This window comes from Centroberyx affinis, unplaced genomic scaffold, assembly GCF_046629955.1.
Source record: "Centroberyx affinis isolate AG114_WGS23_722 - 3 ecotype Tasmania unplaced genomic scaffold, CSIRO-AGI_Caff_v1 ptg002810l_1, whole genome shotgun sequence".
NCBI classification, from domain to species: domain Eukaryota; kingdom Metazoa; phylum Chordata; class Actinopteri; order Beryciformes; family Berycidae; genus Centroberyx; species Centroberyx affinis.
In genome coordinates this window covers 1-67,500 of record NW_027280955.1, presented here as the reverse complement: position 1 = coordinate 67,500, position 67,500 = coordinate 1, and the positions used below count along the sequence as shown (strand labels likewise).

The 67,500-nt window shown below is 42.4% G+C and overlaps 1 protein-coding gene across 1 annotated transcript; it reads right to left on the bottom strand.

The window, feature by feature from the left end:
* Positions 1 to 26,768: 26,768 nt before the first annotated feature.
* On the bottom strand, positions 26,769 to 66,896 carry scfd1 (sec1 family domain containing 1; the record flags this gene model as incomplete). The annotated part of the gene is made up of 16 exons (XM_071535996.1): positions 26,769 to 27,069; positions 27,778 to 27,846; positions 28,165 to 28,230; positions 33,346 to 33,379; positions 33,938 to 33,990; positions 40,504 to 40,557; positions 44,769 to 44,844; positions 47,097 to 47,159; positions 47,591 to 47,670; positions 61,076 to 61,146; positions 61,482 to 61,578; positions 62,880 to 62,961; positions 63,678 to 63,751; positions 64,204 to 64,294; positions 65,964 to 66,103; positions 66,797 to 66,896. Coding segments are annotated over 16 exons (1,174 nt in total), but the record flags the coding sequence as incomplete, so codon positions are not given.
* Between the last annotated feature and the right edge of the window lie 604 nt (positions 66,897 to 67,500).

Genomic DNA, 67,500 nt, shown 5'->3' with positions numbered 1-67,500 from the left:
AGAGAAAAGGAAAATGACAGAGGAAGAGAGAAAAAAAGTAGAATAAGTCACAACAATGAATAAATGAAGAAAGATTGCTATTCTTTTACCCTGCTTTTAGAATAGAATAGAATAGAATAGAATAGTCAGTATGCAGTCATAAGGCTCTTTGAATCAAAGCGTCCACCATATAGCATAAGTCAAATAGCATATACTGTATGAATGTCATGTAACATGATGCAATGTTATAGAATAGAATAGAATAGAATAGAATAGAATAGAATAGAATAAGCTATAATGCTATAATGTCAGAATGTGCAGTGGGCCCAGTCAGGTTCCCTGTGGATTCCCGTCCTGTTCACACTGCACAGTGTTGTAGTCGAGTCACCAAACCTTGAGTCCAAGTAGAGTCCCAAGTCCTCAATGTCTGAATCCGAGTCCAAGTCCAAGTCACCGAGGTCAAGTCTGAATGGAGTCTCAAGTCCTCAGCACTCGAGTCAGCAGCTCATATCTGTGAGCTAACCTGCTGCATAGTTAGTTTGCATCACATCAAACCTCAAGAAACACTCTTCAGAAGCTTCAGCTGGAGGTTCAGGTTAGCCTCAGTTATCCTTCACACAGTTTACACATGACTCTACTTTTATACCAGTTCATGGAAATTCCACGTAAGTGAAGGTAATTTTTTTTTACCGTGGACAAAGGCTGTAGCGTTGCATACTGGAGAATTACTCAGTGTTCAGGAGGTTTGCACTGTCAATCAATTTGAACATGACAAACATGATCAGCTTCTGTTGGACTGGATTATTGGCTCGGATTACGAAGTAAGGCTTTAAGTGAAGCTGAGAATGTAAAGTTTAGACAAGGAAACAGGAACAAACAAGGCGCCGTATTGCTGTGACAGACAATCTGACTCCATCTGATTTGCGTCACATAATCCTGTTTGTGAAAGCAGCTTAACCAGCGGCAGGTGGAAATATGAGAAAATGATACAAAGGCTGCTGTGGATTTGAGATGATTCTGTCAGCTCAGCCTGGAGTCCAAAACTTTATTTAGTTGTGAGCAGCTGACAGATCGTCCTGCTGTGATGATGTCAGAGAGCCTGAGGGTCTGACCTCATATTGTTACGATGCCATGAAGAAACCATGTATCTCCTGGGATCACTGTTCATCTTGTCACAAATTTAACGACTAATGACTAATTCAGGACTAACTTTATTTCATTCTAGTGTTGATGAAAATATCATGAAACAAAAAAACATGGCAGCAGATGTTTTTCCATGTTATTGAATCACAGAGATCCAGTCAGATTTCTCTGCTCAGTCTCTGTTCCTTCAGGGTTTGGAGGTTTATTGACAGAGATAACGTTCCTGGATATTTAGATCTACATAATGTTTTTATTATCTGTTCTTGTCTGATTAAAATGAATATTTGGTAACCCTTCATTTTACAGGTCCCTTATTATTGAATTAATCACATTTCTAACATTGTTCTCACAAAAAATGACTATTTTGTTATATAAGGTTGAGTGAAGAGAATGTTGGAAATTTAATCTACACTAAAGAGTGGTGCTATTTTTTTCTATTCTAAGGGTGAACTGTTGAAGTGGATGTGTTTTCTTTTCTTTTTTTCGACTTTAAAAAATATATATATATATATATATTACTGTATCATTTTTACTGCATTTAATTGTATGTTCTTATGACAGCTATTACTGTCTTGCAGTAAAGTTGAATCTTGAATCTTATTTTACTCACTGACTAAAATCAGAGGCCATTTCAGTCAGGGGAATAATTGACTAAATTGAATCAATATGTGATAACTAAAATCTGGCTAAATTTAAAGGCTGTTTTCATCATAAGATCAAGAGTATGACGTAGAGGCAAGTATGTTATGTTATGTTATGTTATGTTATGTTATGTTATGTTATGTTATGTTATGTTATGTTATGTTATGTTATGTTATGTTATGTTATGTAGCAGTAGCAGCAGTAGCAGCAGTAGCAGCAGTAGCAGCAGTAGTAGCAGTAGCAGTAGTAGCAGTAGCAGTAGCAGTAGTAGTAGTAGTTGTACTTCATTACAGTTTCTTTTACGATTGCCTTTTATCTTTCATAGTGTTTAATATTTTTGGGGTTTTTGAGGATTTAACTGAATAAAAGGACAGTTGTGTGTTTTTTCTCTTCATGTGTGTTCTGCTCAGCTTTCTCAGCAACACTAATATACTTTTCCATCTGATGGAAGCTGCAGTCAAAACAGTCCGGTTGCCAGGCAGATTTTGAAAGTAGCCAATTATCAGCAGCATCTAATACTTTGTCTAAAAGCTGCGGCTCTTCTGTACCCAAAGGTGATATTGTATAACAATATGAAGTGGAACATTTGATGATGAGTATTTCTGACCAGTGTGATATCATCTGGGCAGGATAAAAAAACATCACATTTTTAACTGTTTGGTCCATCTTTTGAGTTCTGGTTTAATGAACAGTGTGGCTGTGGAGAATATGAAGAGTTCAGTTCCAAAGCTATATATTAATTTTGAAAAAGAAATAATTACCTTAAGTTCATGATTCATCATCTTTAAAACTTAGAGGATCAGGTCTGAAAAATTGTCATAACTTTGTCAACCAAGGACTAAGATATCCACAATCCTTTAAAAAATACCATCACTGGGTGTCATTAGGTGTTATCAGTCATTTAGTAAGAGGAGGTGTCCCAGTCTCTTCATATCATCTTCCTCTGGTGTTGATTTTTGGATCATGCCCTCACAGGCCAAACCCCTCTCTGCTGTCTAAAGCTCTCTTCAGACGGGATTCGGTTTCTAATCCATCAGATCTGTTATCAGTCTCTAAATTACAGAGACAGGACGGTCGACTGTCATCACACCAAAAATGGACGATGCGTGAAACGTAACTTCCTGCTCGGACAAAAACAGCCGAGCTGCAAGAGCCAAGAAAAGTCACAACTGGACCAGAGTTGAGACTTTGGGTCTCATGTTGACGTCTCGATTGTTGTTTGTTGAAGAAAAATGACAAAGTCCAAAAAAACGTAGTCCTGTAGGCCGAAAACAATTTGAGGGACGTCCCTGAGATCAACAGCCAATCACATGTCTGCACTTCCTTGTGTCCCTACTGATGGTGGTGGGCAACACTGGCGGAACCCTCTACACCCTCTACACCCTCTACACCCTCTACACCCTCTACACCCTCTACACCCTCTACACCCTCTACACCCTCTACACCTCACACTTCAGCGCAACCTTCAGGAGCAATTTGGGGTTCAGCATCTTTCCCAAGGAAAGCTTTGACATGCGGACTGGAGGAGGAGGGGATCGAACCACTGATCTTCTGATTAGTGGACGACCCGCTCTACCTCCTGAGCCACAGCCGCCCCAAGAGATGGAGGGAGAGATGGTGGTGGAGGTGGCGATAGAGATGGAGATGGTGAACTTTTCTGCTCTATTTTTATTACCATATTACCTTCCTGTACTTTGTTCTGCCATTGCACTGTACATTGCTGCTGTGACACCCAACTTTCCCCTAGGGGATCAATAAATCTTAATCTTAATGTGATTTTATTTGAAAAATGACATTTTATTGTTTTTCTGTTAATTTTCCACCAATGATACATAATTAGCTATAACGATCTACTTTTGTTAACTCGTTAAAACAATGTAAAGTTATGAAAGCACAAAATACATGATTATCTTATTCAAAACGTTGTAGCTGCAGACCGCTACATAGATGCAGTTGGAGCCTCTGGCCCCGCCCACAATCAGTCAGATTAGAGCGACACATTGACCAAATCTCCTGCAGTATGAATGCAGGATGAGGATGAGAGGTTTCCTATACGATATGTAAGTCCAGAAGTGTTCAGTCCAAACGCATCGAGTGCAAAACAGACGTTTCAGTTCTTCAGTCTGAAGACAGAGGGAACAGATCTGTAGGGTCAAACCACACTGAGCCTGATTTCTCCTGTTGGACCGATCTGCAGCGGCCAGATATGAACCACAAAGAGTGAGAAATCATATTTCCAGCTCTGGTGCATTCAGCCCAAACATCATGTGGGACAGCAGATCACATTCCTGGGTTCAGCCTGGACCCTCCTCAGGCCAGACGCCCATCTGATAAAGACTTTCCAGGAAACCCAACATCTGCTCAGATCTCCAGTATAAAGCCTGGGAGGTTATGAAGGTGAAAACATCGAGCCCTCCACAAACAGACAAGCTGACAGTTCCATGATTAGCTGGTTTGAGTTCGGTCCCTCAGCAGCTGCAGGTCTGCTGTTTAAAAGTCTTTTGGTCTTTTGATTCAAATTTTGTGGTTCGGTCTTGATCCAGCCTTTGGAGATGGAAGTTGTTTTTTTCCTGCTCTGCTGCGCACTGCAACATTTATACATTTTTTGTGCAAATTTAACAAGCAAGGTGCAGGGAGAAAATGCATGGCAGCTTGTAAATTTTTCCGTAAAATGGCTTGTGTTGATGAAGACGGATGCCCCCCCTCTTCCCTGGTTATGTAACCATTTCCGTCCTTGGACAAGATTAAGACATGATGTGGACAAATAAACTGATTTTGGCGAACTTGCTGGGAAAACCCAAAACTGTCTCTGTTTGTCTGACTGGTTCAATTCTCAGAAGAGTTCATCCTGTGGGCAGCACCGGGCGGCACGGTGGCTCAGCGGTTAGTACTGTTGCCTCACAGCAAGAAAGTTGTGGGTTTGAATCTCTACCTCGGTCCTTTCTGTGTGGAGTTTGCATGTCCTCCCCGTGTTTGCGTGGGTTTCCTCCCACAGTACAAAGACATGCTGTGTTTGTGTAGTATCATATATAATGTATATAATCTAGTAAAATGATGTGTAGTATGTGTGTAGATATATATATGATGTAGTATGTATATGATGCTATGTAAAGCCTTTTGTGACATGCTTGTGATAAGGGGCTATACTATATTTGTTTTAAAGTTGTATCAATCTTTTCGTCTGGATTATAGTGAAGGTTCTGAATAACTTTCCCTTATTAAAACTTTGGAGTTGAGTCTAAGTCTAGTTTTATGGGGCCAAGGCAGTGAGATCTTCAAGTGAATCTGGATGCCTGACCAGCCTGCCTGTATCATCTTCCACCTAGATTAGTGTAAATGTTCCAAATACCTTTCCCTTGATAAAAAAAAAAAAAAAAAAAAAAAAAACGCCTTGAAAAAAACACAGTAGCCTTCCCTTATCACCTGAGAACAGTTTCCAATGAAGCATAGCAGAGTAAAAAGCTCCTACAAAGTGAGACGGACACCTGATCTTTGTGTGTCAGTGAGTCCCGGCAGAACAAACAGGTCTTTGTACCAAACCACCAGAGGACCGGACTCTATGTAGTCTCTGTCCTGCAAAAACCTTGTATCGACAATTTTACTATTTTGACTGTTTGGCCTGTAAGAGTTTCCATTTACATGCAGGCGACACTCCGGTTACTGTGAACAATCAGATTAAGATGACAGGTCTAAGTGTTTACATGGCTGGATTTGATAGTTGGTTAGTTTACACAGAGGATGTGATGCAGTGAGATTGAGGGTTTTCATCTCCATGTCACATGAAAAAAGTTGTAACATTTTGGACGATTTCTGTGGGTGTTTTTTGTTTTTTGTATCTCAGAGTATCGGAGTTAACAGGATCATTCTGACTGATTATTACCTCAATCTGAGATCATCAGAAGGCGTTTACATGAGATTTGCTATAGTCAGAGTATCAGTTACTCCCAATGCGGAAGAACATGTGGTATTGCCAAAATAAGCTTCAAGTTCATTTTATTCTAAAGCACAACAGACCCAACGTTTGCTGCAGCAGCTGAGTCTCCATGATGGAGGAACACTGTAGAACTGTGTGTTAGTTAATAAAGTGTAAATGTGTATCAAGCAGCTGTCAGCAGAGAGCAGCTGAGTCAGCTTGTTGTGGTGTGGCTGTAGATCCATTCAGTAACGTTCTCAGTAAAAGTGAATAGTGTGATAAGGTGGATTTGTTTCCAAATGTAGGTTACTGTGACACAGTAAACTATCTTGTCTTTAGAGTTGTAGTGAAGGAAAGAGAAGAGAAAATCCAAGGCACTCTCCTGAAGTTAAAAAGCCTTTATTGACCTTTGGCGATTTCATGTTAAAACCTAAGAAACACACATGGACTCCCCACATGTCCAGTGAGCAGCTCCAGTGAACACGTTTGAAGCCATGCAGCGTTCCTCTTCTGATCAACAGAGTTGTAGCTTGAGAAGAGTCTGCTCAGTTAACCTGAACAAACTGTTAGCTAGCTAACAAAGACACTGACGTTATAGGAATAGTGTTGAATGCCGCTGAGCGAGCAGTTTCCAACCAACTTTCTCTCTATCTCTCCCAGAACGACCTCCTGGACCCTCTTCAATCCGGTCTCAAGGCTTCTCACTCTACTGAGACTGCTCTCCTTGTGGTCCCAGAGGCCCTGCACTCTGCCAGGCTTCCTCCTTCTCCTCTGTCCTCGTCTTCCTTGACTTGTCTGCTGCTTTTGATACAGCTGACACCAAATCCTTCTCTCATCCTCTCTGAACTGGGAATCTCTGGATCTGCAGACTCCTGGTTCTCATCCTGTCTGTCTCACCCTCTTACCAGGTGTCATGGAGAAGATCTCTGTCCAGACCCTGCACTCTTAGCACCGGTGTCCCTCTGGGCTCAGTCCTGGGGCCCATGCTGTTCTCTCTCTATACTAAATACCTCGGCCATGTGATCTCCTCTCATGGCTTCTCCTGTCACTGCTATGCTGACGACACTTAGCTCTCCCTCTCTTTCCCCTCAGAAAGACAAATTGATGGAGCGTCTCCTCGTGTCTCAGAGACATCAGTGCTTGGATGTCTGTTCTCCACCTCAAGCTCAATCTTGAAAAGACGGAGCTACTCTTTCTCCCAGGGACAGATTGCCCTCTCACAGACCTCCATCACCATGACAACACCACTGTGTTTCCCTCTCAGACTGCCAAGAACCTCGGGCTGATCCTGGACCAGCAGCTGTCCTGCTCTGCCTACATTGCAGCGACGACCTGCTCCTGTAGGTTCTCCCTCTGTAACATCCGCAAAATTCACCCGTTCCTTATGAGGGAAGCGGCTCAACTCCTGGTCCAGGTTCTTCTTATCTCCCTCCTGGACTCCTGCAGCCTCTTCTGGTGGGGTGACCCTCTGCCATCAGACCTTTACAGCCAATCAAAACACTGCAGCCCATCTGGTGGTCAACCAACCAAAACTCTCTCACGTCACTCCCCTCTTCCGGTCGCTTCACTGGCTTCCATCTCTGCTGCATCAAATTCAAGACCCTACTTATCTGATAGAACACATTGTGTCTCACATAAAAATATTATATCTGAATACTATTTACATGCTACGTCTTGGTGATATTTACCGCAGCTACAGTATTAAATTTCACTGTTACACGGACGATATTCAAATTTACATACCCATTAGACCTGACGACCGTTCACAACTTACAAACCTAGAATTATGCCTAATCACTGTCACAAATTGGATGTCTCAAAACTTCTTGCGACTAAATGCCAACAAAACTGAGATGCTAGTCATTGGCCCAAAAACCCAACTGCCTCTCGTTGCAGACCTTACTTTAAATTTTGGGGATTGCTTCATTATCCAGAGTCCCACAGTTAAAAACCTTGGCGTTACTTTCGACTCAGCTCTCTCATTCAATGCTCACATGAAGGAAATCACTAAGATAGCATTTTTCCACCTTCGCAATATCTCGAAAATTCACTCCCTGCTAAATATGGTGGATACTGAAACCTTAATACATGCTTTTGTTTCATCAAGACTCGATTATTGTAATGTCTTACTCTCTGGCCGACCTAACTGCACTATAAAAAATCTACAACTCGTGCAAAATGCTGCCGCCAGAATACTAACCAGAACTAGAAATTTTGACCACATTACTCCAATCCTAACCTCCCTTCACTGGCTCCCAATTCAAGCCAGATCTGACTTTAAGGTGCTTCTGTTAGCTTATAAATCGTTACATGGGCTTGCACCATCATATCTATCCGACCTCATCATCCGTTATATTCCCCCTCGTGCCTCCGATCACAGGATGCTGGCTACCTTCAGCAGAAAAAATCAGCAGGCAGTAGAGCGTTCTCCTACCGAGCTCCTGTCTCTGGAACCAGCTACCTCTTACGGTCAGGGAAGCTAATTTTATCCAAATCTTTAAATCTAGAGTCAAAACCTATTTATTCTTGCAATCATACGACCTACCTTAGCACCGTTGGCTTGGGCTCGACACAGTCTGTTCTCTTACCCTAGCCTAGACAGTATTTATATAGGAATTTGCCATTGGGCTGCCTATTTGCCTCAGCCCGCCCAAGGTTTCTTCCAAGGTTTCCTACTGTTTCTCTTGGGAGTTTTTCCTTGTATGCATTAGGGTCTAAGGCTGGGGAGCCGGGTAGGTTAGGCTGTAGAATAGGTAGTTTGTCTTGCTAAAACCTGTTCTTGCCTACCTTGTGTTTTTCACTATGCTTGTCCTATATCTTTCTGTTCACCACTGTCTTTGCTTAGTTAGACCGAGCTAGGCTCACTCTCTGTAAAGTCCTCTGAGACATGCTTGTGATCTATATGTCTATCTATGTGGGCTATATAAATAAACAAACTTGAAGACCATGGTCCTCTCCTACAGAGCATCAGACCGCCTCCCTGTCTGCAGTCTCTGGTCAGGTTCAGACTCCGCCCCCTCCCTCCCTCCGCTCCTCCCCCCTCGCAGGTCGCCTCGCCCTCCATCGCTAGGTGGCTCAGAAGTCACTCATCCCGGTCGCGACTCTTCTCATACCTGGCGCCACAATGGTGGAACAAGCTCCGCCCCCTTCTGTCAGAACGGCTGAATCACTGCTCATCTTTCAGCGGAGACTAAAAACACATCTCTTCAGGTTCCACCTGGACCATTCTTCAACTAGCCTTCCTTCTTACCCTTCTTTAATAAAAAAAATAAATAACTAAAATTCAATGAATGCTACTTATTCCTATTAAAAGGCTGGTTTCACTACTGTTGGCAAAATGTACTCATCGTAAGTCGCTTTGGACAAAAACGTGCTAGCCCCCCCCCCCCCCCCCAGCTGAAACTCTGGTGAAGTTTGTTAGTCCATAAAACTCTCTGGAGCTTCCAGCTCAACTCCAGCAGCTTCTGCAAAATGGACCAATAGACCGATCTGTAGAGTTCCAAAAATAACAAAAAATAACCATAAAATGACTCCGTCTGGCGTCAGAAGGCTGCAGGATGGTTAATAACTTTTGAACATGTATTATCAGTCAGTGTTTAGAGATGTGAGGTTTCTGTAGACGATGTCGTCTCATTTCCATCAGACTTCCTGTAACCGGACCGGAGCAACGTCTCCTTCCAGGTTAACAAGTGTTGCTCACTCGGTGGCTTGGGACCCAAAAATGGGTTGAAATGAAATAAACCGGGACCTGAGGGTGCAATCACATCTACAGCTGGTTTTCTTTGGTTTGAACCACAGTGGAAAAATGTAGTTTGTTGCATTTTTGATTCATATTTGAGTTATATTTGATTTGTTGCATGGACTCAAGTCATTTGTTTGTTGGAGTTTTGGAAACCTGTCAGATATCCTTCACTCCTTTAAAGTTATAGTGTTGGATAATGTAATGATGTGATATTATCAGAAAAATAATAAAACACTGCAGGCTAAGTCAATAGCCTGAAAAATGGGGTCAAAATCTGTCAGATTAGCCTGCAGAACAGACTGCATCATGGGAAATCTTTTCTCAAAATGTCCGTCCCCTGACATCTGACGCCAAACTAACAACAGCCATCAGCAGTTCCTGTTGTTCCATCAGTTTTAACTGGGTCAGGCTTTGTCTCTTTATCTCCTTCACACACACACACACACACACACACACACACACACACACACACACACACACACACACACACACACACACACACACACACACACTCCCTCACACACATGTTCATCCATCTCAGTTCATCATCTTGATTTTCTCTTTTCTTCACATTTCTATTTTGTGTTATACTTGTATAAACTCTTTGGGTTTTCTTGATCTCAGTTTGTATTTAATTCTTTTTTCAGTTTTGCAGTTATTTATGCAAATTAACTAAACCTGGATGTGAAATCTGACAGCTGCAGCTTCACAGTCTCATTTATGGGGAATTCTTTTGTTTTCCAGGAGTTTCAGACTCCAGTAAACACATCACACCTGGATTCAGTCCAGTGTTTTTATTCCAAAACAGAGTCCGGGCCGTAAAGTGAGTTTTGAAAGCCAGAAGTCTCAGCAGCCCAGTGATGTCACTGCTATTGATCAACAAGCCTATCAATCTCTGCTGATAGATTCTGGTCTGTTGGTGATACAGAGCAGCGGAAACCTGAATTATTGCCCCTTTAATGTGTAATATGATGAAATACTGTATGTGCATTTCAACTCATGAATGTACAAATATAAATCAGTTTAAGAAGAAGTACAAAATATGTATTAGTATATCAGTATATTAGTATATAATACATATGGATATATTGATGACATTTAATTAGAGAAAGGGTTTTGGCAAAATAAGTTTCTACTTCTTCCTACTGTTTGAACACGTAACACTGAACATGTAATGCGATTTGTTTGTCAAGAGTTTACCGTGTTTTTGTTTTTGTTGCTGTTTTCTTGTTTTGTTTCTTAGTTATTTTTTGTTGTTACATGTTTGAAATAAATAAACATAAAGTGATATTTACTCCTGACATCACATTATCAATTCACAGTGAAGTAAGATCATAAAACCTGAGCATGAATTTTAGATATTTCTTTTTACTGAGCCAGCTGATCCGCAGCCTACAGGCTCTGATGTTAAAATATTTTAGTTTATTTTAGTTGTCTGTTTTATGAATGCAATATGTCCATTTTGGAAAACTGTTGATAACCTGAAATTCATCTTTCAAGATGTCAAAACATAATTCTCTCCTCAGAAACAGAACCGTTCTGTAAGCAAGGGTCTTAACATGACTGCTGACGTTAACAGAAACTCATCTGGGCTTCACTTTCATGCCAGCAGTCATTTCGTCACAAATGTCTTCATGCTTTTCAAATGATGGATTTCTCTTGTTAGAACAAAACTCTGGAGCTCCAGAAGCTTCTGCTCCGGTGGGGGAAGTGGACAGAGAACGAGAATATGACACAAATTTAGGAAATAACAAGGCAACAGTAAACATGTCATCGTCTGGGCCAATCCGTGACAAGTATGTCTGCTTGTTTTGAGCTGTAATTCCTCTTGGGCCAATCAGGTGAGAGTTTTGTCAGAATCAGATCAGTAGAGTCTGAGATTCTAGTTCTTCCTTCTTGGGCTGATCAGTAAATTCTGACAATGTGAGAACTCAGGTGCATATTATAGTTAAATGAATGTAAACATGAAGGAAAGTGTGAATGTAAGGAACACGGCGGCACTTACAGTTTTTATACTTCTGTGTTGATGTGTGTTGTTGCAACACGTCAGGATCGGCCCTGTGATCGACCAATCAGAGCACGACTCTGCGTAGACTTGAGGCAAAGTTGAGATTTTTAGGTGGGTTCCAACTCCTACAGACACTTTTCAAAAGTGTGTGAAGTTTTGGGAAAATCCAATCAGCGGCGTCCAAGATATCGTACAATTAAACAAACGTTGTAGCGCCCCCCTTAGGACAATCAGTATCATTTTTTTAAATGTCAGAACGGACCAATCATTCCCTGACAATTTGCTAAAATCTGAGATATTGTGCGTGACGGGTGGGTGGACACACCGGAGCCCCGCCCCCGATTTCACCGGGAACAGAAATATGTCAGGCGTCGTTTCTAAAGCAGAGTTTTCTGTGGCGTCCTGCTGGCTGCTGGAGGAACAAAACAGGACAGGTCAGGTTCCTCCGGCTCTCTCACTCTCTTTTGGAGTCTCTCTCTCTTTATTTACCTCCACCCCTTCCTTTCTCTCTCTTTCTTTCTATCCCCCCCCCCCCCTCTCAGCTTTGATCCGACCTGAAGGTCCTCAGGGAGCCTCAGTTCAGGAGACAATGCTGGTACCTGAGAGGAGAGGAGGAAAGGAAGCAAAGAGGAGAGTAGAAGAAGAAAAAGAAAAAAAGGATTGGGTAGATGAGAGGAAGAAGAGAGGAGAGGTGAGGAAGATGGAGAGGAAAGAAGGAAGGACATGAGGAGAACTCTAGAGCAGAACGTCTCTCTCCACACCAACAAGGACTGCATCACAGCCCGACCCTTCTGGAGAACCACTGTAGGAACTGGGCTCTATCCATCAATCTGGAAAAAACTGAAATCATGATCTTTCAGAAAAAATCACGTTCTCAGGAAAATATAGGTGTGCACAGAAAGAGTCCAGACTGGGCCTGTAGAGCAGAGCATCATGGGAGATTCTCTCTGCTAGTACATATAGAGAAAAGAGCAGCTAAGTTCTGGAGCCACCTGGCACACAGCGGCCCAGAGTCTCCCCACAGTACTGCACTGACACACTGGAGGAGACACCCAGAGAGAGACCCCTTGGAATACCTGACCAAAAACACCAACTAACCCTAACCACACAACCACCACTGACAAAATTCAAACAAATAGAAAAAACAACACAAGAAGAATATTATCACTATCGGCAAAAAGAAATCAAACTTATAAACAAAACTAAATGCTTCCAAAACCTTAAAACAAATTACAATTTGGCCCAAATCTGATTAGGATCAAACAGCCAGACAGAGGAAGCTGCTGACGATGTACAGGAGAGACCAGCAGCTAGCTGTAGAGAAGGGCAGGAGAGACCAGCAGCTAGCTGTAGAGAAGGGCAGGAGAGACCAGCAGCTAGCTATAGAGACAGGCAGGAGAGACCAGCAGCTAGCTGTAGAGATGGGCAGGAGAGACCAGCAGCTAGCTGTAGAGACAGGCAGGCACAGAAGAACCTGTTGCCCAGAGAAGAAAGAGTGAGTCACACTGCGACTCAGGGGAAACAGAAGGTGAAGAACTCTTCCTTCTCTCCTGGACAGTATGAACACATCAGCAACACCAGCAGCTAGCTGTAGAGACGGGCAGGAGAGACCAGCAGCTAGCTGTAGAGATGGGCAGGAGAGACCAGCAGCTAGCTGTAGATGAACACATCAGGGACACAGACTGCTCACACATCTCTGAAACAATAGAGAACTTTCAAAATCTCAGTATCAATGAAAAAAATGCTTGGAGAAAATGTTGAAACAGTAGAACTCTGTGCTCAGTATGTGATGTCATGATGATGTCATGATGTCATGCCATAATCTAAGAAACACATCAACTCTGTAAACTCTTCTTTACTTTGCTTTTTTGTAATCATCACTGTTATTGTTGTTACTGTCCAGAAATATTATATGTGATGAATCTATATATTTAACATGCAGTTTATTTCATTTATTTTACTTTATTTCTATCTCATTTATGTTTGAATCTCTGCTTTTGTGCACATGTACGTCCTGCCAATAAAGAGAGAGAGAGAGAGAGTTAGAGAGAGAGAGAGAGAGAGTTAGAGAGAGGGAGAGAGAGGGAAATGTTGAATATTCTGACTTTACCCAGTGAAAATATTGTCAGTGCATCTCATCTCATCTCATCTCATCACATCACATCACATCACATCTCATCTCATCTCATCTCATCTCATCTCATCTCATCACATCACATCACATCACATCACATCACATCACATCTCATCTCATCTCATCTCATCTCATCTCATCACATCACATCACATCACATCACATCACATCACATCACATCACATCACATCACATCACAGTGTTACTGGATGATATCTGGTCAAACTGGTATTTTGGGCCAGAGGCAGCTGCTGTATTAACAGTCACTGTGTGTTTAATAGACTGGAATAAGAACATTATACAGCAGAGAGTTTCTCACAGCAGATAAACTGAACTCAACAGGCTGCTGACAGTCACGAGGGTGTGTGTGTGTGTGTGTGTGTGTGTGTGTGTGCGTGTGTGTGTGTGTGTGTGCGTGTGTGTGTGTGTTAACGTGCATGACTGCTCTTGTAAGCGTGCCCTTGCATGTGTGTGCATTTGTGTGTGTTTGAAGCTTCCTTGTATGTGTATCATGTGCGTTCTTGTGTGTGTGCTTTTATATGTAGTCTTCTACTTATGAGTGTGTGTGTTTATGTGCTGGTGTATTCATCTCAATGTGTGAGTCTGTTTGTTCGTGTGTGTGTGTGTGTGTGTGTGTGTGTACGTGTGCGTGTGTTACTGTCCATTTGTGTTTGTATCTCTCTCCATTTGTGTGTCCATTTACATTTCTTAATATCAACATCTTGTCTATGTGTTTGTGTCAGTTTGTGTATGAATTCATCAGCATCAGTGTGTGTGTGTGTGTGTGTGTGTGTATTCGTTTTAATATCAATTTATGTGCATTTGTTTCCATTTGAGTGTGTGTTTGTGCCTCACTGTTCGTTTGTGTGCATCAATGTGTGTGTCAGGGTTAGTGAATTAGTGTTCAGTTCTGTGTGTGTGTGTGTGTGTGTGTGTATTCAGTCCTGGTCAGATTAGCAGGATTCAGGCTGACGGTGTTGTTTCAGGTCGGTCCAGCTCTCTGAGAACATCCTGACTCACTGTTATGGTGTTATGTGTCTCCCTCCTCTTCCTCTCCTCACGCTCTTCCTCTCCTCACTCCTCTTAATTCTGCGTTTTTTGCCATTAAACCCAAACACATCATTCCTATCACTTAGATTTTAAGTTAAATTGTTTCTTGACCCTGCAAACATCCGCTTAGGTTTTGGAATCAAGTCTGTTATTTTCATCATGATGGCTAAAAAACAATAATCGTCCCAGATCCGGATCAACTGGCTCACCAAAGTTCATGGAAATCCATCCATAAGTATTTGACATATCCTGCTGACAGACTGAGGTGACTGAGCTGAGGATTCTTTGACACTTTGACATTTTCCGTTTGTTTTCGTTTGTTTCTCTAAGACCGGATGTACCTCTACTAAGTAATATATATATACTATATATATATATTACTAGATATATCCATAGCTAAAGTACGACCATTTATAAATCAAAAAGATGCTGAAAAACTGATTCATGCCTTTATTTCAAGCCGACTGGATTACTGTAACGCACTTTTTACTGGTCTCCTGAAAAAAACCACTGAGAGACTTCAGCTCATTCAAAACTCTGCAGCTCGGCTATGAACCAGAACCAAGAGCAGAGAGCACATCAGTCCAGTTTTAGCTGCTCTACACTGGCTTCCTGTAACATTTAGAATTGATTTTAAGCTCCTCCTCCTTATATACAAAGCCCTTAATGGGCTGGACCAAGCTACATTGCTAACTCCCTTGTTCACTACTTGCCTTCAAGAACACTGTGATCATCTGCTGCTGGTTTATTGGAGGTTCAGCAGCAGCCCAAAGAAAATCGGGGCTTCAGCCTTTGTCATTCTGCCCCAAAGCTCTGGAACTCTCTGCCTGTAGATATCAGGGAAGCTAAATATTTTTAAAAGAAAGCTAAAAACTTCTCTCTTCACTTTAGCCTTTAACTAGCTCTGACTCTCCTGATACAGGCCTGAAACTCCTTTTTCCACTTTGCTTCACACTTCTTTTAAAATGTTGTATTTTACTTGATTTTATGCATTCTATGTACTCTATTTCTTATTTATTATTATCCAGTGGGTTTTAATTTCCATCTTATGTTATGCTCATTCTATGTCTATTTTCATGCATGTAATCTCTTTGTTGTAAAGCACTTTGAGCTGCATTTCTTGTATGAAAGGTGCTATACAAATAAAGTTTATTATTATCATTATTATTACTATTAAAATGAGATCTGTATCTGGAAATCTGACCTGAATGATGAAAAACACATTAATACGAGGTGTTAAGGCCCGCTGCGATCAGAATGTGATCGGGTCTGCCAGAGCAGATCCTGGTCAGAGTCTGCAAGGTGCGAATGCTGCAGCTAACGGTGCGTTCAGGCTGTGTTCAGGCTGTGTTCAGGCTGTGTTCAGACTGTGTTCAGACTGTGTTCAGACTGTGTTCATGCTGTGTTCAGACTGTGTTCAGACTGTGTTCAGGCTGTGTTCAGGCTGTGTTCAGACTGTGTTCAGACTGTGTTCAGACTGTGTTCATGCTGTGTTCAGACTGTGTTCAGACTGTGTTCAGGCTGTGTTCAGACTGTGTTCAGACTGTGTTCAGACTGTGTTCAGACTGTGTTCAGGCTGTGTTCAGACTGCGTTCAGGCTGTGTTCATGCTGTGTTCAGACTGTGTTCAGGCTGTGTTCAGACTGTGTTCAGGCTGTGTTCAGACTGTGTTCAGACTGTGTTCAGGCTGTGTTCATGCCGTGTTCAGACTGTGTTCAGGCTGTGTTCAGGCCACGTTCATGCTGCGTTCATGCTGTGTTCAGGCTGTGTTCAGACTGTGTTCAGGCTGTGTTCATGCTGTGTTCATGCTGTGTTCAGACTGTGTTCAGGCCGCGTTCATGATGTGTTCAGACTGTGTTCAGACCACGTTCATGCTGTGTTCAGACTGTGTTCAGGCCGCGTTCATGCTGTGTTCAGACTGTGTTCAGGCCGTGTTCATGCTGTGTTCAGACTGTGTTCAGACCGTGTTCAGGCTGTGTTCAGACTGTGTTCAGACTGTGTTCAGGCCGTGTTCATGCTGTGTTCAGACTGTGTTCAGACTGTGTTCAGGCCGTGTTCATGCTGTGTTCAGACTGTGTTCAGGCTGTGTTCAGACTGTGTTCAGGCCGCGTTCATGCTGCGTTCAGGCTGTGTTCAGACTGCGTTCATGCTGTGTTCAGGCTGCGTTCAGGCCGTGTTCATGCTGTGTTCACACTGTGTTCAGGCTGCATTCATGCTGTGTTCAGATTGCGTTCAGGCCACGTTCTGGCTGTGTTCAGGCCACGTTCAGTCCGCCTTCAGGCCACATTAAGACTGCGTTCAGGCTGTGTTCAGACTGCGTTCAGGCCGCGTTCAGGCTGTGTTCAGACTGTGTTCAGGCCACATTCAGACTGCATTCAGGCCGCGTTCAGGCTGTGTTCAGAATGCGGCTACAAAGCAACAGGATGCCATTCATTTTCAATGGAAGATATAAACTCCAGAGTGTAAAATGGAGCAGCTACAAACTGAAGTTCAGCTGTTTCAACTTTTTTTCTGCTCTGATGATGCAGTGAAGCACAAACCAATCAGAGTAGAGGGATGGTAGAGTAAGGTATTTATATTTACTTTATTATTATTAATGTGATGAATTATTTCAATTAACAAAAACGATTATTTGCCAAATAAAATAAAAAATAGACAAAAACAAAGCTATGACAGTGTAACATCATTAGTTTCTGCACCAACGGGACGACATGAACCGCCAGCGACCGGCCAGCAACACTTTGCGGCTCAGCTTGGGACAGCATGGCTTTGTACCCGAGACCGCTTGGTACCTTCTGTAGCCCGCAGTCTGAACCATAAGACTGCACCAGGTAACACACCTTCAACCAGAGAGGAGGAACTCAATAGTGAAATCACCTGATGTAGTGTTTGATTGGACACGTGGTTCGAGACCCTCGATCTATATCAACTCCAAGGAGGGAGCAGTGGACACCGGAGCTCGTACCTTTCATCAGTGTGGTTGTTTCTGGGCTTTTGGTTGAGACTCTTCCAGATGGGGATGGGGGGCGCAGCAGGACCCTGGATGAAGATCATGTCCTGGATGGAGAAATACAAGAACACACACTTCACCAAGAGTCAGTAGAAAAGGGTTAGGGTTAGATTTCAGGGTTAGGGTTATAATTTGTTAAAGAATTGAAGTCACATTTGTTATGCCTGATAATGGAATTTTTTAAATATAAATTCATTTTGTATGTAGATATTTTCCCAAAATGTGATATGGTCTCTAATATTCTAGGAATAGAAGTATGAAGTTCCAATTAATAGAGAATGAAGTCATCGACATATAGTGACAACTTATGGGTATTATCATCTCTATTTTAACCTGCTAGACCCAAATAATCTTTTATGAATATAGCTAGTTAGGGTCAATAATATTAAAAGGGGGGGGGTTCCCCTGGTGATATAATCTTATCGTTTGTAATACATGCCTACATGCCTGCAAAGTCACACACAGGACCTCTATTCAAGAAGGAAAAATCGGGCCATAAACTCTAGGGCCATAAACTGATATTGATATTTGATGCGGTCACATGGCTCATGAGAGTCGAGGGACAGCAGGACCAAAGCCAGCGAGCCGGAGGTGAAAACAGAACACTGAACAATCAGTGGAGATCGCCAAAAAGCTGTCGCTCAGTAATGAACCTGGTCTGCTCTGGGCGAATTACAGAATCCATAACAGAAGCTCAGTGAAAACCTTCGGGCTTCAGGCCTAAATGACTCACATTTCCAGGGGTCACTGCCTCTTTTATGAAGGAGAGAGATCATATCTTAGGTCATAGTTGGCAGAAGAGATTACTGCTCAAGAGCTTCAGCATATTTAAGAGTTAGTTTAGTTTAATGTTATTTAGAAAACCATCTGGCTCCAGAGCCTTTCCCCTTTTCATTTGTTTTATTACTTGTTCAATTTTGAGTATCAATAGAAGCCAGTCCACTTTTTTTTATAGTGTATTAATGGTTGGCATCGTCACTGGAGCGTCGTTACTGGATTCTGAGGTACAAAAATCCTCCTAAAGTTTCTTAAATTGATTATTAATACCTCTTTGGTCTGAGGATACTGCAGAAGGACTTTAGAGAGAGAGAATTCTGCAGTCAGGTAGAGAGTTAGCAGCAGCAGCTGGTCCAGGATCAGACTGGTTTCCCTGTCCTTCATCAACATGAAGAACGTCTCCCTCATTCCTTCCTCCAGGTACCAGCAACAGTTACTCAGAGAGGGAGGAGGAGGAGAGAAGAGGAAGTGGAGGAGCAGGAGGAGGAAGAAGAGAGAAGTGTAACATTATAACATTATTACATTAAAACAGTATAACATTAAAACATTGTAACATAACATTAAAACAACAGAGAGAGAGAGCGAGAGAGAGACAGAGAGACAGAGAGAGAGAGAGACTGACTCTCGCCCTCTGGCCTCTTTCTAGGAACTCAGTAGGAGGAAATTCTCCATTCTGTATATTAAACATCGGCATTATGAGGGACAAGAGACACCAGGAATCTCTCTCTCTCTCTCTCTCTCTCTCTCGCCCCTCCAAACACTAACATACTAATATAAACAGTCACATCTCTTAGACACATAAATGCATCATGACTGTTAGAAGCAGGCCTGAAAAGTCCAACTCCAGTAGAAGTGCTGTGACTTAACTGAAGTAAAATTACAAGTTGAATCATCTAGAATAAAATCTAAAAGTTACAATGCAAACAGCAGATAGGGCTGAATATATTTCATGTTGTTGTGGCCGATGTTGAGCTTTGAAAAATAAGATTATGAAATTCATATCATCATAAAAAAACACTGCATGCCGATACGCATTAATCAATAATCTGTTCTCATGTTCTGTGTAAACTCGACTTCAAACACACTGGATTTGATGAAAACTGGAAACCATGCTCCCTCTCTCTCTTTTTCTTCTCTTCTGTTCTCTCAGGCACACACACACACACACACACACACACACACACACACAGAGGTCAGGTTACAGTGAATGATGTGCAGAACTCAGTGTCCAGGGAAACTCCAAACGGGTACAGAGTGTGTGTGTGTGTGTGTGTGTGTGTGTGTGTGTGTGTGTGTGTGTGTGTGTGGTAACACCACATTCCTCTCTCTCAGCTTAGCGACTCCAGGTCAGCCTGGGGTCTCTTCACACCTCCTCCTCTTCATCCCCTTATTTCTCATATTTCTCTCCTCTTCCTCCTCTTTCCTATTCCCCCTCATCCTCCACCTCCTCTTCCATCTCTTCTTCCCCTTCATCCTTTCTCCTCCTCATCATCCTTCTTTTCCTCTTCTTCCTCCTTCTCTTCCTCATCTCACTTCTCCTCCTAATGTCGCCTCCCCCCTTTATCCTTCTTATTCTGTTTCTCATCCTCCTTTTCCTCCTTTCTGTTCCTGAATTCTCCTCCTCCTCTTCCTCCTCCTTATGCTCTTCCTCATCCTCCCCCCTCTCTTCCCCCTGATTGTCCTCCATATCTTCCCTCCCTTCCTTCTACCCTTCTGCCTCCTCCTCCTCCTCATTATTTCAGCTCCTCGGTCATTAAGTCAACATAACAGAGTCGACATCAGTTACACTGAGCGCAGCTCGGATTAGCTGTGAGTGTGTGTGTGTTGGGGGTGGGGGGGGCAGGTCGAGGGTGGTCTCTGCAGACAGTATGATGAAAACAGAAACACGTGGTTTTAACCGTGCAATCACACGCGCACACACACACACACACACGCACACACACACACACACACACACACACACACACGCACACACACACGGTGGTGGTAACACTGCAGCAAGAGGTTGAGTTCAACTTAATGTGATTCTGTTCAACTGAGGTGTTTATACAGTGTGTGTGTGTGTGTGTGTGTGTGTGAGCAGGAGCTACTGGGGGTGGGGTGGTGGTGGTGGTGGTTGGGGGGGGGGGGGGGGGGGGCTTGGGGGGCTAGCTATATTTCCTACTGTCAAGTAAATGTAAACTTTTGAAATGTTGAAAAAGTAAAATATTTCCATCAGGATGAAACAAACAAATCAACTTCCTGGATGTCAGAATGTTTTTTAGTCAATTTATTTATTAATCTATCAGAAAATGGAAAAAGTCTTTCAGCAATTGATTAGTGTTGATTAGTATTGATTAGTATTGGGGATATTGTTCTTGTTCTTTAGTGATGATGTTGGTCACATTTCATCTTAAGATTAAAACAAAGAAATACACTTTAATGTGCCAACTAATGGATACAGAAGCATCGGTCAAACTATTACAGTATAACATTATAACATTATGACATTAAAACATTATAACATTGTAAAAATATGACATTAAAACATAACATTAAAACATTGTAACATTGTAACATTAAAACATTAAAACAGTATAACATTAAAACATTGTAACATTGTAACATTAAAACATTATAAAATTTAAACATTATAACATTAAAACAGTATAATATTAAAACATTGTAACATAACATTAAAACATTATAACATTATGACATTAAAACAGTATAACATTAAAACATTGTAACATAACATTAAAACATTATAACATTATAAAATTAAAACATTATAACATTAAAACATTAAAACATTAAAACAGTATAACATTAAAACATTATAACATTATGACATTAAAACAGTATAACATTAAAACATTGTAACATAACATTAAAACATTATAACATTATAAAATTAAAACATTATAACATTAAAACATTATAACATTAAAACAGTATAACATTGTAACATTGTAACATTAAAACATTGTAACAGTATAACATTATAACATTAAAACAGTATAACATTAAAACATTGTAATATAACATTAAAACATTATAAAATTAAAACATTATAACATTAAAACAGTATAATATTAAAACATTGTAACATAACATTAAAACATTGTAACATAACATTAAAACATTATAACATTATAAAATTAAAACATTATAACATTAAAACAGTATAATATTAAAACATTGTAACATAACATTAAAACATTGTAACATAACATTAAAACATTATAACATTATAAAATTAAAACATTATAACATTAAAACAGTATAATACGGAAGCCGAGAACGGCCGTACTTGCAATTATTTTTTTTAATGCCGTTATCTCGAGATCAGGAGTTAATTATCTTGTTATCTTGAAAAAATGAGCTTTGTTATCTTGAGATAACGAGATAATCAACCCATTATCATGAGAAAACAAAATGTCGTTTCCTCTTATAATTTTTATCAGAGATCAGGAGTGCCATGCCAGCATGCATAGATGGCATCTTGACAACTGACAACAACGTAACTGCAGCAACCAAAACTACACATTTATGCCTTGACTTCCTGTTCAGTTATGAATCCTCCCCGACAGTCATGACAGTGATCTTGAAGGCTGAAATCAAGTGTGATCAGATGAACCAGATGCTCATTTTCGAGTTCTCCATAATTATCCCGTGATCTCGAGAAAACAAAAGTCCTTTTCTCGTGAAAAATTATCTCGTTATCTCGAGAAATTGGCCTTTTGTTTTCTCGAGGTAACAAAATAATTAACTCGTGATCTCGAGATAACGGCATTAAAAAAATAATTGCAAGCACAGACTTTCTCAGCTTCCGTAGTATAACATTAAAACATTGTAACATAACATTAAAACATTAAAACAGTATAACATTAAAACATTGTAACATAACATTAAAACATTAAAACAGTATAACATTAAAACATTGTAACATAACATTAAAACATTAAAACAGTATAACATTAAAACATTGTAACATAACATTAAAACATTGTAACATAACATTAAAACATTAAAACAGTATAACATTAAAACATTATGACATTAAAACATTATAACATTAAAACAGTATAACATTAAAACATTGTAACATAACATTAAAACAGTATAACATTAAAACATTATAACATAAAACATTAAAACAGTATAACATTAAAACATAACATAAAACATTAAAACAGTATAACATTAAAACATTGTAACATAACATTAAAACATTAAAACAGTATAACATTAAAACATTATGACATTAAAACATTAACATTAAAACAGTATAACATTAAAACATTGTAACATTAAAACATAACATTAAAACAGTATAACATTAAAACATAACATAAAACATTAAAACAGTATAACATTAAAACATTGTAACATTATGACATTAAAACATAACATTAAAACATTGTAACTTTATAACACTATAACATTGTAACATAACATTAAAACATTGTAACTTTATAACACTATAACATTGTAACATAACATTAAAACATTACAACATTAACACATTGTAACATTAAAACATTGTTACATAACATTATAACATTACAAAATTAAAACATTGTAACATTGTAACATTAAAACATTGTAACATAACATTAAAACATTACAACATTAAAACATTGCAACATTAAAACATTGTAACAACATTAAAACAGTATAACAAAAAAAAATTAGGAAAAATTGCATTTGGTTATTATGCCCCACATACAGTAACGGCTGGAATACATGGGACACGTGTCGCGTCACGTAGGCGGGGCGGAGCGGGGTTTTTACCTGCTACACAGACTCCGTCTTTGTAGCGTGTTGCTGCCACATAGATGATCGGATTCACAGTTTTTTGAGTTTTGCCAAGTGATAATGCAGTTTGTTTATGCAGGGTTTGGAAGTGTAGGCGATATTAACTGGTACTTAATTAACTAGATCGTTTTAACTACAGGATCATGGATACACATTGATTTGACTGATTTATTTTAATGTGCAATGTAAAAACACCCACAAGGTCGCTCTGCCTCGTCACATTGCCTCTGGTACCATGAGGTATTTATTTTAATCATTTTTAAACAGATTGTACTCGTTTTTTACACAGTTCTATGGAGTTTTTACCTGTTTGAGGGCCGCGTAGCCGCGCATAAAGGGGAAAAAATAGACCAGACGCGCAAAAACAGAGATGAGCCGTGCGATGCCCGCGCGGCTTCTGTGGTCCGTGAAGCAGCTTCAGCTGATTATAACGGTCCCATGTATTTCGGCCGTAAGTGGAATAGCCTGCAGAACTTGCTAAAATTGAATAGCTTGATTCCATTTGATCGTTTTAAAAGTCTTCTGTATGATACTATGCAATCTGAATGTACATGTGTCCTATGAGCTGATGTCTGTCGTCTTATTTGTCAGTTGTAACTTGTGCATTAAGTTGTTTTAAGCTGTGTGTAGTTGTATATGTTCTTGTAATCAGGGCGTCATTGAAAAAGAGAGCTTGCTCTCAACTGGCCCTCCCAGAATAAATAAAGATGAAATGAAATGAAAAAAAAAATTAGAACATATGACTCCCCTCACTGTGAACCTTCTTCAGTCACATAATGTAAATGTTGTCTGGTTTGTCACCGGTCTGAACTGACAGTTTCATCAACATCCAACCTGCCAGAAACTGACTGGTTTTCATCCTCAAAGCACAGAAGAGACCATGTTGGCTCCTTCAAAAGAGTCCTGATCAATATTCTGATTTCTTCAAACAATATTTAATTTTTTGACTCATCAAAAACCTCCAGGCTGGGAATCTGTGAGGGGTTTAGTAAACTCTACATCTGTTTTGTCTATAACACCAAATGATCATCATTATGCGTAAAACAATTATTTCCCAGCCTGGTTTCCACACACATACACACACACACACACACACACACACACACACACACACACAAGCAGAGGGCCACCAGCAGGTTAGACTGTCTACTTTCATTAACATTCGAGGACTTTTTCTTCCCTGCAGCCTGGAAAGTTTCTCAGAGAGAAGGACCAGGATAAAACACACACACACACACACACACACACACACACACAGATTAAAATGCCATCATGACATAATTCCATGATTGATCTCTTTGTTTTTGGCTCTGTGGTTTTGGAGGAACACAGCAGCTGTACCACACTGTGGCTGGCAGCCTGCATGTGTGTGTGTGTGTGTGCATGTGCGTGCATGCGTGCACGTGTGTGTGTGTGTGTGTGTGTGCGTGTGTGTGTGTCCAGGCTTGGCTCTGCTGGTCAGCTCAATCTTTCTGTACAGAGTTGAAGTTCACCAAAATCAGGAGTCACAAATCCACACAAACATCCACACAGCACAGAACAAACTGCAGATTTTTAAAGTACAAACAACTGAAACATTTTCATTTTCATTTCCCACTTTGTTAAAATTGTTTACGTATGTAACGATTAATTTCAGGTCAGGATTCTTTTCTCTGTAATGGATATCTAACATTTTGGAGAAGAATTTTCAAGTAGTAGAAGTAGAAGAAGTAGCAGTAACAGTAGTAGTACTCCAAGTACTACTACTAGTAGTAGTAGCAGTAGTAGTAGTAGTAGCAGCAATAGTAGTACTATTAGTAGCAGTAGTAGTGATAGTAGTACTAATAGTAGCAGTAGTAGTAGCAGTGATAGTACTAATAGTAGCAGTAGTGGTAGCAGCAATTGTAGTACTATTGTTGTAGTAGTAGTAGTACTAATAGTAGCAGTAGTAGTAGCATCGGTGTGGCGTGGCAGTTTCTTTTTTTTAGATTTTTTTATTTTTGGCATTTTATGCTTTATTTGAGAGATATAGTGAGAGAGAGACAGGAAGGTATGGGAGAGAGAGCGAGGGGAGGACATGCAGCAAAGGACCACGGGTCGGATTCGAACCCGGGTCGCTGCGGGAAGGCCTGAGCCAAATGGTACGCGCCCTACTGGGTGAGCCACCAGGGCGCCCCCGGCGTGGCAGTTTCTAATGAAACGGGCCCCAACAAGCAGAGGGGCCCCAAATGCCAATGAGAATTTTTGAAAAATGTTAATAGTAACAGTAAGAATTTATAATTATTTAAATGATGACATAAAAAAACCCATGCATTCCCCACTCGTGGGTACATAGCGGATCCAGCGCACGACAGACCACCAAGCCTGCCACAAACACCTGTCAGTAGGCCTGCAGTTGCTAGGCAACAACTGAAGTACACAGCAGGTACAGCGCAAGAGTTCAAACTTTAACGACGATCTCGTGAGACAGGGACCAGTTCAGATTACAGATGTACAGTTTCCACAGATAAATTATGCGTCTGGCACATCTCACTGTTTTACCAACTAAAGATATTTTCACAATATGAAAAATGGAGAGAAAATGCACAGGTCATGGTTCTCGATCATCTGATTCAGTCTTCTGTTTCTGCTGCACTTTATTTGGCAAATGACACTCAAACCTGCAAAAACAGAGACGGCAGAATTTTAACTAAAGGTGAGCAAGCTATAGGCTACTTTTTAAATTTTGAACGGCCTCTGCCTCACTTAGTGTTGCTCCAGAAAATGTCATCCTAAATTATATTATTATAATTAAACTGAAAGCTTCATTCTGTCTTCCTCCTCTCACCTGATCCTGGTCCGTCAGTGTTTTTAAAGGACGGCTCCATGCTCGTCATTCAATTATTGTTTTCCTGTTCCTTTTTTTTTGTTCCACATTGAATCTTACCTATATGTTATAATGTTATATTTTGCTGTTTTCATTTGAATACATCAGTTGCATCATCAACATTTGCAACAGTTTCTAATTTCTATAACGTGTTATTTTCTAAAAAAAATTTAATGTCAGGTTTTTTTTTTAAACATAACTTCAAAATTCTAATCAATAAATAAATAAATAAATAAATGAATGAATAAATAAATTACAGTTGTGAATGGTTGTAACAAATTCCACTGTTCTGTAGGTCTACAGGCAAGTGGCTGAACGGAGAGGAAAGGGCCTCATGACAGACTGTTGAAACGGGCCCCAAGGGCCACGGCACGTCCTTGGTAGTAGCAGTAGGAGTAGTAGTACTAATAGTAGCAGTAGTAGTAGTAGTAGTACTAATAGTAGCAGTAGTAGGAGTAGTAGTACTAATAGTAGCAGCAGTAGGAGTAGTAGTACTAATAGTAGCAGCAGTAGGAGTAGTAGTACTAATAGTAGCAGCAGTAGGAGTAGTAGTACTAATAGTAGCAGTAGTAGTAGTAGTAGCAGTACTAATAGTAGCAGTAGTAGGAGTAGTAGAGTGATCGTCCTGTAACCAAAATGTTGAAGACTCGGTGGAAATCAGCAGCTAAAACCCAAAATGTCAAACAGAGTGAAGAGACAGCGAGGAGCGTTGAGTTAAGACTGTTAACTTTATTGATGCTTGGTGGGAGAAACGCAAATTAATATGAACACAAACAATGTTTAGTCAATTTATAGTACAGAATTATTACAAAACACATGGAATAAAGAGAGATGACCAGCTATGATCCTGTGGTCGAGAGAGAGAGAGAGAGAGAGAGAGAGAGAGAGAGAGAGAGAGAGAGAGAGAGAGAGACAGAGACAGAGACAGAGAGAGAGAGAGAGAGAGAGAGAGAGAGAGAGAGAGAGAGAGAGAGAGAGAGAGGTTCAAATGTTGGAGTCCTTGTCACTTCTGGCCGAGTTGGGAGAGCTGTGGAGAGGGAGAGGAAGAGGAAGAGGTGGTGAGATGAGGAAGAGTTGGCTGATCACAGTGAGAATACTGCAGATTTAGTTCGTTACTGTGATTATGGGGACGACAGTGATGTGTGTGTACATGTGGATTATTATTTATTTTTTTGATGAAATATTATTTTATTGCACTTTTGCATCTTTAAATATAGTTTCACTTTTCCCTGTACAGGTAGCAGCAGCTACAAAGTCTTGTTTTTTCTTGCTGTCTCCCTCTTATTATTTACAGTATTCAGATAATGAATAATTCTTACTTTGTGACTTTAGGCTCAGCTACAACCTGAAGAGAAACTTTGAGTATTTTGTGTTTGTGTTCATCTGGTTTCAAACCAAAGATCTCCAGATGAGACAACGATCCGACTTTTAAGAAATAAACATCGTTTTTAAAATTCGGGCTGATCTGTTCTTTTCCACAGATGCTCTCTGTAAGATTTCTCTGTTATTAATCAATGAAACATAAAATCACAATATACGATTATGTGCGATTGACTGCACAGCCCGAGGTACGAGACACAACACTGAAGTGATAATCCCAGTAAAGAGCGTCTGTCCATCCAATGAGAACCGACACTGAGTTACTAAGACTAAGAATAAAAACAGGAAAAAAACTAACTGGATCAATGATTACCACAACCAACAACACACACACACACACAGTGTGTCTCCTCACCTGTTTGGTGAACTGGGCGGCGTTGAAGAGTTCACTGCAGCCGTACAAAACCTTCTTCCCCTGTTTAGACTGAGAGAGAGAGAGAGAGAGAGAGAGAGAGAGAGACAGAGAGAGAGACAGAAAGAGAGAGAGAAAGAGAGACACAGAGAGCGAGAGACAGAGAGAGAGAGACAGAGAGACACAGAAAGAGAGAGAGAGAGAGAGAGAGAGAGAGAGAGAGAGAGAGAGAGAGAGAGAGAGAGAGAGAGCTATATCTGTCCTTTGCAACAGTAGCAGCATACAGTGTGTGAAGTAGTAGCAGCAGTAACAGTAGCAGTCGTATTCATAGTTATAGCAGTAGTAGCAGTAGTAGTAGCTGTATTAGTAGTAGTAGTAGTAGTAATGTACCTTGGCGTAGTCCACCAGGTTCTGGTACTCGATGTAGTTTCCTCCTCCCACCACAAACACGATGGCCTGGAACAGAACAGAGAACCTCAGGAACCTCCTGACTACCTGCAGCACCACACTGATGCATTGTGGGGATGCAAGTGCTGGACATGGCTTCTGCTGCTTTAAGACTACTGAGAACCTGCTGTATCAGTATCTCAGTATCTGTATCAGTATCTCAGTATCTGTATCTCAGTATCTGTATCTGTATCAGTATCTGTATCAGTATCTCAGTATCTGTATCTCAGTATCTGTATCAGTATCTCAGTATCTGTATCTGTGGCGCTGTCATGGCGACAGGTGGAGAGGCGTCTATCAGCTAACCCTTATCTGGGTTTTCATGTGTTTGCGTTTGTCGAGTGGCAACTACAGCGGTAATTTCTCACAAGAGCCGTGTACAACACATTAGTCAACTGGATCATTTCGGCTTATTTATTTCACATCAAGTGACAATCACGAGGAAATGGATTTCCCTACTTCTGATGTTCCTGTTTTGGACGATCGAGTCGTTACTGGCAACACCCGTGGGAACAAGTGCTCTTGGAGGCGGAATATTGCGGTACACTCTGGAGAATATAATAATATAATAACAAAGCAGCGTGGAGAGCGCCGCGATCAGCGGGACAAAGTGCCCAAGAGGAGGCGGGGGAGAAGGGGGGGAGTTAGGCAAAGACCGAAGAGACTCACTGGCACACAGGTATGTCCGCCGCTCCCCTCTAGCATGCTTGCTAATGTCCGATCTTTACGCAACAAACTGGACGAATTACAAGCAAATATAACATGCCAGGGGGCATACAAGGCCAGTCTGATCTGCCTCACAGTGACTTGGCTTGACAACACGATCGCCGACTCAGAACTCTCTCTAGATGGCTTCGGGACCCCACTCAGACTAGACCGGGACACTGTGAACAGCCAGAAGAGACACGGGGGGGCTTATGGGTGTACAGAAACAGGGCATGGAGTAAGATGGTAATATGAAGGATTCCTGCTGTACACCTGATACAGAGCTGATAGCCATGACATTTAGACCCAAGTATCTCCCCCGAGAGTTCGGTCAGCTTGCTGTAGTGCTTGTTTACATCCCACCATCTGGCAACATCACTCACACCTCAGAGGCTATAGCCACGTGTGTTCATCGTATTGAATGCGCATCTCCAGACTCCCCTTTCCTCATCCTTGGGGATTTCAACGGCTGTAGGCTGAACAAAACACTCCCGACTTAGCAACAGTATATCACATGCGCCACCAGGGGTGATAAAACAATTGACCTCTGTTATGGCAATGTTAAGAACGCATACAAAGCCAACAAAAAAATGCCCCTTAGTACTGCGGATCACAATGCTATCCATCTCATCTCTGCCTACTCCACGAAGTTACAGAGAGAGGGCGTGGTTAAGAAACTGGTGAAAGTATGGGACAATAATGCATGTGAGACATTAAAGGGCTGTTTTGACTGTACAGAGGGGGAGGTGCTAACTCAGGGGGGCAGTCTAGAGGAGGCTACTGATGTTGTCACTCACGACATCACCTTTTGCGAGGAGATGATAGTCCCCACAAAATCTGTCAAGGTATTTTCTAACAATAAGCCCTGGATCACAAAAGCTCTGAAAGTCACACTCAACGAAAAGAAAATCGCATTTATCTCAGGAAACAGAACTGAGTCCAAACTCATTCCGAACAAGTTGAACAAACAAATAAAAGAGGCCAAGAGAGTGTAGAAGGAAAAACTTGAGAAGCTCTTCCGGGAAGGCAAAGCCAGAGACGCCTGGCGAGGCGTTATAACACTGGCTGGCCTCCATAATAATCCAATCATACCCAGATCTGAGGCAAAGGACTGTGTCAGCATGGCAGAGAACTTGAACAACTTCTACTGCAGGTTTGACCAGCACAACTTCACACTGGAGAGGGAGGAGCTAATAACTGACCTGGCTACCATGTCGCTCACCACTGCAAACCTGGAACTGCAGCCTGGGGAGGTAGAACTCACCCTGAAGAGGATAAACACAAACAAAGCACCTGGGCCTGACCAGGTCTGTGGCCGCCTGCTGAAGGCCTGCTGCAGTCAACTGTCCAGTGTTTTCTGTGAGCTCTTCAACCGCTCCCTGGCAGAACACTCAATCTCTTCAATATGGAAATCCTCTATTATTTGTCCAGTACCCAAGAAAGGAGCAACCCCACCTGTGATAACGACTACCGACCCGTAGCCTTAACATCCCTGGTAATGAAAAGCTTTGAGAGGCTTGTTCTTTCCCAGTTACAGAAGGAAGTAGGCGTGCACACTGACCCTCTCCAGTTTGCATATAAACAACATAGGGGGGTTGATGATGCTGTTCTGACACTGCTGCACGGTGCTTAGACCCACCTTGAGAAGCCCAAGGCATATGTCAGAATGGTCTTTGTGGACTTCTCAAGCGCCTTTAACACAGTGCAACCCCACCTGATGGGACAAAAGCTGCTCCAAATGGACGTCAATTCACATCTGATCCTCTGGGTCCTTTCATTTCTGATAGAGACACCAAGTGGTCAGAATCAACGGTCAGCTCAGCTCTACTCGAAACATCTCCAATGGAGCCCCACAGGGCTCTGTAATTTCACCTGTGCTCTTCACTCTGTACACTGATAACTCAAGGGGCTCAGACTCAGAAATAATCTACACCAAATACTCTGATGACACAGTCATTGTGTCATGGCAGCCGCCTGGCAGCCCTCTTTCTCTCTCTCTCTCTCTCTCTCTCTGTCGGTGTGTGGTGGGCGTATAGGTTGGACGTTGGGAGGTGTGTCCGTCAACCTACCTGACTACTTATTCCCTGCTGTGCCTGCAGTCTTCGTCAGATTGTAGTTTCTAGTGTGCTGTTTGCCAGCCGCTGGACTGTTGGTTAGTGACCGGTTTAGTAAACATCTTTAAGTTTCAAGCCAAATTACTCTTGAAGTTCTTGTCATAGCTCTGATTGAGTTTCCTATTGTTCGTTCTAATTCATCGTCTCCTTGTCACAGACTGCCTCTGCTGCCGCTCTACCTGAGCCACGCCAGCCACAGCTCCTACAGCCCGACCCAATTTCGCTCTGTAACTATCTGTCAAATACACTGATGGAAAACTAAGCTCCAGTCTGGGTGTCTGTTCTTGGGTTCCCCTGCACTTGTGTCACATTGTGGATACCACTAACTCTGAAGGGCAGCTCCAAGCTGAGATGGACACATTCTCAGTGGTGTAATGGGAATTGCCTTGACCTCAATGCCTCCAAGACCAAGGAGCTGGTCATTGATTTCCGTCATGGACAGTCCACCATCCCTACACTGGAGGTCAATGGCCAGGCCATAGAGAGAGAGAATGGAGGCATACAAATACCTCGGCACCACAATTGACCACAAACTCACCGTCAAACCTAACAGTGAAATCATCTTCTCCAAATGTCAGCAACGCCTCTTCTTTCTGAGGAAACTTTCTTTCAGGTCCACCGATCAGTGCTACTGGCTTTCTACAGGTGCTTCATTGAATCCATCATCACCTTCAACATAACAGCCTGGTTTGGTGCTTTGAGTAACATCCACTGTAATCCTCTCAACAAAATCATCAGAATGAGCAGCAAAATCATTGGACTGCACCAAGAACCACTAAGCAGCATCTACAGCAGACGGTCTAAAATGAAAGGACTACAAATAACCTCGGATATCACACACACTACACACCCAACACAGCCACCGACCCTCGGGGCGCAGATACAGGTCACTCCCATTCAAGACCAGCGGGTCATGTCAAGCTTTGTGCCTACTTCCATTAGACTCATTAATGCCTGAGCTAGCTTGGGTGCTTGATCTTATTTATTACTATTTATCTATGGACATTGTTAAGCACACTTAACCCTATGGTGGACATCTTAACTGTTTTAAGCTGCACTTATATGTTGTCTACTCTGTGTTTGTCGTTTGTCTGAATATGTGTTGTGTATGCAATGACGCTTTTACATAAATGAAGTTCCTAACGGATAAATAAAGTTATTTTGAATTTGGTCTCAGTATCTGTATCAGTATCTCAGTATCTGTATCTCAGTATCAGTATCAGATTATCTGTATCTCAGTATCAGTATCTGTATCTCAGTATCTGTATCAGTATCTCAGTATCTCAGTGTATCAGAATCTGAGTATCAGTATCTGAGTATCAGTATCTGTATCTCAGTATCAGTATCTCAGTATCTCAGTGTATCAGTATCTCAGTATCAGTATCTGAGTATCAGTATCTGTATCTCAGTATCAGTATCTCAGTATCTGTATCTCAGTATCTGTATCTCAGTATCAGTATCTGAGTATCTGTATCTCAGTATCAGTATCTCAGTATCTGTATCTGAGTATCTGTATCTCAGTATCAGTATCTCAGTATCTGTATCTCAGTATCAGTATCTGTATCTCAGTATCAGTATCTGTATCTCAGTATTAGTATCAGTATCTGTATCTCAGTATCTGTATCTCAGTATCAGTATCTGTATCTCAGTATCAGTATCTGTATCTCAGTATCAGTATCTCAGTATCAGTATCTCAGTATCAGTATCTGTATCTCAGTATCAGTATCTGTATCTCAGTATCAGTATCTCAGTATCAGTATCTGTATCTCAGTATCAGTATCAGTATCTGTATCTCAGTATCAGTATCTGTATCTGTATCTCAGTATCTGTATCTCAGTATCTGTATCTCAGTATCAGTATCTCAGTATCTGTATCTCTAATCTTCTGACAAAAGTTGAAATATTTTTAATTTGTCTTCCTCCTGTCCAGTGAAAACAAGGCAGAGAAGTTTCTGGAAACACGGACAGCAGTTCAGTCCTGAACAGTCTGCAGGTTTTCATTTCACACAAACATTCAGCAGCTCATTCCACTGATTAACACTCATCACTCCTCCATATTGATCCAGATTGATCCAGAGAGGAGGAACTACAGCTGCAACTGACTGACAGGAATGAGACCTGTCGGGTCAAAACTAAACCGCTTCAGTCTGGTTCAGGCATGACTTCTCTTCTGGACTCACTTCCATTTCTTCATGCATTTATTTTTGTAACTTTGTGCAGGGAAGGTTGACCAAATCCAATCAATCAATCAATCAATCAATCAATCAATCAGAACAAACACAAAGGTCCTGAAAAATTCTTCTCACCTCCTGAAATGGGTTCTTGTTCCTGGGAATGGAGCTGTGGAAGGAGAAGAGGAGAGGAAGATGAGAAGAAGAGGAGGAAGAGAAGGAGGAGGAAGAGGAGGAGAAGAAAAGGAGAAGAGGAGACGAGAAGAGGAGAAGAACAGGATTAGGTTTCCTGACAGTCAACATGGATCAACAGCTCACTAACGCTGCGATCACATGATTTGTAAAACATCCAGTTATCAAATGTATTGATCAGGCATGGTTATTGATTACAACATAAACTGAAACTTTGACTTTTTCACTGCAACTTTGACTCACAAATCAACGGTTTCATCAAAAAACCTTCAGAACTCTACTACACTTCATTACATCCAATTGCTGATCTTTGGTGCCAGGTGATGATGTCACCTTCTACAACAGGAGGTGACATCACCTGCCACCAAAGATCAGCCAATAGCAGATGGCGATTTCAATAGCATGCTTTTTACAATTAGACGTCAAGCTTTACACAGGTTTGTGGTTTAGTTTAACTATTTCTAGAATCTGCATGTATGTGAAGCATCTTTGACCAATCAGAAGACTGATATGTTGGAGATGTTTGGTGTTGCACCTCTCACTGCCACGCAGCATCTTGGGGTCGAAGTACCGATAGTCGTCCGTCTCCTGGAAGATAAAGAGACAGATTATCAGTCAGTCGGTCAGACTTCACTAAGGGCAATTTGCATATTTTTTAGTTGTTTTAATTTTAATTTCACATGTATCTAACCAGGTAAGTCCCATTGAAATTAATGAAGGGATGGTGGTGGTGGAGAACAATTCATTCATTCAACCTTTATTTCTCGAAGAAATCATTGAGGGTGGCCCTCATTTACAATGATGTCGAGATTACAAGATAAAACAAAACAAAGCCAAACAAAACAACAAAAAGGACCTGAAGAAAAGAATAAACCGTTAAAAACAAGTGCATCAGATACAGGAGGGTTTGTGATCTTGTTTCTGAAAAGACCCAAGGTTTTGAGAGTATTAATCTTTAGGATGTGTTGTGGATCGTTCCATGTATTTGGAGCACAGAAGCTAAAAGCTCTTTCCGAGTTCAGAATCAACTCGAGGAACTTGGAGCGTGAGCCGGTCGTTTGAGCAGGTTTGGAGTCCAAGGTTCCAGTCTAACAGACATGATATAAGGAGGTGATTTTCCAATACGGGCTTTATAGATTAATAAATTCCAACGCTTATCAAGTCTCTCAGACAGGGATGACCACCCAACCTTTTCATACAGGATGCAATGATGAGTATCGCAGCTATCACCAGTGATCAATCTGAGGGGGGAGTGATCCATATCTATATATATATATATATATACACACATATATAAATATATATATATATATATATATTTATACACAGTATATATATATATATATATATAGGATCTAATGGCCTAAGGGTGGAGGCAGCAGCGTATAAATCACATCCCCATAATCCACAACAGACAGAAAAACCGCTTCAACAACCTTCTTCCTGCTAAGCATAGGAAAGCTAGTTCTGAATCTGGACAAGAAGCACATTTTTTGCGGCAGTTTACTGACAAGATTGCTTATATGGTATTTAAATGTAATTTTTTCATCTAACCAAATGCCAAGATATGTATATTCTGTAACTCAATTAATACTGGATCCGTTTAAAGTGGAGATATGCAGGTTACTGAAGTCAATGTGTTTGGCTCTAGAGAACAGCATGGATTTAGTTTTATGTGCATTCAGCACCAGTTTCAGACTAAGTGCACCTTGCAATAGCCTGGTAAGACCGTCCTGATCACGTGACCTCACATTCTGTTTCACTCCACGAATCAGTCTGGACTTCTAGCCGCCCACATCGATTTCCTGAAATGACAATGTAACAGGGCCAATCAGGGACTGCATCGTAGTTGATGACGTGAAATACAGGCCGCCGCTGGCAAAGCAGTAATGGCGTTTCCCGAAGCAACGAGTGGTAACGTTAACGTTAGTAGAGTAAACACAGCATAAGTGCAGTTATTGCAGAAATAGACTCAATAACAATTAAACAAGAACAAGAGTATGCACTAGCGGAGTTTCTTTCGACATGTTTTGTTACGCTGATTGGCTGAAGGAGTTTGACTGTCAAGGCAAGTACTCCCGCCCACTGAAATCGATGTGGGCGGCTAGAAGTCCAGATTGAGTCCAGACCGTGGAACGAAACAGAATGTGAGGTCACATGATCAGGATGGTCTTACCAGGCTAACCTTGCAGTGCACTGAAGGAGTGCTGCAGGGTTTCAACAGCTAGTTGTACGGAATCAGCAAAACAATACAGAATTGTGTCATCTGCATAAAGATGAACATGACAGTCTGTTAAGGATGAAATAACATCATTCATGTAATTTGTGAACAGGACTGGACCCAGTATTGATCCTTGAGGAACACCTTTTGTGATAGGTAAAATCTCAGTATGTACATTCCCCAGATTCACAGACAGATATCTATCAGAGAGGTGGTTCTGAAACCATTTACAAGTATTAAATCAAAACCAACATTATGTAATCTCTGTAAAAGCAGGGCGTGATCGACTGTCAAATGCTTTTGACAAATCAGAAAAGACAGCAGCACAGTGTTTTCTTTTGTCAACAACAGGTACGTCATTTAAAAGTGAAGTAATAGCAGAGATGGTACTGTGCTTGGCTCTGAAGCCAGACTGATGAGAGGAAAGCTTTGAGTTGATTATTCACCAGAGATTCCAGGATTTTTGCAGGACACGACAGTTTGGAGGTCGGTCGATAGTTATTGAGATCACTTCTATCACCTCCTTTATGCAATGGAATTACATTGCAAAAAGGGAATTACACACACACACACACACACACACACACACCACGCTGGCACACAAAGCATACAATGCATACACACAGATACACACCAAGCACACATACAAACACACACAAAGCATGTGCAAACATGCACACAGCACACTTGCACACACACACACACACACACACACACCTGTGCATGAGGACAATCTGATAGGGAGAGAATGTGTTCTTCTCTTTCTTTCATCTTCATCCCATTCCTGTCTTTCTCTCACCGCCTTCCTCCTCCTCACTCCTTTTCTTCACTGCATCTCTCTCTACATTTCTCTCCCTCTCTCTCATCCTTCTGAGTCTCTCTCTCTGTCTCTCTACCCCTCCCCTCCCTCCCCTCCCTCCCCTCCCCTCCCCACCTCAAGTTTTACAACAACAGGATCTTTGTTCGTCGTCTGTAACTCCAGACGCTGAGAAACACAGCAGCACTGTACCTCCTGTACAGTGCTGGAGAGACAGTGTGTGTGTGTAAGAGTGTGAGTGTGTGTGTGTGTGTGTGTGTGTGAGTGAGAGAGTGTGTGTTCCTTGCTGTCAGTATGTGTGAAGGGGAATGCATCTGCATACTTGTGAACACAATATTGTGTGTGTGTGTGTGTGTGTAATGCATAACAGTCTGTGCATTGAAACATTTGCACTGTGTAAAACTCTATGTCTATGGGATCACATGCAGATCACCATGTGTGTGTATGTGTGTGTGTGGCTGGTAATACAATCTGCACTGTACCCTCCACATAACTCCACAGAGTTAATATGAAGTTAATATGATTTCCTAAACCACAAAGATACTGTCCGTGTGTGTGTGTGTGTGTGTGTGTGTTGGAGCTGACAGTCATGGCTGAGCTGACAGACTCACTGTGAAAGCAGAACATATATAAACATATATAACATATACATATATATATAACAACATATATAAAGTCACTCAAAGATCACAAAAAACAACATAACTCATAAAATCAGCCTCTACGCCGATGACATACTATTATTTCTGCAGCACCTATCCAAATCAATCCATGAAGTTATTAAAACCATCAGCTCATATTCCACCATATCTGATTACTCTATAAAATGGAACAAATCAACCATCCTACCAGTATATGGGGGTGGCTGGAATGCTGCATCTGAAAATTTCCCTCTCACCACAGGCAACATCACATACCTTGGTATAAATATCTCTCCCAGGCTGTCAGAGTTATTCCACCTCAATTTCACCCCACTTCTAAAAACAATAGAGGACAACTTGAACCGTTGGACAACATTACCATTATCCATCATTGGGCGCATCGCCACAATAAAAATGACCATACTACCAAAAATCACCTACCTGTTCACAATGATCCCAATACAACCTACCTAATACAACCAAATGGTTCAGCAGATTAGACACTCTTATAACAAAATTCTATTGGAAGAACAAGACACTGACAACTCTACAGAAACCCAAAGCTCAAGGACTAGAAGCTCCAAATTTTCAGCACTACTACCTAGCCAACCAACTGCAATATCTGAGTAAATGGATCCACACCACCCACTATCACCACCCATGGACAGACATAGAGCAAACTGAAGAAATATCAATCAAAGACATAACATAAAAAAACATAACGGCTTCAAAAAGATTGCAATTGCTACAACTCCGACAGCCTACTGGAAAGTCAACAAAATCACAAATCACACTATGACACTGAGCTCATGGGCACAACCCAGACTTCCTGATAAACAAATCACTGATAGTAGGCACCAAATGGAAAGAAAAGCGTATTACACACCTGCACCACCTCTTTGAAAATGTTACAACCCCGGCTCAAGGGCAATAACATCGAGGAGTCAAACACATGTAAGTTGTAGAAATGATAATTAAGTTTATTGTAACATATACATATATAAATGAAACAGGAGAGGATGGTGGAGGCTGGAGACCCTGCTGCTGTGGTGTCGGCCAATCTCAGAACCCATCGTCTATCGGTCTGATGATGATTAGACTCTGGGGGTGATGGCCAATATTTCAGGGTTTCTGGTGTAGCAAGCGGACATCCGGGCCAAGACTTCCTCTTCCGTGCGCCGGTCATTGTATACAGTCCGATTAGCAACTTTAGGCGCGAGAATGGAGTTGGAGTTGAGAGACGACGTCTACATTGATACTTTTTGTAGGTGTTTTAGGTCCAGATGACATTTCGGCTAATCTCTATAAACAGATATCTGCATATGAGGCTGCGCTGAGGCTCATATGGGGTAAAAAGCTCAGCAATGTCACCAGGTGCTAGCCCAACACGAGCCTTAAAGGTGATCAATAAAATCTTAAAATCAGTCCTAAACTGAACGGGAAGCCCATGGAGGGAATCCAAGATGGGAGTGATGTGTTCTCTCTTCTTGGTGTGTGGAGTCTGGCTGCAGCATTTTGGAGTCGCTGTAATCTATCAAGAATCTGCAGGCTCAGACACGTGGACAGGGGGTTACAGTCGTCAAGACGACGGGTGATGAACGCATGAATAACAGTTTCAGGATTCTTAAATGATGAAAATGAGCTAATTTTAGAAAGCCTCCTGAGTTATAGAAAGCAGGACTGCACAACTGTCTTAACATGTTTATCTAAACTGAGATTGTTGTCAAAGATGACACCTAGAGTTCTGCAGTTTGGGGTGACCTTCAGGGACCGTGAGCCAAGATGCTTTGTAATTTGATCTCTAGCAGCAGCAGGACCAATAAGAATAACTTCAGATTTGTCTGCGTTCAATTGCAGGAAACTATATGACATCCAGTTTTGAAGGTCTAAAAGTCAGTCATGGAGTGTATCTAACTGCTTTATGTTATTTGGGTTAAAAGATAGGTACAACTGTGTGTCATCCGCATAACAATGGAAACTTATATTGGTCTAAAAGAACTAGAATTGAGGATTTCCCTGCATCAGAGGCTAAAAGCAGATCATTCATCACTTGGAGGACAGTCTCAGTACTGTGGAGAGCTCTAAAACCGGATTGAAACTTCTCAGAGACCATTTCCATTCATAAAAGTAGTCACCTGGTCGGCAGCTATTTTTTTCCAGAATCTTGGATAAAAAAGTGAGTTTGGAAATTGGTCTGTAGTTGTTCAGGGAGTTAGGGTCTAGAGAAGGGCTCTTAAGAAGTGGTTGAACAATTACATGTTTAAAGTAGGTGGGGACAGTGCCGGTCGTTAAGGAGCTATTGATGATTGCTAAGATGTAAGACAAACAGATTCAAATACTTCCTTGAGCAATCTTGTAGGTAATATGTCTAGAGCACAGTGGAGACTGTATGGAAAGAGACTAAGGAGGCGTCAAACTTCAGTGGAACTATTTAATCCAAGGGTGGATGAGTAATCTGCATTCTAATATCTGACACTTTGTTAACAAAACAGCTTAAGAATTCCTCACAATTATGAGTTGAGGACTCTAGAGGAGCATCTGTAGTGTGACTGATAACACTGGAAAGAACTGTAGAACCATGACGATTCTCTTTAATGAGACCAGAGAAAAAGTGCCTCTGGCATTCTTAACCTCTGCATTGAAGTTTGTCATTAAGTCTTTGAGTGTATTAAGGTGAATAGTGAGTTTAGAGGTTTTCCATCTACGTTCGGCCTTTCGACAGTCACTTTTTAAGGCACGGATGGTCTCAGTTTTCCAAGGCAAGGAGGGTCTGTTAGCCCTTTTTAGCTTAAATGGTGCAATTTGGTCCAGAATAGAAGATCAGGTATTATTAAAATTATTTAACATTTCATCTACATTCACTGAAGGGCACAGCTCTACTGCAGAGGAGGTGAAGACCTGGAGAACTTGACAGCAGAGCTAGCGGTGAAAATGCGAGCGCGTCCAAGGGTGCAATTACTATCAGTGTGGTTAAGGATGACAGCGTCAAACATGATGCATTTGTGGTCAGTGACATAAACATCTAACATTATCCACAGGCAGACCATGGGACAGGACCAGATCAAGAGTGTGGCCTTTTATATGCATAGGTCCAGGAACTAGGTTCAAAGATTCAATAATATTTATAAACGCAATGGCTAAGGAATTGTCTGGACACCTCAGCCTCAGCACACCAGGATCCTATAGTAGATCCTACAGTAGATCCTACAGTAGATCCTACAGTAGATACAGGAGATATGAGTTTATATCAGTAGATGATGATGATATGAGCAGCGGTTCAGGACTGAGCCTGAAAGTCTGCACCCACCCCACAATACACAATACACACAGATATATCTACACATACACATACAACTAAACACACAAGCGCACACACACGGCCACACACACACAGCCACACAGCCACACACACACACACTTACTGGGTGTGACTTCATTTCCATCAGGTTGTCAAGGATCCGTGTGACTGGAAGGTTCTGGAGGACAGAAGAAATATTTCTACATTAAAATCCTGTGAATCCCAACAGCACATCATTGGTTCCTAAGTCAGTTTGAGAGCCAATGAGCTGTCAGCTTGACGATGACATCAGTAGAGTCAGTTTAATAAGACTGGATATACATTCCCCATTTAGAACATACAGGTTTAAAGTTTAATCTGTGGCATTTTCCTGTAAACAAGGATCGGCAATATTCTCATTTGTTTATGTTATTATTATTTAACAACAATATTCAATAGTGAGTTTCTTTCACATCCATCACAGAACAGATTGTGTGTCTCTGCATCAGCAGCAGAAACTGGATCAACGTAAACTGACAAACTGTGGATCCATTCACAGTGAGAAGAGGAATCAGGAATCTGACTTTACTTTGTTTCTGCACTTTATTTTCTCATTTCTAATGTTTCCAGTGAAAAGAATTTAGTCTGAACTCTGTCCTCTCTCCTTTTAGAATCACATGGAAAAGATCACAGCTGACAACGTTCTCTGTTCTAAAGAGGAACTCAAGAACTTTTACTCTGACAACATTTTAAATGATGCTTAATTTTACTTACTTTTTACTTTAACACTAGTACTTTTACTTCTACTTAAGTAAAATATTAGCAAAGTCACAGTACTTCTACTGGAGTAGGATACTCTAGTATTCTTGTCCATTTCACATTTCTCTTCAATCCAAGCTGCTAGCGGAAGCATTTGGCTAGCTAGTAGAAGGCTGTTAAGACAATGAGATTGTCTGATTTAGGTTTTGCATGTTGTTTGTTAGACTTCTTCACTGTAAGTGGGTTTAATCCTTTGTTGAGGATGTAATGTTAGCATGTTGACAGTAACGTTTGTTATTAACTTGCAGTATTGAGCTATTATTGGTGGTTTTATTATATTTTTCACTGTTGTATTTTCAGGCAGCTCTTCAAAACTTGAACGTGTCAACTGTTGTTTTGTAGTAAGCTAGGCGGCTCATTAGAAGAAGTTTTAATCTACAGGAATCTGTATTTTGTTTGGGTTTCGTGCTAAAATTTGATGAACATTATTTTTCAAACATTGGAGATCTCACTGTGGAAGAAAACTCTAAATATTCCCACTAATGGAGCGGAGCGTCGGCCCAGACAAACACCCTGCTGTAATGTTCTGGCAGCTGATCAATGCATCAGTCTGGTTTTCAGCTGCTCTGTTCAGCTCCTGTATCGGTAAAACAGACACTACCAGCTCCCTGTGTGTGTGTGTGTGTGTGTGTGTGTGTGTGTGTGTGTGTGTGTGTGTGAGTGTTTGTCAGGCATGCCAAATGATTATAAATCACTTTGGAAGAAATGTTCACGCCAGTTTCACCCTGAAACTCCCCATCATCATCATCATCGTTGTCACCATCATCATCGCTTTCCAGGAAATAACAGTCCTTCACATTAGGTATGCTTGATTTAACCCCCTGCTGGAGACAGATGGGCCGGGCGATGGACGTGCCAGTGTCGGTGTTTTGGTAGTAAAGCAGGTTAAATAACAGAGTTTAGAGAGGGAAGCCAGGCTCACAGACCGGCCAATAAGCTGCTGTCGCCAGGTAAAGAAATACAACACAGGCCTGAGGAATGTTTGGAGAGTGGTTGCCAGCGGTTACAAAGGAATACGCCGCCATGTTGGAGTAGTGACAACAAAAGGAAAGACATTAACTGAATAAAGAAATTACTAATTTCTAAAACAAATGTTTACATTTTACTGTAGAAGGAAGGAAAGGACCAGGGAGGAAGAGGTGACAACGTTACAATCTCTCTCTTTGTTGTCGCTCCTCCAACATGGCCGCCGGTTCCTGGTAACCACCGGCCGACCATGACAGGCTTCTGCTCCAATCAGAGGGCAGTGAGGTTTGGCGATTGCACAAATACATCAGCGAATTCCCTTGCTGATTTTTTTGCAGATTTAAATGCAGCCGTCTAAAGCTGGAGATACACTACACAACTATCACCCCGATGTTAGGCAGGATTCACAACCGGGCCGAGTCTGTCCTGGTCTGCAGATTTTGGGGCAGTCGGAGTGGACAGTTGGCACAGAAAATCGGTAAGTGTATGAGGGGAACAGACTCTAATCATTAAGTGTATGAGGGGAACAGACTCTAATCAATAAGTGTATGAGGGGAACAGACTCTAATCATTAAGTGTATGAGGGGAACAGACTCTAATCAATAAGTGTATGAGGGGAACAGACTCTAATCATTAAGTGTATGAGGGGAACAGACTCTAATCATTAAGTGTATGAGGGGAACAGACTCTAATCAATAAGTGTATGAGGGGAACAGACTCTAATCATTAAGTGTATGAGGGGAACAGACTCTAATCAATAAGTGTATGAGGGGAACAGACTCTAATCAATAAGTGTGTGAGGGGAACAGACTCTAATCAATAAGTGTATGAGGGGAACAGACTAATCAATAAGTGTATGAGGGGAACAGACTAATCAATAAGTGTATGAGGGGAACAGACTCTAATCTCTTGCCTCCTCTCTATATGAAGCGTGTGTTTGTCCACCAGCAGAATCTGGATGTGATCTGGAGTCTAAAAGTTAGCGGACTCCTCAACAGCCAATGAAAAACTTTGAAGCTTTGCCATAATGAGCCAATCCGGTGTTCAGCCCACAAGGAGCAAGCAGCTAAAACTAATTATTATTTATTAGCCTCCATGTCCGGTTGGTAGTCCTGACCGGACAATGTAAATGCGCGGTCCGGTTTTGCAACATAATCATCTGTCACCATAGCAACAACGCCTACAAACGTTCTCAGCTCCCACTTCACCGCTTTGGCTCCATTATGTAGCAACAGGTATTTGATTATTTGCTGTTCACCTGCAGTCTGAGGTCCAGACCGCGGTCTGGGGTCCAGAGTGCGGTCTGAGGTCCAGAGTGCGGTCTGGGGTCCAGACCTCTGCGGTCCAGACTGCAGTGAATTTCTTGGTCATTCTGCTTCTCTCTCCTGTCTGCTCTCCAGGCCTTGATGGAGCTGAAAGACGCTCAGCTCTGTACAGTTTACTTCAGGCTGCAGTCCCAGAATGGGCTTTTTTAATTTTTGTTTTCTTACTATTTTATTTTCTGTTTTATAAAGGAGAAAAGGAAAATCAAGTCCTTTGTAAATATTGTATCTGCTGTTTCTCACCAGGAAAACGGATACTGTCTTGTATATTGCCGTTTTCCATTTTTGGATTTTGGATTTTGGGATGAAAATTAAATTATCATTCGTTTTTCATTTTTTATTTTCTGTTCCTGAAAAGAAAACAGAATGACCAAAAAATACACGGACTGTTTTGCCCTCTGTTTCGTCCTTTATTCCATGCAGATTGAAAGAAGCTCTAGTACCCATAAAAATGTATAATGTGAATTTATATCTATGCTGTTCCCCGTGTTTGCTTTGCTGCCGGCGTCTCGCAGCGTACCGCGAGAGCTCGAGTTTCATGTGAGTTCAGTTTGGTTCAGTTTGGTTCAGTTTGGTTCAGCTGTGTGTGATCCTCATCTGGCGTAGTCGTTAAGTGTGTGATCCCCAGTTTTTCTGTCGTCATAAAAAATCTGCTGAAACCAGTTGGTTAGTGTATACGCCCAGTCTTTTCATAATCTGTTAGGATTTTGAAAGTTGTGTGATGGATCCCTGTCCTAAATCCTAAAATCCTAAAAAGTTGTGTGGTGGATCCCCAGCATGAAGGGAATCTGAAGGGAATCTCCTGAACAGCAGCAGACTCATCAACATTAGATCTTTTCCTCTCCTGTCCCTTTGGTTTCTTTTGGTATAAAGCAGCACAGACCGCCTTACTGACCTCATCACCTCACAGGATTTCTGGGTAATGAAGTTCAAATTCTTCAAAACACTTACCTCTTGCTGCCATTTGGAGCAGCTAACGTTTGAAGTTGTCTAGTGCAGCTTTAAATTACAGTAGCTTTATCTTTTTGATTTAAAACGAAGCCTAGTGCAAGACAGAAACAGAGAAGCAGCAGGCAGGGACAGAAACGAGGCGCAATTTGATTTAAAATCTATTTAGAGCCACAGCGTTCCTCATGTTCCTCATGTAAAAGCTGTTTCAATTCATCAGTCATCACCCTGCCTGCCTGCCTGCCTGCCTGCCTGCCTGCCTGTCTGTCTGTCTGTCTGTCTGTCTGTCTGTCTGTCTGTCTGTCTGTCTGTCTGTAGGCTGTTCTGTTGTATTCCCAGCAGTTTGGTCACTCACATGTTGTTTGAGCACCAGGTTCTTCACTCCCTCCATGACAAACTGGGAGCCGGTGTTCATCACTCTGGAAAACAGACTGGAGGAGAGGAGGGAGAGAGGGAGGGAGGGAGGAAAAGAGGGAAGGAGAGAGGGAGGGAGGGAGGGAGACAGGGAAAGAGGGAGAGAGAGGGAGAGAACAAAGGGAGGAGAAAAACGGAGAGATATTAGGCAGGGAAAGAGGAAGAGAAGATGGTGATTAAAGAGAGTAAGGTAGAGAGGAGGAGAACAGGGTTATGATGGTAGTCTGAACAAACACTCTGCTCACAGCCCTTTAACAAATGAATAAAAATACTACTGCTACTCCTACTGCTACTCCTACTGCTACTCCTACTGCTACTCCTACTCCTACTGCTACTCCTACTGCTGCTACTACTGCTGCTACTACTGCTGCTGCTACTCCTACTGCTACTCCTACTGCTACTACTACTGCTGCTGCTACTCCTACTGCTACTGCTACTGCTGCTGCTACTCCTACTCCTACTGCTACTCCTACTGCTACTCCTACTGCTACTCCTACTGCTGCTGCTACTCCTACTGCTACTCCTACTGCTGCTGCTACTCCTACTGCTACTACTACTGCTGCTGCTACTCCTACTGCTACTGCTACTGCTGCTGCTACTCCTACTCCTACTGCTACTCCTACTGCTACTACTACTCCTACTCCTACTGCTACTCCTACTGCTACTCCTACTGCTACTCCTACTGCTACTCCTACTGCTACTACTGCTGCTACTCCTACTGCTACTACTACTGCTACTCCTGCTACTACTGCTACTACTACTCCTACTGCTACTACTCCTACTGCTGCTACTCCTACTGCTACTACTACTGCTACTCCTACTACTCCTGCTACTCCTGCTACTACTGCTACTACTACTCCTACTGCTACTACTCCTACTGCTGCTACTCCTACTGCTACTACTACTGCTACTACTGCTACTACTGCTACTCCTACTGCTACTCCTGCTACTCCTACTGCTACTACTACTGCTACTGCTACTACTACTACTACTACTGCTACTCCTACTGCTACTCCTGCTACTCCTACTGCTACTACTACTGCTACTGCTACTACTACTACTACTACTGCTACTCCTGCTGCTACTACTCCTACTGCTGCTACTCCTACTGCTACTCCTGCTACTGCTACTACTACTACTACTACTACTGCTACTCCTACTGCTACTACTGCTACTACTACTACTATTGCTACTCCTACTGCTACTACTATTGCTACTCCTACTGCTACTCCTACTACTGCTACTACTACTCCTGCTGCTACTAATTCTACTGCTGCTGCTGCAACTATTATCAAATAATAACTATTTATAGACTTAAAAAAAAGAGATGAAAATGGGGAACAAATTCAAAAGTGGCTAAAAATAAACACAGAAGGAAAAACAATTAAAAAGTGGTCAAGTGGTGAAGGCAAGTCTCTGAAAGTGAGTTTGAAGAAGTGATTTAAATTATAATTAATGGACCGTCTGAGTTCTGAAGTTAAGGATAATAAATGAAGAATTTGGTTCCAAAATGACATCACCTCCATTTGGAAAAAAGTGAAAAATAACAGAATATTAAACCAAATGATGGAACTTTTCAAAAGAACAGTAAAGAACTAAAATCCTTGGTTGACTAAAGTTTCACTTTTACAGACTGGATCCTGTAGTTTTTAAAGATACTGAATGATGAACTTGTTTTGTTTTTTTCCTAAATGGAAACGTAATGTTTTGGAAATGAATTCTTCAAGTATAGCCATCATTCTGTTATCCAGATTATTTAGTTTCTCATTATCTCTCTATGCTGTTTAGTCCCATTTCTTTTTATTCCTCCAGGGAAGTTGCCTTGCTCAAGAGCAGCTGAGCAGCGACTGTTGAGAGGGAAGAGAGTATTTCTCATTGAGTTTCCAGATCCAGTCTGTCTGTCAGCAATAGTTCAGCAGTTGTTTTATGGTCTCAGGGAAGACGCTGTGTTTCCACGGCAGCCACTGCTGCTGAATCCCAGTAGAAACGCTTCCAATAAACACAACGCTGTCAGGTGGTTTTCTATTCAGTCAGCAGCAGACATACAGCAGGTTCAACTGTTTAAATCACTTCTTATAACTCAGTTTTATAGCCTTCGCTTCATGTGATATCTTTTATACTATTAGTTTTACCATAATATTATTTTGTGGTTCCTTCTTGTTTTTAGTGTATTTTATGAGCATGGTGCTTGTTTTTATTTGATTGTTAAAGCACTTTGAAGAAGTTTAAAAAGACAAATGCTACAAAAACAGCATTGATGTGAACTTACCCCATGGGTTTGACTCCACTGTTGCCGTAGTTGGCCGGGGTGGCGGCCATCTTGGTAAACGCCCTGGAAAAGACGACAAGAAACCAAGATGACTCAACATGGTTGTTTTGCTCAGTTTTGAATGAATTACACCCGACTGCATCATCTTCATCACCCAAAAAACTGGATCAGATTCTCCCTTTTCCTGAATTCATTCAACTGAAGACAGAGGCGACACTTTAATCTGCTCTTTCCACTCAGAATACACAGGAAAGCTGCTGCTGAATGAAGCTACAGGAAATATGACAAATAAAACTTAAAACACAGTGTTATTGTATACATCCAAAGCTTTTCCATGGGTCAATATGCAGGTTAACAGACTGGAATGAGGCTGCTGGGAAGTCAAGTGAAACCAAAACTATCTTACAGCTGATGTTGTGGTTTTATATAAAAACGTTCACTGTGACTTTAATTAATTTGATGACTTTAAAGAGCAGACAGACTGAATGACTTACTTCCACTGTTTGATGTAGTTGAGAGGTGAAAGGTCACAGCCTGCATCCAGCAGAGCCTTCTTATACTGCTCCAAGTCAGTCTGCAATACACACACACACACACACACACACACACACACACACATACACACAAAGACAAATCATGCAGCGTTTTAGACACACAGCTGATGTCAGTTTGGCTTCAAAAACACAAAAGTGAGACTTTCTGTTTGAAAAAATGGAAATCGATGTTTAGCCTTTTAGAACAGAAATCTTAAATGTGAGATAATTTAGATCAAAGAGCTTGTTTTCCAAACAGCTGGCAAATTCTTTCAAGGAACAAAAGCACAAGGAAGAAATGAAGAAAGGAAGACTTCACTTCCCAAAATGAAATCTCCACTATCTGAAAGATTGTTGCTGAATGTAAAGCAGGACCATCTGAGCGTCTGTGTTTACAAGTCAGTTCAGGTTCTGAGAAAAGAATTATCTCTAAATCTTTCCAAAATAGATAAGTAGCATTTTGGAATGAAAGTCTCCATAAACTGTTGGTGTAAATTCTTGGCTGATCTGCTCTTCTACTTCGCCTCTGTCTCTAACCCTTCTGTTCCAGGAGCTGTCAGTCATCTGCAGTTCATACAATAACAGACAGACAGCAGGGGTCAGAGGTCAACGTTACACAGACCGGTCGGTTCATATTTCAGAGCGTGTAATGCTGTGCACAACCAGCTGTTCAAACAGCCAAGGACCTCCAACATGGCCGCCAGAGGGTGCAATACGTCACCTGAAAGCCCTCTAATGTCAGGGTGCTGTAACCTCTGACCCTTGACCTCCATATTATTATATTAACGTTGTTGCTGGAGGAATTCAACATTATTCCACGGCTGCTCATTCTAAATGACTGACATGTAAATGTACCGGTGTTACATTAGCCGCCAATGGGCTGTAAATGATTAATCGATGATCGATTAATTGCCACTAAGAATTTGGTCGATCAAGATTATCAATTCAACGATCAAACTGAACAATGTGTGATCTTGTCTTGAACTGCATCAGTGGAGTTTTTAGTGAAATCATTTAAACACAAAAGAACAAAGTAACTGATGAAACACAAAGAAGACAGAAGGCAGCAGGCGGAGCGACATGAAGCAGAGAAACATTTCACCTGAACCTGATCTTTATATATATCTCTATTAAATTTGTTTTATCCTGTGTTGTAAAGCGTCTTTGAGCACCGAGAAAAGCGCTATATAAATGTCATGTATTATTATTATTATTATAACACACGACAACGCTGAAGTACCACCGAAGAAGCCGACAGGTGGGTTAGGGCAGGTGAGGGTTAGGGTTTGGTTTGTTAGGGTTAGGGTTTGGTTTGTTAGGGTTAGGGTTTGATTTGTTAGGTTGAACCCGTCAGCTCCGTGTTCGAATGTTGGCCGTATTGTATTTTGTGTCATAAGCTACATTTTGCTGTTTTTTGCAAAAGATTAAAGAGTCTCTGGTCCAGTGCTGGCCTCTATGGTTCAGCGTTGTCATGACAACACCACTGTGCCCTCCGCAGAGCGAGACCATCATCAGCTTGGTGGGCAGGTTGGACGGTTTCACAACCAACAATCAACCTTCTGTCATGTTTTACCTTCTATCAGAGAAACTATGATCAGAACAGTCATTCTACTACTTTCACTAATTGTGTTGACTTCTCGTAAATTAAATAATGTGACGTTTAACAATTAATCAATTTGTTGGGGACCGCCTGGAATCCCCTCAAGGACCCCTGGTGGTCCCCGGACGGCATGTTGAGAACCACTGCTTCCTCCTCAATACGTTTCTGACTGGCAGCTCAGTGGGAGCCGAGGCGTTACGCAACAGCCAAGCCATGTGAGGGTGTGTGTGCTTGTGTGTGTGTGTGTGTGCGTGTGCGTGTGCGTGTGCGTGTGCGTGTACGCGCGCATGTGTGTGTGTGTGTGTGTGTGTGTGTGGTGGTTTTCATAGAACTGAAATCTCCACCACATCAGTCAGAAACTGTAGCAGCTCCCTGGAGGATCTGGTCTCTATGGTCAAGATAGAAGAGGAGGAAGAGGAGGAGGGAGAGAAGGGTGAGAGAGAGGTGAGGAACAGAGAGAGAGAGAGAGAGACAGAGAGACAGAGAGAGATGAAAGGAAGCACTGGAAGAACAGCCTGAAAGAAACAGAAAGACACACAGACAAGAGGCCAAGTGTTGGTCATAGAAGAAGAAAGATGACCACAGACAGAAGAAGAGAGAGAGAGGATTTGGGGGGATTTGGGGTGGGTGGGTGGGGGGGGGGGGTGGTCTGTCTTTCTGGTGAACGCAGAAGAAAAGATGAAAAGATGAAAGGAGGAGTGCAGCTCATTTCCTGGCGGCCTGAACTCATCATCCATCATCAGCAGAGGACAGAGTTCAGCTGGATGGCTGCTTAATAACAGACTGTTAGACTGACAAGACACTGACAAGACACTGACAAGACAAGACACTGACAAGACAAGACACTGACAAGACACTGACAAGACAAGACACTGACAAGACACTGACACGACACTGACATGACACTGACAAGACAAGACACTGACAAGACACTGACACGACACTGACACGACAGACATGACACTGACAAGACAAGACACTGACAAGACACTGACACGACACTGACACGACAGACATGACACTGACAAGACACTGACATGACACTGATAAGACACTGACACGACACTGACAAGACACTGACACGACAGACACGACAGACACGACACTGACAAGACACTGACACGACACTGACACGACACTGACAAGACACTGACACGACAGACACGACAGACACGACACTGACAAGACACTGACACGACACTGACAAGACACTGACAAGACACTGACAAGACACTGACAAGACACTGACAAGACACTGACACGACAGACACGACACTGACAAGACACTGACAAGACACTGACAAGACACTGACACGACACTGACACGACACTGACACGACACTGACAAGACACTGACAAGACACTGACAAGACACTGACAAGACACTGACACGACAGACACGACACTGACAAGACACTGACAAGACACTGACAAGACACTGACACGACACTGACACGACACTGACACGACACTGACAAGACACTGACAAGACACAGACACGACACTGACACGACAGACACGACACTGACAAGACACTGACAAGACACTGACAAGACACTGACACGACAGACACGACACTGACAAGACACTGACAAGACACTGACACGACACTGACACGACACTGACACGACACTGACAAGACACTGACAAGACACTGACAAGACACTGACACGACAGACACGACACTGACAAGACACTGACAAGACACTGACAAGACACTGACACGACACTGACACGACACTGACACGACACTGACAAGACACTGACAAGACACAGACACGACACTGACAAGACACTGACAAGACACTGACAAGACACTGACAAGACACTGACACGACACTGACAAGACACTGACAAGACATTGACAAGACACTGACACGACAGACACGACACTGACAAGACACTGACACGACACTGACAAGACACTGACAAGACACTGACACGACACTGACACGACACTGACAAGACACTGACAAGACACTGACACGACACTGACAAGACACTGACAAGACACTGACAAGACACTGACAAGACACTGACAAGACACTGACACGACAGACACTGACAAGACAAGACACTGACACGACACTGACAAGACACTGACAAGACACTGACAAGACACTGACAAGACACTGACAAGACAAGACACTGACAAGACACTGACAAGACACTGACAAGACACTGACAAGACACTGACATGAAACAGCAGCGTGTTGAAAGGATCACACTGACAGAACAGACGAGCTTCACACAGCAATTTTACGTTGATTAGACGTTTAAAACACGTCTAAATGGCCCATAGCCGTCTAGGCTAAATTAAGTTTAAATGGGGTTGAAAAGTGAAAGTTTATTAGATGTCTATACATAGACAATATTATCCTGGACTATATGAGAGCTACGCATAGACACAATGTTGAAATTACTTCTTGTGCTGAGATAATTATCTTGTAGGCTAGTCTACAGGACTTCACTGGTGCATATTTTTGGTATTTACAGATGTTTATTCATTGTAATAATGTATTTACTACTTGGTCTAAAACAGGTCTATACATAGCCGTAATGATCCTGGGCTATATGAGAGCTAAAGCATAGACGAGACGTTGAAATCCCGTCTTTTGCTCAGTGGGTTTAGTTCTGTCGGGATACTTTGGTTTTAAAAAGACCAACTTCAGCTCTCTATAACACTCAGGCCGCAGTTCCACTTGTCATTCCATGCGTCTCTTATCCAGATAGGATCCAGATCTGACTGATCCAGATCTGATCGATCCACATTCTCTTCACCCCGGGCCTGACTGCATCTCTCCTGCTCTGCTGTGAGTCTGCAGACGGCCGGCCACACAAACTTTGTTTTTGTTTGCATTTCTGTGTTTTCTTCAAATCAGACGACAGCCGCTACTTCACAGATTATAAAAAAACACTTTAGTGAGAATGTGAAGCTGAGCCATGCTGCGACATGTTGGAGACAGTGGGGAACGGCGACTTATATGAAAAACTTATAAAAATGGCTTTTACACTCAGTTCATTTCCAGGCCGACTCTACAGCAAATTAGAAATCCCTCTGATAATAATATTCTGTGTAAGAAGAACGTTTGAAACTAAATCTGTCTGTGTTTCCTTGTTTGTCCAAAAAGCTTCAGCACTTCATTACAGGCTCATGTGGTGTGAGTCAGTCTGAAGTGCATCAAGGTGTTCAGCAGTTGGACTTCATGTCATGAGGTTATAAATTAATGCTGCGCTGTGGTTTTGTCCTACAGCAGCTCTGCACCACAGTCAGCTTCTTGGTCAACCTTTACATTTTCATATATATTCTTAGTTTTAGTTTTATAAACCGTCTGGGTGCAGCTGGGGCGTTAGCTGCTGCTGGGACATGTTGCCTCTCAAACTTTATTTCATTGGTGACGCCTGAACTGAGGGAAACCAGGGAAATTTCTCTTATCCATCTTTGTCATTTTCTCACACAGAGACTGGAATGAAAAGCACATTCACAGCATCAGGATTCATTACGGGCGTTGTTGAAAGACGTTTGTCCGTTTGGGAGGAATTGATGGTTACGTACGCGGCTCAACAAGACCGATGCATTTACACTTGGCAGACTTGAGGATCCGATGCATCTCAAGCCGCCTCCGAAGGTGGTTTGAGCAGTCGGACACTAAACCCTCTCCAGTGCGTCTTGGTTGCATTTCCACCGGCTTTTCTGCGTCTGAGCAGATCAGATGGCTGTCAGATCTGCTCAGACGCTGAAGTGGCTCGGTGTAAATCATCAGGCATCAGACTTTGAAAAGACCAACTTCAGCTCTCTGTCCGGATGCCGATGCCACTGACAGAAGATAATCCACACCAAGATTTCTTTGTCTTTGTATTTTCATGTTTTGGTACTTTGGTACTGTGTCTGAAATGATATTTCACTAAAGTTGTTGTCAGGTTTCTGCCCCATATCACAAACAGACCATAATACATCTGCAGGGTTGTTGATCAACACCAATGACTCAACTATTATTTGGTTACAGCTGCTCAGATTCTGGCTTTCAAAACTCGCGTTTTGGTCCGCACTCTGTTTTGGTCCGCACTCTGTTTTGGAACAAATATTTCAATATTGCCAACATGCTTATATTCTACGAATAATGTTAAAAAACAATTCCAGTAAACAATTACACAGAAATATCTACGCAGCAACAACCAGCTGCTGCTGCTGACTGAAGGTTTTGGGATCCCAGCAGAAATTTGAGGGACATAAAGAAACTTTTCAGGATTTGAAACGTTTCTGTTCTTCCCTGTGATCAAAACATCGACCGTGTTACAAAAGTTCTGAACAACAGAGGGAATTTCTTTCTCGCATAAAAACTGAGTGTTGTAAAAACAGTGAATGAAAGGATCAGGTGCAGAAACCTGTTGGTTGGTCAGATGCTGAATAAAACTGTACATCGCATTAAAACTGGAGCAGCAGTCGCCATCCCTGTCGTTTCATAAAGGATGAGGATCTTTCTGCCAAGCTGAACCCCGATCCAGCTGTGTTCCTGTTACAGTGAATCTGACCAGGTTTCTGTTTCCCGAAAGGAACTTGGCACTTGGGCCGGGTCATCTTTGTTCTATCATCGACTTGTAATGAAATTATCACGGCGCAGCCAAGAAGATGCTTTTCATAAAGCCGGTCCAGAACGCGGCTATTGAGTGTAATGTGGTTTTAGGACATGAGGGCGCAGTTGACAAGAAAACATCTGTCGAAACCATTCGCACTATTTACTGATCCGCAGTCTGTGATGTCACTCTCCCTGTTGATGTTGATGTATGAACCTGGCTGGGAAGAGGAGAGAGAGAAAGTGGGTCTGTCATCTGAATCCAGCACAGATGTTCTGAAGATGACACCTTCAACTCATCAAACAACTTCTGCAGACATGTCAACAGCAAGTTCTGCCATCCCAGAACCAACACCAACACCACCTCCACTCCTCTCCTGCTCTCCACCTCTCCTCCTCCTCTCCTCCTCTCCACTTCTACTCCTCTCCACCTCTCCTCCTCCACTCCTCTCCACTTCTCCTCCTCCACTCCTCTACTCCTTGTGACGACCCTCCTGCTCTGCTTGCTGGTGCTGTGCATGTTTGTCCTGCAGGAGCCTGGTGGGCGGGTCGTCATGGAGACTGACAGAGACCTGGGCCCGGTGCAGTCCTTCCATCAGTCTGTCTCCCTCCTCACCTATCCACACCTCTTTTGTTCTGCTTAGTTATTTTCCCCTAGTTTATGTAATAAATTATTGTTTTAACTTTTACTTTGTCTCCCTTTTTGTTACGGCCCACACAAGTTGGGTTGTCCTGGACGAACCCCCATATGTTACAACCTGGCTCGTGTGGGCCATCGCAAAAAGGGAGACAAAGTAAAAGTTAAAACAATTTATTACATAAATTTATGGCCAATATTATAGGAGAAATGTCATTCAACGATGGTCGCCATATCTGGGAAAAGAGACACACAAAACAGTTCTGGGAGTCTCTGTGTGAAGGCATTTTACAGACTGAGAGCCTCTGGGTGAAACGGGTTAGTTAGGGAAACATCTGATCTGCTGCAGGATCATCGGCCGGTCTTTGGGCCGGTCTTTGGGCCGGTCTTTGGGCCGGTCTCTGGGCCGGTCTCTGGGCCGGTCTTTGGGCCGGTCTTTGGGCCGCCGGTTCCTCCAGAGGAACACAGCGGCAGACTGAACAAGCTGCAGCTACAGAACAGGGTTCAGGAAACTTTGCGTCATTAATACGCAAAATACGTCTTCAATGCCGTTTTTCGAATAACCTTTTTATCCACAGATAAGTTTTTGCGAAAGTTGGTGTTTCCATTCAGCTTATTCCCATTCAAAACTTAATTTTTCGCATTAAATGGCTTGATGGAAACGCGACTACTGTTGGCAGCAAGAGGCAAACAACCGACAGCTGACTCCGGAGCGAATACTGTCTGTGGGTCCAACAACTGCAGAGATAAAGAGAGTCATTATATAGAGGAACAAAATCTTGAACTGATTCTTTAAGCTCAACTCAAACACAGCTCAGTTTTCTACTCTGGTATCTTCTTATGAAAGAATCACAGTCCAGATGAGTTTTTAAAAGACGTGTTCAGGGTTATTATTGCTGGAAGTAAACTGCATGCAGCTACACCAGGAATGGTTATTAGGGGTCCAAGCACGTAGTGCAGGGAACCCTATTGTTTTTGTTCGGATTCCTCTTCTTCTTCTTCTTCTTCTTCTGCCCTAAAAGTATCTGGATCTCAGAAACCATAAGAGCTACAGCGACCAAACTTGGCAGATGGGTCCAAAGTCTCAGCCGCTACTCAGGTTACAAAATCCACGTCAATTGGCCTCATGGTGGCGCTATAGCAAGCAACTTTACGTTTTGGCCTATAACTTCTGAACCGTATGGGCCACAATCAAAATTCCACTTTCCTTGGTTCATTCTGCATCCATCCATACAGGCCCCGCCCATTTCCGCCTAACTAGATTTTCCGCCATTTTGAATTTTGTCCAAAACTGTTTTTTCGCTACTCCTCCTACAAATTTTGTCCAATCATCACCAAATTTGCGACACAGCATGTCTGGACTGTCCTGCACAAAAATTATCGAGCAGTTTTTTGATATTCCACACCGTTTTCATATAATCCAAAGTTCAATCGACTTCAAACTGTTGTGGGTGGGGCCTATTTCACAAAAATCGCCATAACTCAGGAACGCATTGTCCTATGGTAACCAAACTTGGTACACATGTGCAGGTATGTACTCTGAGCCAATATACAAAAAATAGTATCATTTCACCTATAGGGGGCGCTATAGCAACATTTCAAATTTTAAAAGGCCATAACTCGTTGACTGTAGATCATAGGAACAAAATTCCTTGATTGCTGGATTCCTTGGGCTAAGTTGCATCTATCCATATAGGCCACTCCCACTTCAGCCCACAAGGTTTTCCGCCATGTTTTTTCGCTTCTTCTCCTACATATTTTGTCCAATCTTCACCAATTTTCACTCACAGCATGTCTGGACTGTCCTGCACAATTGGCTTTCAAAATTTGTAGACAAGGCCTAATATACAAAAATTGCCATAAATCAGGAAGTTGTTGGCCTACCTTAAACAAATTTGGTACATATGTGCACAGTTCAACTCTGAGGTAGCATGCAACATTTGGTGGTATTGTAACCATAGTTGACCATAGTTAAAATGGTTAATGCATAGGTCTGCAATGCAAAAGATTGCCGGTTCAAGTCCCGTGGGTAAAGCTATCACCTCACACTGCTAAGCTTGTGATAACTAAGCCTAATGTCTTAAGTTTCTAATTTTTGGACAAATGTCCGTATGAAAAGATGAACTTGACAGAAGTCACGGGCCAACACAAAAGCCGAACTTCACAACATGTCAGTATTTGTGTGTGTCTTTCTACCTTCTGTAATGTTTTGTCTATCTGTCTGTCTTATCAAATTGTGCTTGGACCCCTCAATCACCGCTTGCGGCTATATTTTTTATTGTTCTTTGACGTTGACTTTATTAATTCATGCTTGCAGTAGGGTATACTCTGCAGAATTTTACATCAGTAACATTAAGATCATAAAACATGGACATAAAAAGGACACTTTTGTACTCGTGAAACAAGACAAGGTAAAAAAAAAAAAAGAAATATGTTTACATACAAGATTACTAGGAATAAGTGGAGCTCAGACTATGTTTTAAAACATGACAATGTAGCCTCTGAGAGCTTCTCTTTATGTCTGACTGTTACAGTTTGAGGGAAATAGTAAGAATTGCTGTTTTAATGTTTTTTATGTGCTTTATGTTTGTACTACGACTACAAGCTTTATGTTTGTACTATGACTCTGTATGTTTGTACTACGACTCTGAGTTGGCACTAGTGCCAACTCAGAATCATTTTAGTCATTTATCAAGTCACAAATGACAAGATTTGCTGCTTTTCTCCATTTCATCTCATAAAATAAATTCTTTGGGTTTAATATTAGGAAGAAATCTGAAGAATCAGTTTGGGCTCTGAGAACTGTGATGGATATTTATTATTATTTCAACATTTTATAGACTAAATGATTAATCAATTACTTAAAACAAATCAATAAAATGAATAGTCAATGAATAGTTTGCTGCAGGCACAGTACTTTGTACTCTCTATCTCTACCCAAAAATAAAATCAATAAAATTAATCAATCCTCATCATATCTGCCCAACAAATGGGAAACAATAGAAGATCAATACACTGCAGTTTACTCCGGCACTCTGTCAAACCACTTCCTGACCTTTGACCTTTAAGGTGACTCCTTCGCTCCACAGAACAAAAGCCACATTGTGCAGCTGGGGTTTTAAATCCGTCTGTTGTCAGATCTCTAGTTTTACTCAGCGACAGTGTTGCGTTCCAGGAAGTAAACAGCGAACCGCTGGAGGACTGAAGAAAGTTCCAGATCCTCCAGAGTCAGTTCTCCTCTGACAGAACTGGCAGCGCTGCAGCCACAAATTAACTGAAGCCTCTCCGCTCTCCATCCTCAACTCAGAAAATACTCAATACCCAGAAAAATGCCTTCTACTCTCCTTAGCACTGATTCTTATTTCTTTTCTTGTACAGGAATATTGTTGCGGCACTTTGGCTCTGACCTTTGACCTCCTCAATACTGGCTGCTTGTAATGTTGGTGATCTAGGACTTTAAAACAATATTCCACTTAGTTTCAACATGGGGGTTATTCGGCTCTTGACCACCATGAAAACCAGAATATAAACTCTCACCCAGACTGGATGGAATCAGACTTCAATTCAGACTTTTACATCCCATTCATTAGAAAAAAGCCTGAAAACATCGAACAGGTTGGTGAACAGATCCAACAACAGATCAACTGACTGTGGGTCCACAGTTTATTGATAGAAGAGAACACAGCGGAGGGATACCATTTAGGAGAGATAGTTCCCGTTTGGGAGACAGGATCTACTTTTATTTTTAAATACTAACTTAAATACTAATTTTAGTGTAAACCAAGAACAGAAATGTTAAATGAGGAAGGACCCAGGATGCTTTGTCGTCTTAAAGCAGGATCTGTTGTTGAATCTGTTCACCAACCTGTTCCATGTCAGGTTTCAGGTTATTTTTGTGGCTCATTCAAATGAATGGGAAATAAACATCTACAAACTCGTCCAGCTGCATCTGATCTTGGTGAGTAGATTATATTATATATTTTATATATATTAGATTATATTCTGGTGTTCATGGCAGTCAAGTGCCAAGTAACCTTCATGTTGAAACCAAGTGGAATATTGTTTTCAGTTTATTTTACTGTTGAAACATTAACATGAATATCTGTTGGGTATAGGAAGACATCTGACGATATCTCAGCCTGAGTCCGATAGAAATGTCGTCTATAAGCGGGTTTGAAGTTTTGGTGACAAATTATTCAATGCAGGGACTTTGCCACCGCTGAGCTAATGTAGCCGCCAGATCAGAGCCAGAGGACGATGGTTTTGGTTAAGCCGGGGCAGGAGCGGCTTGGTGAGTCACGCTGCCTGGTAGGCTGTGTTAGCTCACTGCTCATTTACCATGACGCACTTCTGACTTTGCCATGGATCAAAATGTGATGACAGTGCCAAGAACAAGCTCTTAGAGAGAGTCTGTCCAGAAAAACATGGATCACGCAACGTTTGGAAACTGAGATTTTGGCGAGTTTTCGGTGCGAACGGAGTCCCACCGCAGCTGCTGCTGAATTATCTGTTCTGTTGATGTGAAATGAAAACACACTGACATGGAACTCATTTGGATGTTGGCAGCAAGGAGAAGCTTTTTGGAGAAGGCAGACTGACCTGTGGTTATTATTAGTGATGGTTAGTTATTATTATAGCAGGTTTTGTTGAGGCTGCTCAATACTGACAACAAAAACAAAACATTCTGCAACCCTTTTCCTCAATATCAAGACTGTGATATGGATTGTGATAGGTGCGGGCATGGCTTTTTCTACTAAATTTATTTTTCTGCACTTCAAAAATTGCTGGTGAACTGTCATGCTAACACAGACTTTGCTCAGTCTGAATTAAGTAAGAGATTTCCTGATGTGTGGTCGAGGGAATCTACAGAATCAACAGAACATCTTGTTGAGGAAACTGTCTGAAGCATTTTTACCAGTGAGAAAACAACTGCAGTCTCTCTGCAGACTCTCTGGACAACATACAAGGAAGAAGACGGACTTAAGACAAATTTAAACCAAAGTCTTGATCAGAAGTTAAATGGCAACTGTCAGCTTATGCAGCTTCACCCAGAAATTTCCCGTGTCGGAGTCGTGTGCCGGAGCCGGAGTTGATATTCTGGGAAAGTTGATCCGGTAATCCCCCCCCCCCCCCCCCCCGAAATCCCTTTGCAACTCAACTGTCAGATTCCCGGGTCGAGCGGCAAAAAGGTACGACAGTCTGACGGAATGCGCTTTCACGTAGAGCGAATGAACCAATCACAAGAGACTCTGGGGCGTATTTTATTTACGAATGTCAAGTCACAACATTATCCTGGTTCAGATCCTGAGTCTTGTCCCTCCACCCTAAAACATTTGTGAGCGATTCAGAGAGTCTGGTGTTTCCCTCGTCAGCGGCTTGTTCTCGCTCAGAGAAACAATCGAGCCAATCAGAGCCTTTGTGGGCGGGACTAAAGTTTGAAGCGTTCGTGCGACAGTTTTTCATTGCCGTTTTCATAGAATAGATTTGTTGAAATCGCCTCCTTAACCAACAGATTGTCTTTGCAAAGATGATATTTCTGTCCAAATGGAGACATTCTTGGTCAGTTGGTAAATGTCTGCTAACCATGAGGCTGACTGGCTGCAGCATCATGTGACTGAAGTGATGTCAGAGCGGCCGATACGTCGTCACTAGTGATCGGTTCAGATACGTCGTCACTAGTGATCGGTTCAGATACGTCAGTCACTAGTGATCGGTTCAGATACGTCAGTCACTAGTGATCGGTTCAGATACGTCGTCACTAGTGATCGGTTCAGGGAAAATCAACCCCCCCACACACAGAAAACGGCAAACGAGGAAGCTGAATGATGGAGTGGAACCAGATGGACGTTCAGTCTGAACAACAAGCTAAATCCACATTGGTTATGATGTTCAATTAAAAAACAAATATATAGATTTTTCAAAGTGACAAACAAAAAGCAGATAATTACAACGTACGAAACAAGATGTCTGGCTGTAGTTTGTTTCAGCTCAACTTTTCTTAACATTTGTGCATATAGTGAAAAAACACTGAAGCTATAGATACTTTATACTATAGATCCTTTTACAGCCGACGTCATCAAAAATATGCGTGCGCATGTTGGCACCGGAAGTGGCGTTTTACCCCAGCCATCCAGACGAGTTAGCAAGCTTTAAACATTGAATTAAAACTGTTACCAGCATCAAACTGTTACCAGCATCAAAATGTCTGGTTTGTTGCGTGTTCGGTTGTCAGAATCGAGACAAACTAGGTGCGCACGCTTACGTATGTCATCATAGTTTACAAACTGTAAAAGGGTCTATATATACTAAGATCGATACTATATACTTTATATTATATATACTGAGATAGATATTATATACTAAGATAGACACTATATATACTAAGATAGATACTATACATATTAAGATAGATATTATATACTATATATACTAAGATAGACACTATATATACTAAGATAGATACTATATACACACACCACATTATTATTCCATATTGTTCGGTCAATGATAGCATGATGCATACAACACACAGGTTGTGTGTTCAATTCTGTGTGTGGCCATAAACACACAGTAAACCTGTTAACACTCACTGCGCGCACACACACACACACACACACACACACACACACTTCTACCTCTGAAGGAGCCTGCTGAGCGGTGATGTAATAGATGAGGAACAGTCGCATTTTGTCTTCTGGGGTTCCAGCTGGGGAACGAAGACAGAAAAACAAACAATTACACACCGATTGACTGAAGGTTTTAGTCAAAATGTGTGTGTGTGGTGTGTGTGTGTGGCGGGTGTGTGTGATGTTTTTGCGAGCTTATGAAGTCCACATGTCCTCAGAAGAACAGACTATGTGTGTGTGTGTGTGTGTGAGACTAGATTCAACTTTAAAGGAAAACTGTTATATAACATCAGTCTGTGATGTTCAACACATTCCAGGGTTATTTTCCCTCAACCTGCCTTGTCATTAGTTAGTGAGCTATGTTTCCCAGAATGCCTTTCAATAAATGTGTGAGTGTGTGTGTGTGTGTTCGTACCGTCAGGGTCGCTGATGATATCCAGCAGAGATTTGTCTAAAGTCGACTTGCTCATCAGTTTCTCTTCATACTCGAAGTAAACGTCCAGTTTGCGGCTCTGAGGAAACAGCGACAGAAAGAAACTAAAACAATAATCTGATTATTTAGCAAATTATTGTGATCACTGGCCCATCAGCCTCTTACTGGCCCATGGGCTTCTTACTGGCCCATCTGCCTCTTACTGGCCCATGGGCTTCTTACTGGCCCATCAACCTCTTACTGGCCCATGGGCTTCTTACTGGCCCATGGGCTTCTTACTGGCCCATCTGCCTCTTACTGGCCCATGGGCTTCTTACTGGCCCATCTGCCTCTTACTGGCCCATGGGCTTCTTACTGGCCCATCTGCCTCTTACTGGCCCATGGGCTTCTTACTGGCCCATGGGCTTCTTACTGGCCCATCTGCCTCTTACTGGCCCATGGGCTTCTTACTGGCCCATGGGCTTCTTACTGGCCCATCTGCCTCTTACTGGCCCATGGGCTTCTTACTGGCCCATCAGCCTCTTACTGGCCCATGGGCTTCTTACTGGCCCATCAACCTCTTACTGGCCCATAGGCCTCTTACTGGCCCATGGGCTTCTTACTGGCCCATCTGCCTCTTACTGGCCCGTGGGCTTCTTACTGGCCCATGGGCTTCTTACTGGCCCATCTGCCTCTTACTGGCACATGGGCTTCTTACTGGCCCATCAACCTCTTACTGGCCCATCGGCCTCTTACTGGCCCATGGGCTTCTTACTGGCCCACGGGAACTCATTCCTGCCTGTGGCCATCAAACTTTTCAACTCCTCCCTCAGAGTGTCAGACACTCTGAGTCAGTAGACTAGCTCTTGAACCTATTTCACCCTGTCAGCAGTTATAACCCATAACTTATAACTTATATCTAACTGTGCAATACCAATTTTTTTTTTTTTTTGCAATAATTCAACTGCAATAATTCAACTGTGCAATACTTATTAATTATTTAATTATTTACACTGGTGTATGTATATATTGGGAGTATGATGCATATTGTACAGAATTCTTATTTCTCTTATTTCTATATTATTATTATTATTTTTATTCTCATTGTTATATATTGTAGTATAATGCACATATTTTACATATTTCTTACTTTCGTATTTCTATTTTTCTTATAATTTCTTATAATTTCTCTACGCTTGTATATATTCACTTCTACAATGTGAGCAGCTGCAATGTAACCCAATTTCCCCTCGGGGATCAATAAAGTATTTCTGATTCTGATTCTGATTCTGATTCTTACTGGCCCATGGGCTTCTTACTGGTCCATGGGCCTCTTACTGACCCATCAACCTCTTACTGGCCCATGGGCTTCTTACTGGCCCATCAGTAACCCTTCCTTACCTTGATGTGGTCCAGAACAGCCGTAGCGACGTTGGTGTGGAGGTCGATCAGCCTCTTCTTCTCCAACAGCTCAGGCAGGGAGCTGGGGGGGGGGGGGGTGAAAACCACATCAATCTGCTCCTGGATTTATTGACTTTAACTGAAAATAACAGCCATTAAACTACAAACAACTTTAAGTAACAATGGCCAGCTGACTAACCTGTATGTTCACTGATGGAAAAGTAGAATAAGTAGAAAAACTAGAAGACACTGAGAGAGAAACCTCCTGCAGAACTGAACCTCCAACCAGCTGCTTCACCCAAACACATCGTTCTTATCACTTACATCTGAGTTCAGTTGATTTCTTGACAAACATCACCTTAGGATTTGGAATCAAGTGTCTGTCTCTGTTAGTTTCATAGTTAGGGATAAAAAGCGATAATTGTTTAATGGCAGAAACCCCAAATCTGGATCACTATCAGAACCTAATCAGCTGTTCGGTCTGTCAGACAAATTACATGGAAATCCACTCAGAAGTTTTAGAGAAATGCTGCCGACAAACTGACAACAAAACCTTCAGAAAGAAAATCTCTCTCATCGTATATTAGATATATTTCCTTTGCTCTATTCTTATTTGTATTCTATTTTCCTTTGCTGGATCCTGTCACTGTTTCCCCACAGGATCAATGAAGTTTCATCCGTCAAACCAGAAACATTTTTCAGACTTCTAAAACTGAATTTCAGACATTTAACAGCAATGAAGACGATGGAAGGCGATTTAATTTAATATTAAATTTAATATTTCAGTTCAGTTTGTACCTGACAGCTGAGGTGAGTTTGGCCGTGTTGTCCGACAGCATGCTGATCGCTCCTTCATCCTCTCCCTCCAAACCCTGCAGACAGACAGACAGACAGACAGGCAGACAGGCAGACAGGCAGACAGACAGGCAGACAGGCAGACAGACAGGCAGGTAGGCAGGCAGGCAGGCAGACAGACAGACAGACAGGCAGACAGACAGAGAGGCAGACAGACAGACAGGCAGGCAGACAGGCAGACAGACAGAGAGGCAGACAGACAGACAGGCAGGCAGACAGGCAGACAGACAGGCAGACAGACAGACAGGCAGACAGACAGAGAGGCAGACAGACAGACAGGCAGGCAGACAGGCAGACAGACAGGCAGGAAGATAAGCAGACAGAACAGTTAAGAGTAATTTCTGATGGATAAAATGTCTGTATCCTGTCAAAATCCAAGTCGAAAAATCCTCACATATGTTTGGATAGGTGTGTGTGTGTGTGTGTGTGTGTGTGTGTGTGTGTGTGTTTGTGTGTGTCTGTCTCTCACCATGATGCTCTTCAGCCGTTTGACCTCGTCCTCCTGCGCTCTGTAGGTGTCCAGCTCCTCCTGGACCGACTCCGCCACCTCAGGGAAGGGACTGCAACAGCCAATCACAACACTGGACACTCAACAGACAGCAAATCACAACGCTGGACACTCAACAGACAGCCAATCACAACGCTGGACACTCAACAGACAGCCAATCACAACACTGGATACTGTATCTCGCTATTTACTGTTCCTGGAAAGACTCTGCATTCACGCGCTTTCAGATCATTCAGAAAAACAAATTTCCTATTTGGAAATTTAACATAAAAACCCTTTGATGTCAGATGATGAAGATGGACTCTAAACCCAGCCAAGTCACTACCACTTCACCACCAAGTCACTTCCACTTCACCACCAAGTCACTACCACTTCACCACCAAGTCACTTCCACTTCACCACCAAGTCACCACCACTTCACCACCAAGTCACTTCCACTTCACCACCAAGTCACTACCACTTCACCACCAAGTCACTTCCACTTCACCACCAAGTCACCACCACTTCACCACCAAGTCACCACCACTTCACAACCAAGTCACCACCAAGTCACTACCACTTCACCACCAGGTCACTTCCACTTCACACCCAGTCACCACCAAGTCACCACCAAGTCACTACCACTTCAACACGAGGTCACTTCCACTTCACCACCAAGTCACTATCATTTCACCACCAGGTCACTTCCACTTCACCACCAAGTCGCCACCTCATCACCACTAAGTCACTTCCACTTTACCACCAAGTCACTACCATTTCACCACCAGGTCACTACCATTTCACCACCAGGTCACTTCCACTTCACCACCAAGTCGCCACCACTTCACCACTAAGTCACTTCCACTTCACCACTAAGTCACTTCCACTTTTCTACCAAGTCACTTCCACTTCACCAAGTCACCACCACTTCACCACTGAGTCAGTTCCACTTTACTACCAAGTCACTACCACTTCACCAAGTCACTACCACTTTACTACCAAGTCACTTCCACTTCACCAAGTCACCACCACTTCACCACTAAGTCACTTCCACTTCACCACCAAGTCACTACCATTTCACCACCAGGTCACTTCCACTTCACCACCAAGTCGCCACCACTTCACCACTAAGTCACTTCCACTTCACCACTAAGTCACTTCCACTTTTCTACCAAGTCACTTCCACATCACCAAGTCACTTCCACTTCACCAAGTCACCACCACTTCACCACTAAGTCAGTTCCACTTTACTACCAAGTCACTACCACTTCACCAAGTCACTACCACTTTACTACCAAGTCACTTCCACTTCACCAAGTCACCACCACTTCACCACTAAGTCACTTCCACTTTACTACCAAGTCACTACCACTTCACCAAGTCACTACCACTTTACTACCAAGTCACTTCCACTTCACCAAGTCACCACCACTTCACCACTAAGTCACTTCCACTTTACTACCAAGTCACTACCACTTCACCAAGTCACTTCCACTTTACTACCAAGTCACTACCACTCCACTAAGTCACTTCCACTTTACTACCAAGTCACTACCACTTCACCAAGTCACTACCACTTCGCCCTCACCGCCTCCTCTAGCCCCTCCCCCTCTAGCCCCTCCCCCTCTAGCCCCTCCCCCACCCCATGTAGCCCCTCCCCCTCTAGCCCCTCGCCCTCTAGTCCCTCCCCCACCTCATGTAGCCCCTCCCCCTCTAGCCCCTCCCCCTCCACAGGAACTAACCTGCCCTTGTGTTTCTGCCAGAACTTGTCAGCAGCGGTGAGGTCGTAGGTCTTCCTGCTCTTCTTCTTTGGTCTGGCACCGGCAGGAGATGGCTCCGCCCCCGGCCCCTCCTCCATCACCACCCTGTTCAGGTGGAAGTCCTGGTGCGCACACACACATATATATATATATATATATATTCTGGGATTGCAGGAATATTTGTTCCATGTATTGTCAGGGTGCTGTGACCTTTGCCCTCCTTACTATAGGCTGCTTGTTGTCCCTGATGACATCATCAGGTTTCATCAGGACAGGTTGTTGTCTATCTGTTCTCTTCTCTCTCTCTGTTTCCTCTGACTCTTCTTCAACCTAAAACTAAAACTGTTCGCTTGTTTTTCTCTCTGAGCTCGGATCTCTTTCTGTATCCTGATACAGTTCAGCTCTGTTCTCTGCTGTGTGTTCAGAGCCTGGCAGACTCAGAGAGCTGAGGTGGATCTGATCCCAGATCAGCAGATGAAGCCCGGTCTGTCTGCCTGCCTGCCTGTCTGCCTGCCTGTCTGTCTGTCTGTCCTTCACTACCAATCAGACCTCAGTGAGTCCTGACGCAGACTGACAGGAGGCAGATCCTTGTCCCAACCCTAACCAACAACAGCAGATCATAATATCCTGGTTGTCATGGTGACAGGGGGACAGAGGGGGAGAGACACGTCTCTCTCTGGGTGGCAGGCGGCTCCGCTCAGACTCTGACATGTTTACAGGAGAGAGGAGAGAGAGAGACAGAGAGCTCTGTCCTTTCCTTTCCTTTCCTTTCCTCTCTCCTCCCCTCTCAGACAGACAGATGATTGACAGCTCACCAGGACGTCATGGATCAGCGCCTGATAGGTCCAGGTGTGGTGGAGGGGCGTGGCCAAGTCCAGGTTCCGATCTGCCAGAACAAACAGAGGCCGCTGGAAACTAGAGAGGAGAGGAGAGGAGGAGAGGAGAGAAAAGGAAAGGAGAGAGGAGGAGAGGAGGAGAGGAAAGAAAAGGAAAGGAGAGAGGAGGAGAGGAGAGAGGAAAGAAAAGGAAAGGAGAGAGGAGGAGAGGAGAGAGGAAAGAAAAGGAAAGGAGAGAGGAGAGGAGAGGAGGAGAGGAGGAGAGGAGGAGAGGAGAGGAGGAGAGGAGAGAGGAAAGAAAAGGAGAGAGGAGAGGAGGAGAGGAGAGAGGAAAGTAAAGGAAAGGAGAGAGGAGAGGAGAGGAGAGAGGAGGAGAGGAGAGGAGAGAGGAAAGACAAGGAAAGGAGAGAGGAGAGGAGAGGAGGAGAGGAGAGGAGAGGAGAGGAGAGAGGAGAGGAGGAGAGGAGAGGAGAGGAGAGGAGAGAGAGGAGAGGAGAGGAGAGAGGAAAGAAAAGGAAAGGAGAGAGGAGAGGAGGAGAGGAGGAGAGGAGAGAGGAAAGAAAAGGAAAGGAAAGGGGAGGAGGAGAGGAGAGAGGAAGAAAAGGAAAGGAGAGAGGAGGAGAGGAGAGGAGAGGAGAAGAGGAGGATAAGAGAGGAGAGAGGAAAGAAAAGGAAAGGAGAGA